Source organism: Pygocentrus nattereri, chromosome 1 (genome assembly GCF_015220715.1).
Source record: "Pygocentrus nattereri isolate fPygNat1 chromosome 1, fPygNat1.pri, whole genome shotgun sequence".
Taxonomy (NCBI): domain Eukaryota; kingdom Metazoa; phylum Chordata; class Actinopteri; order Characiformes; family Serrasalmidae; genus Pygocentrus; species Pygocentrus nattereri.
In genome coordinates, this window is record NC_051211.1 from 8,708,305 (window position 1) to 8,776,614 (window position 68,310).

General features: G+C 40.0%; 3 protein-coding genes across 7 annotated transcripts in view; 1 reads left to right on the plus strand and 2 right to left on the minus strand.

The window, feature by feature from the left end:
- Window positions 1–10,413: 10,413 nt before the first annotated feature.
- Window positions 10,414–15,786, minus strand: tnfsf14 (TNF superfamily member 14). Its single transcript, XM_017700524.2, has 4 exons — window positions 15,265–15,786; window positions 13,435–13,480; window positions 12,402–12,494; window positions 10,414–11,755 (listed from the first exon to the last, which is right to left on the minus strand). The coding sequence occupies exons 1-4, from the start codon at window positions 15,478–15,480 to the stop codon at window positions 11,358–11,360; spliced, it is 753 nt and encodes a 250-aa protein (XP_017556013.1). The 5' UTR covers window positions 15,481–15,786; the 3' UTR covers window positions 10,414–11,357.
- Window positions 15,787–21,806: 6,020 nt separating this feature from the next.
- On the plus strand, window positions 21,807–33,287 carry tmed1a (transmembrane p24 trafficking protein 1a). The gene is made up of 4 exons (XM_017700522.2): window positions 21,807–22,075; window positions 29,610–29,707; window positions 31,527–31,704; window positions 32,521–33,287. Exons 1-4 carry the CDS (start codon window positions 21,887–21,889, stop codon window positions 32,713–32,715), a joined length of 660 nt encoding a protein of 219 aa, XP_017556011.1. The 5' UTR covers window positions 21,807–21,886; the 3' UTR covers window positions 32,716–33,287.
- A 20,027-nt stretch (window positions 33,288–53,314) lies between these two features.
- dnm2a (dynamin 2a) overlaps window positions 53,315–68,310 on the minus strand; it is a 68,657-nt gene continuing 53,661 nt past the window's right edge. For 4 of the 5 annotated variants that reach the window (XM_037542509.1, XM_037542505.1, XM_037542507.1 and 1 more), the window contains 3 exons: window positions 67,393–67,616; window positions 66,701–66,937; window positions 60,167–64,078 (listed from right to left, as the gene is read on the minus strand). In XM_037542509.1, coding sequence (XP_037398406.1) covers window positions 64,009–64,078; window positions 66,701–66,937; window positions 67,393–67,616 — 531 coding nt within the window. In that variant the 3' untranslated portion in view covers window positions 60,167–64,008. Of the gene's footprint in view, window positions 55,184–60,166; window positions 64,079–66,700; window positions 66,938–67,392; window positions 67,617–68,310 lie in introns of those variants that run through there. The other variant, XM_037542510.1, reaches the window with a different exon arrangement.

Here is a 68,310-nt window from a genome sequence, read left to right on the forward strand (position 1 = left end):
TGGAAAAGATCTCCTGATTAACAGATCTCCGCGAAGAATATTTGACTAACAGGCAGCAACAGGCGTGTCCATGATTACAATCTTATGAGTGTTGGAAAACATAATGGGTTGACTTATTATTTCCTGAGAAAAATAATCTTATTACTCATTACCTCACTTCTACATTACTCTCCTCAACCCACTTGTACAAGCTGTACGAGTCCTTTTGAGTACTTAAGAGTGATTTAGCAAGAAATAGCCAATCACAGTAAACCTGTTCTAGAAGACATGCCAGTATCCCTAATTTTGAACAACACCCAACCAGTTAATAGCTGATTAAAATGATGAAGGGCTGACAGGGACGGACCATGGTCTTTGCAAAGTGTTCACGTTCATGCATATATATGCACTCAGTCATCCAAATTTTTATATTTTTGCTCTGAGATTGAACTAAATTACATTAATGACTAGCGTGCAGTATTCTGTTGTATCTGAATTGTAGTTGTTTACACTTTTTGTGTAAGATTTTTGTATTTAAAGATAAACTGAGATTGAATGCAGAAGCAGATGTAGTCCTACACACAATGAGGGGTAAAGCATCCCTGTTGAATGGCAGCAACTACAACCCCAATTCCGATGAAGTTGGGACGTTGTGTAAAACATAAATAAAAACAGAATATGATGATTTATAAATCCTTTTCAACCTATATTCAATTAAATACACTACAAAGACAGGATATTTAATGTTCAAACAGATAAACCTTATTGTTTTTTGCAAATATTCACTCATTTTGAATTTGATGCCTGCAACACATTCCAAAGAAGTTGGGACAGGGGCATGTTTACCACTATGTTACATCACCTTTCCTTTTAACAACACACAATAAGCGTTTGGGAACTGAGGACACTAATTGTTGAAGCTTTGTAGGTGGAATTCTTTCCCATTCTTGCTTGATGTAGAACTTCAGTTGTTCAACAGTCCGGGGTCTCCGTTGTGGTATTTTGCGCTTCATAATGTGCCACACATTTTCAATGGGAGACAGGTCTGGACTGCAGGCAGGCCAGTCTAGTAACCGCACTCTTTTACTACGAAGCCACGCTGTTGTAACACGTGCAGAATGTGGCTTGGCATTGTCTTGCTGAAATAAGCAGGACGTCCCTGAAAAAGACGTTGCTTGGATGGCAGCATATGTTGCTCCAAAACCTGTATGTACCTTTCAGCCTTAATGGTGCCTTCACAGATGTGCAAGTTACCCATGCCATGGGCACTAACACACCCCCACACCATCAGAGATGCTGGCTTTTGAACTTTGCGCTGATACTAATCCGGTCAGTCCTTTTCCTCTTTGGACACGACGTCCATGATTTCCAAAAACAATTTGAAATGTGGACTCGTCAGACCACAGGACATTTTTCCACTTTGCGTCAGTCCATCTCAGATGAGCTTGGGCCCAGAGAAGTCGGCAGTGTTTCTGGGTGTTGTTGATATCTGGCTTTCTCTTTGCATGGCAGAGTTTTAACTTGCACTTGTAGATGGAGCGACGAACTGTGTTCACTGACAGTGGTTTTCTGAAGTGTTCCTGAGCCCATGTGGGAATATCCGTTACAGAATGATGTCGGTTTTTAATGCAGTGCCGCCTGAGGGATCGAAGGTCACGGGCAGTCAGTGTTGGTTTTCTGCCTTGCCGCTTACTTGCAGAGATTTCTCCAGATTCTCTGAATCTTTTGATGATATTATGGACTGTAGATGATGAAATCCCTAAATTCCTTGCAATTGCACACTGAGAAATGTTGTTCTTAAACTGTTGGACTATTTGCTCATGCAGCTGTTCACAAAGTGCTTTTGAATGACTGAGCCTTTCAGGGATGCTCCATTTATACCCAATCATGACACTCACCTGTTTCCAATTAAGCTATTCACCTGTGGAATGTTCCAAACAGGTGTTTTTTGAGCATTCCTCAACTTTCCAAGTCTTTTGTTGCCCCTTTCCCAACTTCTTTGGAATGTGTTGCAGGCATATTTATTTGCAAATAATAATAAAAATTTATCCATGTGAACATTAAATATTTTGTCTTTATAGTGTATTCAATTGAATATTGATTGATTTGCAAATCATCGTATTCTGTTTTTATTTATGTTTTACACAACGTCCCAACTTCATTGGAATTGGGGTTGTAAATCAAAGATAAGATGAATTCTGAGAAGCCTGCAAACAGACATCATTTCTTATTTTATTACCTTTATTCATCCATTTGTACATATTCAATGGCTAACAATCATCTTACGAGTATTTCTGCAGTGGCTTGCTGCAAGTATTTAAGCTCACTTGGGCTCTGAACTTACTGACCAGGTCAGTCAAACAAAAAAAACAGTCAGAAAAAGTCCATGAACAGATATGAATAAAATCTAAATCTTACATGTATTATTATTATTTATTTATTTTTTTTTTTTTGAATGACAACCAATTCTGGTCTGCTTAGGTGAGGTTGGGCTTCTTTCTTCTTCAGCATGAGTTTTTTTATCCGTCAGTTTTATATTAGCACAATTAGCTGCACATCACGTCTCTTACACAGACGGTCTCAAGTGTTTGTTTAGATTTTTTTTTCACAATATGCACGGATAACATTTTAAAGAATTAAAGACACAAATACAAATGATAATTATAGCAACATCCATAGTACTAAAGATCTCTGTGTCCTTAACGGAAGAAAGAAAAGGAAAAAAATCAATAAATAAAATAAAATAATATATAAATAATAACAAAAAAAAGATAGCAGTAATAATGTCATAACAAAATAAGAGTATAAAAATATTAAATCCACCAAGGTTGCCAAAAGTCGAAAGATTGTGTGTTAAAGATTACAGTATGTTTAACAGTTCTTTTATTCCAGTTTATTCATCCTTGTTCGTTTCTGTGATGTCATATACTGTCCATTTGCTCCAGTTACTATCAAAAATGATTCCCCTCAGTCGAAGCTGGTAAGTCATTTTTTCCAATACATACATTTCTCTAACAATTTCTACCCATAGTTCAAAAGTGGGGGTGTCCGATTTGCCCCAATTTCGCGTTATTGCTTTCTTGCTTGCTATCAGCAAAATCTTTGTTAAATACCTATCACTGTCTAAAACATAGTTATTTATATCACCAAGATACATAACTTTGCATTCTTTGGGGATTGGGTAGCCCAAAATGTCCTTGATGCCATCATTTATTTTCTCCCAGAAAGAATGTAGTTTATCAGAAGACATGGGTGTGATTGGCCACCATACTTGTACAGAGTCTCCAACATGGTTGATGTTGCCCAATTTGTTTACTCTTTATTTCAGGTGTTATAAAATATCGAGTCCGATTTTTCCACCCAAGTTCTTTCCATATTCTTGAATTAGTAGTTGTGTGTGGCACCCTGCACATTTTAGCCCACTCTTCCTCTGTAATATTGATGTTAAGTTCCTTTTCCCATTTCACTTTTATATATACAGTGGAGGAGGCATTGCATTCTCTCAGGCTATGATTGAGATGAGATGTTGCCCTTAGTTTTGTTCCACTATATGTTTTTACAACAGCATCGATGACTGCATTAAGAGACTTTGAAATTTGCTCACCTTGTAACTCATTTATAAAATAGTTTGTAAGCCAATTTGTAAGTATCTAAAGAAATCTCTATCCCCCAGGCCATAACTCTTTTTTAATTCCTGGAAGCTAATTAGATGTCCATTTTTAACAATTGTACAGACTGCTGTCACGCCCTTTGTTGCCCACTGTCTGAAGCTATGATCTATTAAGCTTGGTTTGAATCTCTCATCGTAGGCAAACCAACTTAATAGTTTTATGTGTCTACCTAATTTGTATTGTTTGATAAAATCAAACCACATATCTAATGTATGAATACTAATACAGTCTATTGAATCTTGTAGTGTCTTTGTAAGTTTCATATTACCAAGAAGGGACTGGATTGGAAATTGCAATGTCTTTCCACCGTGCATAATAATTTTCATCACACCATTTAAAAAATGGTCCCAGTTGGGCTGCCTGGAAATAGTCTTTAAGATTTGGCAGTGACACCCCACCCCTGTCCCTGGGCAACTGTAATGTGGAGTATTTTGTTCTTGGCTTTTTTCCATTCAAGATGAATCTGGAAAACATTTTATCCCAAATGTTGAAACTTTCTTGGGGTATTTTAATAGGAAGTGAGTGAAATAGGTATAAAAGTCTGGGAACTACATTCATTTTAATTATTTCAATTCTAGAACTAAAATCCAGAGGTAGTAAGGACCAGTTTTCCAAATCTCTCTTGATCTGTACATGGATCTGGTTGTAGTTTGTTTTGAAAAGCTGGGAGAGATTTCTTGTTAAAAAGACACCATGGTACTTTATTGTTTTTGCTTCCCATTTCAGTTGGAACATCTTTTGGATTTCTTGAGAGGGCGTACAGTTGAAGGCCAAGATTTGTGTTTTGTGAACATTTATTTTGTAACCTGAATGTTTTCCATATATACTCAGCAATTCCATCAGATTTGGGAAGTATGTATTAGGGTTCCTTAAGTAAACTATGATATCATCTGCAAATAGGCTGACAATATGCTTTTGTCCTTTTATAGTAATTCCCTGTAGGTCTTTACTCTGACGTATAGCTTGCGCTAAGGGTTCAATATATATGGAAAATAGGAGCGGTGACAAGCCGCATCCCTGCCAAGTACCTCTTGTGAGCGTTATCCTTTCTGTTAGACTACCATTAATTTTTATCCTGGCCGTTGGATTTTGATATAAATATTGATATAATATTCTCCTAATATTGTCTTGTGTTTGGCAACCTATAATAAAACCTGTTTGATCTTCATTAATTAGCTGTGGCAGAAAAGTCATATATCTTTTTGCTATATATAATATATATAATAGAGGTATATATCTTGTAGTCCACATTAAGAACTGAAATAGGGCGGTAATTACTACAATATTCTGGATCCTTGCCTTCCTTGGGAATTAATGATATTATTGCATCCTTCCAAGATGGTGGCAGTTGCCCTTTTTTAAGCGTCCAATTAAAAGAAGAAACTAGTAGAGGGGTTGATTCTTCTTTAAATGTTCTATACCACTCTGCTGGAAAGCCATTGCTACCTGGGGATTTGTTTGCTTTGAGTCTGGATATAGCTTCATATATTTCTTTTTGAGTAATAGTGGCCATAAGTTGTTCATTTTGTATTTCACCAATGGACGGTAGATCTAGAGAGTTGAGGAATTGTCTTATCATAGTTGCGCTAGAAGCAAGAGGTTGTGTATATAAAGTTTTATAATATTCCTTAAACACATTCTCAATTTCCATTGAATTATACAAATGCTGACTGGAATGAGAGTCCTTGATCTTATATATTGTATTTGCAGTCTTTTGTTTGCGTATCCGTCGTGCCAATAGCTTGGTAGCCCTGGCTCCTGCCTCATAATATGTCTGTTTTAGGAATCTTAGTTTTTTCTCTACCACTTCTCTTAGAATATTATCTATTTCTTGTTGTGTGGCCCTCTTTTGTTGTAGAAATTCTGTTTGACGAGTATTCTGGTATTGTATTTCTAAAGTTCTTAATTTCTCAATCAGGCTAAAATATGTTGCTTGTTTAAGCTTTTTAAGACGTAACATAATCGCTATCAGTTTCCCTCGAATAACAGCCTTGAGCGCGTCCCATAAAATTGTTGGATCTGTTTCCCCTGTGTCATTTTCCTCAATATATCTTCAAATTTCTATTCTAATTTGATCATTCATTGTTTTGTCATTTAAAATACCTACATTTAACCTCCAGGTAGTGTTTTTCTGCCTGTTACCTAAGTGTATATCTAGATGTACAGTGTTATGATCTGATATATCAGCTGTTCCAATTTTACATTCTATTACCCTATGTAGTTCCCACCTATTCATAAATATATAGTCGATTCTTGAGTGTGTTTTATGTGGGTTGGAGTAATATGTATAATCTTTTTCCAGTGGGTGAAGTTCCCTCCAAACATCGACCATTCCTTGTTCTTTCAAAATGGTGTTCATGAATTTGGTAATGTGCATTTTGTTTCTGTTAAAGCTTGTGGTATCCATATTACGATTGAATATTATATTTAGATCCCCCCCACAGATCACAAGGCCTTCTGATTCCGAGGCAACTATTCTAAACAGGGATTTGAAAAAGCATTTATCACTGTCTGGTGGAGCATATATATTAATCAGTGTCACTATTTCATGTTCTAATTTTCCCTTAACAATAACATATCTCCCTTTTTTTATCTGTAATTCATTCAATAACATTCAAACGTATTACTACCCCCCTCTTATGGCTCTGTCTGTGTGAACTATAAAATGTGTTTCTATAGCCAATGTTTTTCAGCTTTTCATGTTCCTCTTTTGTTAAATGAGTTTCCTGCATAAATATAACATGAGCCTTAAGCTTTTTCATTTTTAGGATTACTTTGCTTCTTTTGATGGGGTTATTCATGCCATTTACATTCAATGACACCAATTTTATAGTACTCATGTTATTCCTGACAAAGATTTATAACTCTTTCTATGGCCCTGGCAACCGTACAACATATAGTGAACCAAGAAAACATTGGGGAACTTCATAAACCAGAAAATATGAAAAGGAAAACAGAAAAAGAAGACAAGCAGTGACTTCCAAAAACGGGTGCATCTCTTGTGCACCTCCCACGTCGTATCTGTGGGCCGAGGGGAACGTCTCATAAAATATAAGGGCCCCTCCCTAGCAGTAAGAGGTGGGCTTCTCAGCCACCGACTCTCACACACTCTAGTAAAGTCTAACTCAACTCGCATAGGAACGCTCCCAACCAAACATTAACTTGTTTACCGAGCAGACCGTCCAACTTGGAACTATACGGACTTTGAATGTGTAGCGTTATATTAGCGCATACCAGTCAGGCTTTTCATCTAATCTTCTCATCCTTATGTTTTCCTCTTACCTGGCCTTTGTTGGCCATGTTGTGTGTCCCGTCCATGACTTATTTCCTTTGAAATTCTTGTAGTTTCAATTTGACTCGATCGGTGGTTGATGGCACTCTGATTTCCAGCTTGTCACGGCAGCGTCGTTTGAACCTGCTCCTCCATCCCCACCCTGGCCGTGATGCTGCTCGGTAGCACGACCTCTATCTGTCCAACCGTATGTCCCACAGACGGTCTCTATAAAAACACACTGGTAAAACACCTTTAAAAACACCTGTGTAACAACACAATAAATGTTAGTGATGAGTAATGAGTAAAAAGTAACATGTGTTGGCCTTAACTGGATACAATGGGCGTCATTCACCAACCATTCTTGAGAAGAAATGTTATAAAATGCATTTATAAGGCATTATAAACATGCCTATATTTCTAAAAATGAATTACACTTTATAGCCCTGTTTATTATGCACAATGAATTGTTAACATACTGCATTATAAGTAGTGTTAACAATATGATACATTATCAGTGTCAGTGTCAAATAAGTCAGTGCCAGCTTTCAGGGTATTAAGTATCCATCCATCCATCCATCTTCTAAGCCGCTTCTCCGTCAGGGTCGCAGGGGGGTGCTGGAGCCTATCCCAGCAGTCTTCGGGCGGAAGGCAGGATACACCCTGGACAGGTCGCCAGTCCATCGCAGGGGTATTAAGTAAATTGAGACAAATAAGCTTATTCACACTTTGGCATTTCCAATATTTTATTTCCCTATGGGTGTTGTTGGAGCTGGACCTCTGAGAAGCTGTTGGCTCCAAACAAGTTGTCCAACCCAGAGTTATAACACAATATGCTTTCCTTAGCCAGTGCTCCCACATTAGAAAAATCACATTATAAAATCACCTCTGGCCTACCACTTTGCCCTAGCCCTCTCTTCTGCATGTTCAAACCTAGGGGTAGCAGGGCGAAGTGTTACTGCAACATGGCCCTCCAAAGGGAGGTTTTTCAGAGGCCCACTCCAAATTGCTAGCCGTATGTTGATGTCTTAGTAGCTTGCTTCCACCTTAAATGGCGCAATGGTTCTGATGCCTGAGGTGCCAGAATGTATCTGCTAAGCTGGAACGGAAAATTTTGAACAAGAAACTGGTGAATAGCGACTTCGGCTTCATATTACCAAAGAATTACGGGTGGGCAATATTAAAAAATTGTCTTATTCCCCCCTCTTTTAAGACATATGATGCCCTTAATTTAACTAAAGCCCAGCAGTGAGGTTGCTGAACTTGACCCTTCTCTGCTATTATTGGCAGGGTTGCCTACAGAGCACCGCTATTAGCCTGTTAATGAAGTAATGTTTTTTTTTTTTTATTTGAAAGTCCCATTTCATAGAGGAAGATTTCAACACCTACACCAACTCAGTTCCAAAAGGGCAAGGTGACAGATGTAAACAAAGGGTAGGGGTAAAAATAAGATCATCGACATCGCAACAAAACAATTACCTATCAGGTCCTACCCTGAAACCCCCTGTCTCACCATACTCAGTGGTTCTAACATTAACGACTAAACCTTCACTTCGTCACTCTGCACCACACCATTGCTAATTTCCGTTGGCTTTACATTAGATATGCAGTGTTATGTTGGCGCCAGTTGACAGTGGTGAACAGTGACTTTCCCACGTTGATGACGTTTTATGCTTATAATGTGCTTTACGTTGAATGTTGTTGTGTAAATTCTTCAGTCTCACTCTCTTTCATTGAAGGAACCTTTAATGAAGTACGTCTCTCCTCACTAAGTTGACAAATACAACTTATAAGCTCTTATAACGTGATATGAATCTGACGTAGACTTTTCATAGGACCTTTCTCCAGAACACATTTCAGAAAAAAAGTAGAAAGACGTTGGTGAATGAGGCCTATTGTCTGTTTGAAGGTGTAAGACTCCCATTTCCTTTAGAATTAATAACGTTTCTATCTATCTTCCTATCTATCTGTGTGGCGGCTGGAAGTGGAACATTCCAGAGGGGCGTTTGAGGGAGGTTTTCCTAAGCGACTGAGTCAGCGAAAGAGCGGGTCTGAGGTACCTGTTCTGATGTAGACCTCTTCCCCCACCCCCCCACTTCCTCTCCCCTGTTCAGTAGAGACTCAAGGCCAGGCTGAGAGCAGGCCTGCAGCGTGGGCGAGCTCACAGCCACTTCTTAGAACAAGACACAGATGAAAGGAAACCCAAACCAGACCAAAAAAGTTTACCATGTAAACTTGAGATGAAGGCTGATATCAAAGCAATAAACATATGTGTTTTTGCGTGTTTGTAGAATGAGAGGGGGGAAAAAAGGAGAGAATGTTGTCGGACAAATGGTGTTAAATCCCACCACAAGTGTCTTTTCATAGCAAACTACAGGTAAGGAGCACATATATGCACAGATTGAGGCTTGGGGGACAAAAGTGTGCTGCAAGCATACTGAAAAGACCTTTCAGAAAGTTGTGATGGTACATCCGGAGTGTCAGTCAGCGACTGGCTTGCTTTCGCCTGTGGGCCAACAGCAAAAGCCAAACCACAGCCTTGCAGCTTGTGTGCATGAATGCTTTTAGGGGGAGTTGTCCTCCCCTTATGTAACCCAGAGCAGCATTGACAGCAGCAGCAAGTGTTTTTGCTTATTGACAAGTTTATTTATTTTGGGGAAAAAAAAATATACAACAATGCTAAGTGACAATTAAATAACACTGAATGTAACATCTAAAGTCTGCATTGCAGAAACTTCATACAACAATTGTTTATACATCATAATTATTTTAAAATATAAAAAAACAGCTATAAACCTTGGAAATATGCCAGCTATATCTGCAAAATTATACAGACAGTTTGAAGGCCTTTCAGTAAACAATAAATACATTTTCAAGACTCTTATTAACAGGATGCCTAGCATTTTTCAAAGTTGCCTTCAAAGTTGTGCAAAATAACATTACGCAATATGTGGTTTATAGGATGACACAATGAACAAAAAGATCTTTAATGTCTTATCAATGACCAAGCAAGGTATTTTTCAGGATAAAAGTGCTTACTTAAATATGTACAGAGAGCACCCTCATTTATTTCATTTACTGTCAAAACTGCTGTTAAGTAAAAGTCTTTCGGTTTTTAAAACCATTTTAAAAAGAGATGAGTTAGTTAGGAAAGGTAAAGTCAAAGAAAAGGAAATGAAAAAAAAACAGGAGTTTCCAAAATTATATCAATGATAAAGAGAAACCAGAGCTGCTGATTGCTGTGCAGCACGTGGTAGACCACCAAAACTCTCCCCATCAGATAAGCTGCACATACAGCTTTCGTCTTTGAGAGAGAGGGGAAAATCAGCCCCCACTCGTGCTGAAAAAATCCACAGGTGTTCCTGTCCATATTTCAACTGTGAGAAGACATTCAACACTGAGAAAAGGAATTAGATATTTTAAAAAATCAATCGAAGAAGCTGCTGGTGGTCTCAGAACAATGGGCTGGCCACCCGAGAATCCAGACCTCAATATCACTGAATGTGTTTGGGATTAGTTTCATCATGAGAAGCAGAAAATGCTACCAGCTTCTTTGGAGGTGTGAAAAAAACAGATTTCTTTGAAAAACTGAAAGCAAGTCTGCTGAAACAAATGGAAGCTGTGAAAATACTGAAAAAATGTTTAGATTATATTTAGTTGTTAGTAGAGGCGTGTGTGTAATTTTCTGTTAAATATGTTTTCTGCTGTTTTCGGTATCTGCTGATGCCGAATCTGTACAGCCTGACTGGAAATGAAATTGATGATGGGCAGTCTCTGACTTCTGTGCAGTACAGTATGTGTGTCAAATTTGTTAAGAGTTTGGGCTTACATTGCCGTGACACAAAGACACTGTTCTCTCTGAAAAGTCCCCTGTGGTTTGGAGCAATCTTTCTTGGCACTGAAGTGAACCATGTATACTTTACATCAAAGTTTTCAAGTTGCTCACAGTGACTTTATTATTGAGTGGAAACAGGGAAATCATTGATAATGGTTGGCCTACATTCGTCAAAATGAAGGCTCTTTGGGATCATTCCTTAAAAACGCATGGTAAATTTAAATAGGAGGATTTATAAAGAACTATTTTTAGAGCTGTTTTCTTTTTTTAAAGAATCTCCACATAATGCAAAGAATCTATATCAATATGCCAATGTTTTTCCTAGAATCATATGAGCCAAGAATTATTTAAGAGTGATGATTCCCAAATTTGAGTTATTAGATACTTACAACTGAATACTTCAAAGGACAGTTTTTCAGTAAAAGTCTTTACTCAACAGTAAAGGGTATATCATTTTTCTACACTCATCTAAATGACTGCAGCTTAAGCTAACTCATGTTCAGATGATCATGCAATCATGTGGCCTTCTGAGCCAGTTATTTAAAAGTGTTAAGCTGAATATCATCACCACTTATTGCACTTTTAAGATGTTTACACCATGTTACACCATGAACATACCAAAATAGTTATCTGCTGAAGTTTGCAGGAGAACCCTGCCACTTTTCACCACAACATAAACAGCATCACCTTTGAGAAGATGGAACACACCACCAAGGTAGCTGTTTTGAATGGAGCCTACATTTTTGAGGGGTTTGGTGTGGTCTCCATGGTAGCGGTTACGTAGAAGCTCGATAGGAGATGTGCCCATGTAGCGTGGCGTGGTCATCACCATCGTATGGTAATAGGAGATATCATCTGCATCAAAGCAGAGTTTGGAGTAGATGTAGTAATAGCCCTCTTTCTCAACCACCAGCTTATTTTCTTTGTACTCCAGCTTGTGAAGTTCTGGTTCCTCTCTCCATGGCATGACTCCGTCTGCACTGGGCCGTTCACTGCCAGCTTCACCATAAACAACAATGATGACAAAGCAAAATAAGTAGTATTAGAGCTTGAACTCAAACTGTACACAAACTACAGCATCGGCCTTCTCTGAGTGAATGGACAGTCATAACCCACTGTAGGGCAGTGCCCATAAGGCAACAAGACACCTACATTAACTCTTCATGCCAACTGACAGACCTATATTAACATTGATAAACATTTATTCAGACATTATTTCTCACAAGAGTTGACATAACAATCTATGTTGACAAAACCTGCATCTCAAACCACACACTACAGTACACATACTGTAAAAACATGAAATAGCTTGCCAAGTCAGACTGTTTAAACACAAGTGAGCATTTTATGTGTCCTTAAGTGTCATTTTATCATTTATCAGATTAAATCGATGTCATATTATTGGCATGATGTCACTGTGACATACACTCAGCTTTATGTCCAAGTTGACCAAAGCAGCCTTGATTAAAGATGATTCCTTTTTGAATTAGCCTTTATAAATAAATATTTATGTAAGCTTGTATCAGTTGTCAAGACAAGCTTATGCAGATGTCATGTAGCCCAATAAACACAGCCCTACAGTAAAGCGTTACCGTACAGATAATGGTGTTGTGCTGTGAAGGCAATAGATATTAGGCAGCCTTACCTGTCAGATGTGCTAGTGGCTTTAAAGGCTTCTGAAATAGAGGTGGTCTTGTCCTCTTTGGAGGGACTGTAGGGTGGTCCATGACCTGTTCACCTTAAATATTACATCATTTCCCAAATAGAGAAAAATATAAGAATACATGAGGAAGATACTACGATAGTGTAATTTAGACAATAGAGTTCAAAGGTATGGAATCACTTGTCATATTAAGAATTACTTTAGAAATTATTCGATTTTAACCTACGTAATGCAAATGACCATGGGCTAGATACCAAAAGGTAATTCAACATCTTTTATTTAATATCTCCTTGTTTCCAAGCCTTTGGCCATCCGTGTGTTAGTAGTAAATATCCATTTAAAATCACCCAATTTTATATATAAAAAATATTCCAGACTGATCATTTCACTTCTGCTTAATGCTTTAAGGACATAATGTGCTAAATGGGTAAGGTGCAAAATTGGAGGCCTGTATCTTCATTAGTTTCTGAGATATAAAGTCTTTTATATTGTGTGTTTAATGTTGGTCCTTAAATTAGTACTTTGAAAAAAATTGCTAAGTAAATCTTAAACTATGGACGTTAGATGCATGAAATCTTCAGTGATTACTCTTTGCTTTCAGATGTGTTTAAACAGAAGATCTGAAAATTTAGAGATGCATGTTTGCTGTTTTATGGCCTGCTGAAAACCTTTTTATGTCTATCTATATCTCCACACTGTAGCACATCAGATCCTTCAAATCTGTGGTATTTATTACTCATACTACCATTCACCTTTGGCAACTAGGTATCTGTCCTGTTAGTAATGCCTTATTAAAGGTTAGGTTGCAATGAAGATGCATGACTAATATTTTGCAGGCTTTCTACTGGGCTCAAAGATGTTATTTTCTCAAAGAATCGAGCAAATCTGTCAAGGTCAGTATGGTGATTCCACATGGAGAAGTAAATAAAATCTCAAATGACATTTAAACAGTGCGTTCCCCGCAACCCTGAGGGAGAAGTGGCTTTGAGAATGGATGGATAGATGGATTCTCTACCTTTTCTTGCACCGGCGTTTGGAGTTTTCTCATTCTGAGGCAGTTCCTAAAACAAAATATATGTATATTACGACACATTACTCAAAGGATTATGATTGTAACATACTAGAAGAGTGAACATTGTGGATGAATGCTCAAGAAATTGAAAAAGAGCACAAATACAGATAATGTGCCACATTTTGGAATTCTGTCCGAGTGTGTCTGTCTGCTGCAGTTTAACAGGTGTTCACATATGAAGGTGTTTCAGGCACAATTTTAAGATTCACAATAACAGAGAAGCTTCAACATCTAAATATAATGTTAAAATATTCTGTATTTACTTAAATATTACAGCTTCCATTCTTTCCAGGAGACTTGCTTTCAGTTTTTCAAAGAAATCTGCAGGGATATTTTTCTATATCTACAAAATTCAGTCCGAAATGTTGGTTGAATTTAAGTGACGTTTGCGTCGTTGCTTAAGGGAGTGTTAGGTTCTCTATGTAGAGTAACATAATGTTGGTGACACCTTTGGGAACAGGTTTTGTTAGGAGGACACACATGTAACCCATTGGTTTTAAGAATGTGAGCGTTAGGGTTGCAGTAGGTGCACAAAGTAATTAAATACTGAATGATTTATATTATACTCAGTGTTGGACACCCTGTTAAAATACGACTACTGCTTTTTTCTGACACCGAAAAATTAATAACATGTACTAAACGTTTCGTATGGAAACTAAATACACAAAAGGAAGGTCTATGACTTTTGTGCAATACATGCAGTAACGGTATGTACATGCAGTAAATGGGGGCAGGTACGAAACAGGCTTATTCTAACCAGGTCATCAGACCCCTGTACATGAACGAAAAGGCCACATCATGTAAGCTGAGTTTCATCTGCTCTGAAGTTAGTCACTCTGTGGACTTGTACAGGTTGCAGAGAGGAAACTTCAGCTCATGAGGGGTTTCAAAGAAAAGGAAGGGTCTGACCAAACTTAAAGATAACGTGGTCTTTCCGATCCACATCATGGAGAGCTGATAATTATCTCTCCAAAAAAAAGCAGTCACTGCCTGTTTTGTAAATTGCACTCAAAAAATAAATGGTTATATTAACTTAATGCAATTATGCCATATATCACCATTTAATCAGTTAGAATAGCATCAAGTACAGTCTTTGTGACTAACATAAAACCATATTTATCTAATGTTGATATCCGAAATTCTTGGTTTCATTTTTTTATGAAAAGCTTTCTGACATCACAATTTTCAAAATTTCAGAAACACTGCAAACCCTTTAAGTCGGATCACATTTGCATAAAGGTTTCTTACTGCAAGGTTTTATTTCCTTCCTTCTTATTCTTTCTTATTTAGGTTCGTCTCCTGACAAAAATTCAAGCCTAAAAAGTTCATAAGCACATGGACTGCAACTTACATCTCCTAAGCCTTTCATAATACAAAGGAAAAGCTTTCTATTTGAAGCCTAAATCTATTTTCAAGCGCCTGTGTTTGACTCTTGTTTAGTGTGGCCTAACTGAAGTTAACACACTACACAAAGAAAATCCACTTAAGGAAGCATGAGCAACTTTGTTTCTAAACCTGGTCTAATAAAGGAAACGTCTTCATAATTGAAAACAACACCATAGACTATGAAGAGGCTAATTTAGATCTTATGTAGCTAACATGTAGAGAACACAAGCTAGAATGAAGAGTTGGGCTACAAACCAGAAAGGCATATGAGATGAGATTATAATCTGAGATATGTGAACAAATGAGTCAAGTTGCTGAAAGTCAGACAGAGGTGAAAGGTGGTTTCAAAAGAACTTCAAAAAAAGTGATAGCCTATTTTGGACTTACTGAGCTTTGCTTTGTCTTGTAGAGGTGGTAGATGAAGCAAGCCTCCACAACTATGCCAAACAGAGCCATGGAGACCAGTAAGTAGAGCATGGTCTGGGTCATTCTGTTTCTCCGTCTTTGGGCCTGCATTTGGCCCGGCTTGGGGGGTAAAGGAGGGATTCCGGCCCGGCTGTCCACCACGAACACAGAGGGATACTCAGCACATTTACTAGCCATGTCCACAAGGTTGTGTCCTGAAGAAGAGATGACAGCAGGTCTTCCAGCAGAGAAGAGAAGATGCTGAGCAATGGCTGAGGAAACGGCGTAGCAATGCGCATGCACGCACACACACCTACGCTTAGAGAGAAACTCACGGTGCGAAACCGTTAGTACTACCAGTCACCAAAGTGGGAGGAGAGTTTGAGACAAGATGCTTCATCTAAGTGGCAGCATGTAAATACAAATTTTTTTTTTTTTAAATGGCCCTGAGAAAAGAAAGTGGTATCTTTGAAAAAAAAAATAGCTGAAAGTTAAGAGAAAACTTTGCCGTCTGTCTCATTCACATGCTTGGAGCCAATGAGTTGCAGTGAGAACTGAGGAAATGCTCTGAAAGGTGTCAAGGGGGAAAGACACATGCGCTCATACACACTTCCTTTTATTGCTATGTATACAGGTGTCTTGTCATAGCTAAGTCATGTTAAATCATCAGCAATCAGCTAGATAAACCAGCAGTGATCAGCATGACTAGTCGCCCCCAAAACCAGCATGCTGTGTTTTGGTTGCTGGTATGCTGGTCAATGGAAGGTGATATGCTGATGATCATAAAAAAGCATCTTGTTGTTCCCCAAAGAAAAACAAATCTCGAAAATAGTAACTTTGCAGAAGAGGACAAAAATGTTCTTTACTTTCAGTGTTTCACACAATATAAAGGACAGCTGTGATATGCAAATGATGCAGTAACAGACCAGTATAAACCACCATAAACCAGCTTAGATGAGCATGTAATGCTTGTGTGTGTTCGTCAATATATGTGTAGACTGCATTGTGTTGCTCTGTGTTTTGTTCTTATCTGCAAGTAGTATCCTTGTAAACACATGGTGGTTCATACTTCCTAGATCAGAAGATACTACAGCCATGCACCTGCAGTCTCAACTAGCCAAAGCATAGACAAGCGAGGCTAAGACTCAAGAATCTGTATGAATTCCTGATGCTCTGACCAAAAATGGCAACTGTAATCTGATAAATGTTAGATTTATCCACCAATGTTGCATTTGGAATACTTTATTTGGAAGCTACCTACCTAGGGACCATGTAACACATGCATAAATATTATATAAGACATTTAGAAATAATTGCTTGAACATTTTGTGACAGCTTATGTCAGTATTCGCAAGTTGACATGGGAGGTTTCATGGGGTAAATGGCATTGTATTGACATAAAGGCCCTCATACTGTAGTGATAGCTATTATTTCCATTTCTAACACTGCTATGAAATATCATTCTCAAGAACAGCTTATAGCAGCTCTATGAAACATAACTAGCTGAAGTGACACAGGAAAACAGATAAATGTAGATAAATGTAGTAGGAAACCGTTGATGGAACTGATCTATGGCCTTTTAACCTGACCTTTATATTGCCTTAAAAGTTTCATTACTTGGGAGCAATGCTGGATGCTGGATGGATGGATGGATAGATGGAAGTATGCAAAAGCCAGAACAGATTTCAGAATAATTGTAAAAATAAAATAAAATTAAAGCATTTCTGACTAGTTTAGCACCAACCATGAATCTTCGATCTGTAGCAAAAGTGCCTCAGCCCTACTTTCACTATTAATAAACAGTTTAATGTGGTTGCGGTCAGACATCCAACAGTTATGTGCGTTTACATTTAGCAGGGTGACCTTGTTCTGGATTATGTGCTGGATTATGTAGACTCAGTTCACCTTTGATTACTCTTACTAATTGCTGTAGTGTTGTTATGTCTGCATAGGTCTAAGAGTGAGAAGCACCTTTTTTGCAAATAGCATGCAACCTTGATCTGCGTTACTTGATAACACTTCAAGAAGTTGTTACTGAAAAGGAAAATGAAGCAGGAATGCTGCACAAAGTCTCCTAATGTAGCTTCATTTCATTCATTTTTGAAGGCAGCATAAATGTGGCCTTCATTAGCCAAATGGTGAACAAAGGCAGAGGCAGGGATACAGAGTAGTGAGACCAGTTTGTGTCTTAATATGAGTTATGAGTTCTGTCTAAATGTTGTAACTGTAACAAAAAAGGTGTACACACAATGGCAAATCTACTAGAAGTATCTAGCAGTAGTAACTAGTGACACTGAACATCTCATATTTGTAGAACGGCTAATGATACTGGTAGAACACCTCCTTGTATTTGCAGAACACCTAGTGGTACTAGTAGTACATCTTACATTTAGTAGAATGCTTAGCAGTACTAGTAGAACACTTCACATTTGTAGAACACAAAGTAGTACTAGTAGAAAACCTTGTATTTGTAGAACACCTCGGGAAACTGCTAGAGTGTGTTATATTTGTAGAACACTTAGTGGTACTGGTAATACACCTCATATGTCTGGAACACTTAGCAGTATTAGTAGAACACCTTATATTTGTAGAATACCTAGTGGTACTAGTAGAGCACTTTATATTTGTAGAGCACTTCGTGGTACTGGTAGTACACTTCATATTTCTAAAACACTTAGCAGTATTAGTAGAACATCTTATATTTGTAAAACACCTAGTGGAACTAGTAGAACATCTTATATTTGTAGAACACCTTACTGGTGTTGGTAGAACACCTCAAAGCTATTTGCAGAACACTTAGTTATACTGATAGCACACTTCATATTTGTAGAGTACTTAGTGGTACTAGTAGAACATTTTGTATTTGTAGAACACTTAGAGTTATTGGTAGTGCACTTTATATATGTAAAATACTTAGCAGTACTAGTAGAGCACCTCATATAGAACACATAATGGTATTGGTAGAACACCTCACAGTTATTTGCAGAACACCTCAGATATGTAGAACACATAGTGGTACTGGTAGAACACTTTATATTTGTAGAACACCTCAGAAATATCAGGTCTAGTGACTAGATATTGATAATGCAATATGCTTTAATGCAGAAAGAAACAATAATACACAAGGCGTTGACATGACAACCACTAGGTAAGCTTAAATAAAGCTATGCTTCTGGGTCAACCACTGGTACAACTGACAAAGACAAATGTGATTTGTGAAAGTTAACCTGAAATTAGCCTCATTTTTAGCTTTTAGTTTCATACCCTGCACATGTTAACCACAGTTCATCATATTGTGGTGTGAGCTCAGGGAGCATGGCATGCAATACGTGTGGCATCACCTCTGTTAGAAAAGATTATTGCTGTTGGTGTGTTGTTATCTATGCTGTTTGTTTTTTTTGGTCTGAAATGTGTGTATACGTCGATGGCATGTTGCAGTGTTGGACTGTAGTGTTAACTATGCGGGCTAGTATGTCAACCATAAAGTGAAACCATATGGCTGCCTGCTTCCCCAGTTGTTGTTGAAGTGCCTGTTCTGCTGGTGGAAATTAAAGAGCACTTCTCATGGCAGACATAATGGCCTCTTACATGCCTCCTTCTATGCCAATGCCACAGTGGTGTCAGAAGTGGGACAGAGCCACCAAGTGGCAAGAAATGAAATGGTGCTTCAACAAACTTACAGGTGGACGGCAAAGAAGAAGAGAAGCCAGCGAAGAGAAGACAGAAAAAGAGAAGCCAGCCGAAGAGATACTGCAGCTGCCCAGGACTTCAGAGAGGACGGTGAAAGAGACAGGCTCAGGTCAGTCACCAGCAGCTGTGTCCATCTGGGGGGAGAAAGAGGCTCTCAGTCTTTCTGGGGGGTTTGAGCCGAGTACACAAGTTCAGGTATTACCCATATGGGATGCATAAATATTTGGTTGAGTTTTCCTAGTGGATGGCTGGGGTTCTGCTTGAACCCAGGAAGGAAAACGTAGGGCTTAGAGACGGGACAAGTGAAAGGACACCCACAAAGCTACAGTTCAGCTGCTTTCAGTCAGAGAAGGATGGCGTATCCAGAATATGATGTGCTGTGGAGCTGCAGCAGCAAGGATGTGGCCCTGAGCGAGCACCCCTCAGGACTTGTGCTGGCTACAACTCTGCATGTCCCAGGTACTCTGTACCAATTGCGTAGATCACCAGGATCTGGTGACCCCTGGTTTTTTTCTCACTGGCCTTTTCTGCTTTATTCAACAACAGATCATTTCCCTGAGCAGAAATAATGGCATCTTCTGGTGCTTCTTCACTGCAGACGTCATAATTTAATACCAAGGCAGAAATATTATTTTCCCGTGTAATGTAGCGACTTTTGCTTGCTTCTAAAACATTTAGGCAGTCGCACTGGGGTCCGCAGTGACTGGACCTCAAATTTTTTGGGCCTCTTCAGGTTCAGCAATACCAGAGGATTTTCCAGCCTTTAGTCTGACCTGTCAAGTGGAACAAAATATGAATAAGATGTCCTTCACAACCACTTCCATTAATATATGAAAACAACCGCCCCTGCCTCTCTGCCCGCTAAATTGTTATGTGATTGGTCTTTTTAAATCACATACAGCGTTGTGTAACATTAATCAACCACCAACCTAGTGTCTGAAAACCAAAAGTCGCCAAATATAGTTGGCACATTGAGTATTTGCTTACAAAAACAGTCCAATTTCTCCTTCTTAGCATACCCATCTTACCACTGATTGTACACAAACAGAAACTAACAGAAGTTTGGAATTATATGAACATTTTCTTACCTTTGTAGTTTCTGCTTAGGCCGATTAAAGTTTTTTTTTACTTTTAAATTAATATTTTTGGAGACATTAAAGGGTTCTTAGTGAACACAAACATTACATCACACACACAAACAGTTACATCTAAAGGATTAATGTAACAGTATCAGAGAGCTTTCACTGCATGTGTCCAACTATGCAATGGATTATTTCCACTGGAATGTTCAGGTGGCATTGCTGATTATGGTGCTGTCATACATGATATACAAGCCAGAAATCACTTCTTCTTCTTCTTTCGGCTGCTCCCTTTAGGGGTCGCCACAGCGGATCATCTGCCTCCATCTTGCCCTATCCATTGCCTCCTCTACTTTCACACCAACCATCTCCATGTCCACCTTCACTACATCCATACACCTTCTCTGAGGTCTACCTCTTCTCCTTCTACCCGGCAGCTCCATCTCCAACATTCTTTGACCAATATATCCACTATTCCTCCTCAACACATGCCCAAACCATCTCAACCTGGCCTCTCTGGCTTTATCTCCAAACTGCTCCACCTTCACTGTCCCTCTGATCTGCTCATTTCTAATCTTGTCCATCCTCCCAACGAAAATCTCAGCATCTTCATCTCCGCCACCTCCAGCTCAGCCTCCTGTCTTTTAGACAGAGCCACAGTCTCCAAACCATACATCATATTAGAAATCACTTCTTATTAAAATGATTTTAAAATGACATACAAAGTCATACATCTTGGCTGTAAGTGTTTCTTTGTTCCAGAAACACTCACATTTGAGTAGAAATAAACAAATAAAAATCCATTATGATTTGATGTGTGTTAGCTAAAGCATTTTCTAAATCTCTCCTGGACGAGGTCCAGTATTTACAGCCACCATCCAGCACCTAGTTTATCTAATCAATCCTTCAATAAATGAATACAGTTATGCTGCTGATGGAATTGAACAAATCTAAATGACGGAAGTGAGGAAACCTGTCTCTAACCTTTATCATAAATAACTTCACTACCAAAAAACGCCCCTAGGTGTGAATGTGTGAGTGAGTGTCTATGTCTGTCTGTCTGCCCTGCGATGGACTGACGACCTGTCCAGGGTGTATTCTGCCTTTCGCCCAGTGACAGCTAGGCACAGAGCCCGCTACCCAGAAGGAGAAGCAGCTTATAAGAACAACAGAAATGTGACAATACAGAGTAATCCCGCACATTTTATTGTCTTTTGTATATGGTGGCAGGGGGTGGGGGGATAATTGTTTTTGCACTGATAGAATTGCTCATAAATACCCATAAGAGATCCTAGTTACACCTCTGTGCCTCTGTATTCAACTCAAAATGCTGTATTTTGGAAAACACTCCAGTTCTTCTGTGTTTCATTGATGGATATAAGCTGACAGAGATGTGTAGCAATCCTGAATGTCCCCTGTGCGCTGTAAAAACAAACAATTCAATGTTTTAAAAGTGAGCAACCTGGTTGCCTTACAAATTTGAGTTCATTGAACTTCAAGTAATAAATTAACAGAATGTAAAACACAGATTATTGCTCTGTTAACTTACTATTAGAAGTTCAATGGCCTCAAAAATCCAAGGCACCCAGGTTTCTTACTGATTTAAGTTGAAACATTGAATCTTTTTTCACAGTGTGGGTTTTATCTGCTCCGGCAGGTCGTTTTCAGAGTTGTCTGTGTACCGACAGGGGTCGCTGTTCTGCCGTTTCATTCTGCACGGCTCCACACGGCTTCACCACCTCGTCGTCAGGAGTTCCTGCAGCAACAGGCAGGTTCTGTCATTCAGTCAGAGAAAAATGTCTGAGAGAAACAGCTGATTCCGTAGATTCGTCACGATGGAGCTCAGTTTGACGTGGCGCTGCTTCAGCCTCTGCGCGGTTTGGCTTCTGCTGCTCTCTGTGGATTTTAACGTCGCTTTTGAGAAGAACCTGGACACTGAATTCACTTTCCTTCTACCTGCTGGCCGAACTGAGTGTTTCTTCCAGCCAGTTACGAAGAACAGCAGCATGGAGGTGGAATACCAGGTTAATGCTGACACGAGATAAACCTTGTTTTTCCACAGAGTTGATGCTGAAAGCTGTTTTGGAGTATCACATATGGAAATCTGATATATGGCCATATATGCAAATATAACTTAAAGAGTCAGGCGTATAAGATACACGCACATATATGTTTTGTATGTAGATATAAGTATCAAATATTGGACATGTATGATAATGTATGGATCATATGTCTGCCATATGGCTGAGTACATTCCAGTACAGTTAGGTGTTACTGTTTTAACTGTTTGCCTTGAAATATTAAACCATTTAAACATGTCAGGCAACAAAGCTTCCATTGGGTTCATCATGATTAAATGGTTTTTGGATATGTGGAAGAAGCAGAGAAGATGGGAACACCTTACGTAATAAAACATAACGTAGCATATCACTGCTGTCAGAGCAAAACCCGGTGTCTCCAAAATGCTCCAACTTTACAGGAGAAGGAAAAACATACTGTTAATGTAAGTCAGTGACACCAGACTTCTTCCAAGTCACTTTAGGCTTTTTCTTTTGGTCCGTTCATCATGAAATTTATATGTAAGGTAAAGGGCGACATGCCTTTTTAAATTATGTCAAAAGCTAAAATGACGAAAACTGAGATACGAGGTTTTGTTCCAGCAGAAGTGATATATGAGTGATACGCCTTCCATATATGAATAATGTTTTCTGGCATATATTGGGTGCCACTTTATGTTGAGCAGTCCTTCTTAGATGAAGCAAACACTGAACAGACTCTCAGTAACATGTCAAAACACATGAGGGTTAGGGCCAGGGTTAGGATTAGGTTTTGGGTTGAGGTTAAGGTTATGGTTAGGATTAGGGCCAGGGTTGGGGTTAGGATTAGGTTTTGGGTTGAGGTTAAGGTTAGGGTTGGGATAAGGCCCAGGGTTAGGATTAGGTTTTGGATTGAGGTTAAGGTTAGGGTTAGGATTAGGTTTTTGGTTGAGGTTAAGGTTAGGGTTAGGATTAGGTTTTTGGTTGAGGTTAAGGTTAGGGTTAGGATTAGGGCCAGGGTTAGGATTAGGTTTTTGTCTGAGGTTAAGGTGATGGTTAGAATTAGGCCCAGGGTTAGGATTATGTTTTGGGTTGAGGTAAAGGTCAGGGTTAGGATTAGGGCCAGGGTTGGGGTTAGGATTAGGTTTTGGGTTGAGGTAAAGGTTAGGGTTGGGATTAGGCCCAGGGTTAGGATTAGGTTTTGGGTTGAGGTAAAGGTCAGGGTTAGGATTAGGTTTTGGGTTGAGGTAAAGGTCAGGGTTAGGATTAGGGCCAGGGTTGGGGTTAGGATTAGGTTTTGGGTTGAGGTAAAGGTTAGGGTTAGAATTAGGGCCAGGGTTAGGATTAGGTTTTGGGTTGAGGTAAAGGTCAGGGTTAGGATTAGGGCCAGGGTTAGGATTAGGTTTTGGGTAAGGTTAGGTTTTGCATGATGGAAGTAACTTATTAACACTACATCTTCTTAATGTAAGTAATGTATCAACAGAACATCTACAAGATATTTACTTCAATGTATTCAGATGCTTCACTACTGCTACTTCACTGATATGCCATTGATGTGTTGCTGATAATCTGTTAAGAGTTCATTAATCATCTGCAAAGGACCACTTAAAAGAAGTGTTACCATGTACACTCACCGGCCACTTTATTAGTAACACCTTGCTAGTAAAAGGTTGGACCCCCTTTTGCCTTCAGAACTGCCTTAATTCTTCATGTCATACTTTCAACAAGGTCTTGGAAACATTCCTCAGAGATTCTGGTTGGTTATTTGAGTTACTGTTGCCTTTCTATCATCTGGAACCAGTCTGCCCATTCTCCTCTGACCTCTCACATCAACAAGGCATTTTCGTCCACACAACTGACCGCTCACTGGATATTTCCTCTTTTTCGGACCGTTCTCTGTAAACCCTAGAGATGGTTGTGAGTGAAAATCCCAGTAGATCAGCAGTTTCTGAAATACTCAGACCAGCCCGTCTGGCACAAACAACCACGCCACATTCAAAGTCCCTTAAATCCCCTTTCTTCCCCATTCTGATGCTCGGCTTACACTTCTGCAAGTTGTCTTAACCACCTCTACATGCCTAAATGCATTGAGTTGCGGCCGTGTGATTGGCTGATTAGCTATTTGTGTTAACAAGCAACTGAACATAATAAACCTAATAAAGTGGCCAGTGAGTGCATGTCCCATATTTGAAAATGGAATAACTTGGCATATTTGTCACATGTATGTCCATATATGGCTAATAAAAGTTGGATAAAAGAGAATATGCTAATATCATATCAACTCCATTTCCAAAACAGTTGGAAACAAAATGCAATGATATGCAAACCATTTGAACTCTATATTTAATTTGAAATGCTTCAAAAACAGCATATCAAATGTTGAAACTGAGAAATTGTATTGTTTTTTGAAAAATGTATTTGATGCCAGCACCACATTCCAAAAAAGTTGGGCCGGGGGCAACAAAAGGCTGGTAAAGTTGAGTAATGCTAAAAAAAACACCGGGTGGTTAATTGGCAACAGGTCAGTAACATGATTGGGGTGTAAAAAGAGCATTTAGAGAGGCTGAGTCTTTCAGAAGTAAAGATGGGGTGGGTTCACCACTCTGTGAGAAAATAGTGCAACAATTCAAGAAAAACATTACTCAATGTAAAAGAGCAAAGAACTTTTGCTTTTCATCATGAACAGTACATAAAATAATTCAAAGATTCAGAGAATCTGGAGAAATCTCTGCATGCAAGGGACAAGGCCAAAAAAAAAAACCAGTATTTGCTGGCCATGATCCTTGGGCCCTCAGATGGCACTGCGTTGAAAACAGACATGATTCTGAAGAGGAAATAACTGCATGGGCTCATAAAAACGTCTGAAAAACATGCACAAATGCTAATTAAAACTCTGACACTCAAAGAAGAAAGCATATATAAACAGGATCCAGAAACGCTGCCACCTTCTCTGGGCCCAAGGGGAAGTGGAAAAGTGTCCTGTGTTCCGACAAACCAACACTAGAATTTCTTTTTGGAAATCATGGACACTGTGTCCTCTGGGCTAAAAACCACTCTGTTTATGATCAGTGCATAGTTCAAAAGCCTTTGACAAAAGGCATTGATTATCTCAGCAAGACGATGTCAAACCACATTCTGCACGTATTACAACATCATGGCTCCATATTAAAAGAGTTTGGGCGCTAAACTGGCCTGCTTGCAGTCCAGACCTGTCACCACTGAAAAAAATTGGCACATTATAAAATGAAAAATATGACAAAGGAGACCCTGAACTGATGAGCAGTTGTAATCCTGTGCTAAGCAAAAATGGGAAAACATTTCACCAACTGGTCTTACAGAGTGTTGTTAAAAGAAAAGGAGATGAAACACAGTAGTAAACATCCCCCGTCCCAACTTTTTTTGGAACATGTTGTTGGCATCAAATTCAAAATGGGCATATATTTTTCGAAAATAATAAAATTCTCAGTTTCAACATCTAATCTGTTGTGTTTGTACTACTTTCAATGAAGTATAAGGTGTGAATATTTTGCACATCGTTGAATTTTGTTTTTATTTTCATTTTGCACAGCAGCCAATGTTTTTAAAAAATTGGGTTGTATTTGAAATTCATATATTACCACATATCAGGGTTTCATATGGAACAAATCAACCTGCAGTAGAAATGAATGAGAGCGGAGTTGCTAACGAGTCAGCATCGCTGTGAGGAGAAAGTTTCTGGAAATATTCGAATGGCAGCTTCTCTTTGTCTTAATCATTTGCATTGTTTTTCTGCCTTAGTGTATCACTGAATCAGATGACATTAGGAAAGCTGTAGTAGGAGGACGACTGTATGCCACTTTTCTGATCACAGATTACTTGGCTGAGAATTTGCTGTTGCCGTTTGTTTAATCAAGCTCCTCCTGACCTACGCCTTACATTCCCAGTGTGTCAGCAAACACAATTCGCATCACTATCAGCACCTCCAACGATCATTCAAATGGGGAGAGATAGTCGAGCTGCTCGCTTGCGTTCAGAATTGAAGCTGTTAATCATTCCAGGATGTGTAATTCAGTACAGTGGCACCAATCAGTATTTGGGCACTTTAACCATTTGAGCATTGGTAAACATTCTTTACTTTCTTTATGTTGCTTTATTAAATGCTTAACAAAATGAAATTTGTTTCAGAGAGACTTTTAGCGCAACATCAAACTGAGAGTAGACTCTGTCAGTGTGGAGAAACCCTGGAGAAGAACTGCAGATCACACTGTCTACTAAAGCAGAGAAAGTCTGGGGCTGTTTTTCTAACATACACACTTAAAAAGATTCTTCAAGGGTTCTTTAGTAAAGGGAACGGTTCTATTTACAACCATGAGTTCTATATAGGGCCATTTCATGCTTAAATTATTCTTTTACACAGTGAAATGGTTCTTACGATTGATGGAGAATGTGTTGTGTGGGTCCCTTTGGAAACTGGAAAACAATAGAACAATGTTTTTGGTATATAGAACCAGGTCCTATGTGAAACCATACACAACACATTCTCCTTCAGTCTGAAAAACCATTTCACCATGCAAAGATCCATTTAAACATGCACATGTTTGTGTATAGAATGCATGGTCCTAAAAAGAACCATTGCCTTTACCGAAGAACCTTTTTTAAGTGTGTAGAGTTGGTGAAACTCATCAGCCACGCAAGTGAAGACAGTGATTCTATATAGAACCATGAACACTTTGCCTGATTAAAGGGTTCTTTGCAACAGTGAAACGGTTTTTCAGATGAATGAAGAATGTGCTGTATATGGTTCTATATAGAACCTTTTCAAAAAAAGGCTTTATATGGCACAAAAAGTGTTCTACTGTTGTTATGATATGAGTGTGTAAGAATAGAAGAACCTTTTTGGTGCTATATAGAACCCTTTTCAAAACATTCTTTATCAATCTGAAGAACCATTTAATCACATAAAGGTTAATGAGTGTTCGTGGTTCTATATAGGATCCATGTTCCTTAGTAAAGAACCCTTGAAGGACCATCTTTTTAATGGAATTCATGAAAATGCCAGTATTGGAAGGGTCTGTTTAAAATACATGGCAGTTGATTAGACATTTTGCTTCCCAACACAATGAACATAGTACATTTTAAGTATGGCACAAATGTCTGAATACTTCTGGAGCCACTGTATGTCATTTCCTATTAACCGTAACCCAGGAAGAAGGAAGAAGAAGTCTAACCTTGCAATGTAAGTTCATGTAAAGAGATCTTGTCTTTGTGCTTTTGTCATGAACTTTTCACATACTGTAAAGAGCAACTGCTGTTTTCAAAGGCAAGGTTTTGTTTTGACAGCAACGATATTGTTTAGTCATCATTATCTAAAAGACTGCAATATGCAAATGAGTGCTGTAAGTAGTTGCATCTTGTGAGCATCCTGAGTAATCTCAGATGTTAGAGATTAGCATTTGTGTGGGTGTTTTGAGGACGGTAGTGACATAATCCAACAAATTTACGTATTTTTGGTCAAAGTAACGCAGGCCATCTCACACCACTGTGGTTTTAATGGTGTATTCCAGCCAAAATGAAAGAATTAAACCATTTCTACATCTGTCAACAGGCCTACGCTCATCCTACAGCTGTACCAAAAGAGAGTTAGGTTTTCCTGTTCGAAGTCTAGAAAAAACCCTTCTGATGACATATCTTAAAGGTGGGAAGGATTAGAAGTGCTTTGGGGCAAATACATGGTGGGTGGTAGGGTGGGATGCAGAAGGAAGCCACATAGCTGACGTCACTGTTAATAAGCTGAATATCTCATAAGTATTTACTAACGTCTACATCAGTGCATTTTCACTGGGGGATTCCCAGTAGTTGAACGTATTTACAAACTGCATGCTGGGTATTATAGTGAAAGACAATATTGATGGATGAAAACACAAAAAGGATACAAAATACAAAAGTGCTGCTCTCCAGAAAATTATATAACGCATCAAATAACATTAAATGCTAGAATTTAGTTTTTGCTGGAATGGCCCTTTATAATTATTACATATTGCAGTTGCAATGTGGTATTTTTGTCTACATCATGAAGCCCTTACTGCCAATAGTTGTGTCCTACTACATTGCACTGACTGTTTTATTCATTTTGCTTCTGAAATAACGGCCTATGTTTCTGGGCTTTATGTGGAATACAGCTGTGCAGCTGCTGAACACGTTAAGAGCTCCAGTCCAGTCAGTGAGATGATCAAAGCCAGTCAGTGGAGTCAGATGCCTACATTAATTACTCTCTATAATGACAACTAGTCATTGGTTCAAACCACAGGCAGTCCTAGCAGTGAAGTGGTTTTAAAGGAGAATTCTACTGATTTCTTTCTAAATTTCTGCATAATTCAATGGTTCAGATGTAAGCAAAGTTATACAGAGTGGTTTGATGTGAAGTGGCTAATTGTAGAGAAACTTAGAGGCTCTTACTTCTTTGTAGTGGTGATTGGATCCAGGGGTCAGGATATCTGTAATGCAAATAAAGCCTTTTTATTGACTGTCCAAAGCCATCAGTAAACCTACACATGTTTTTGTGTTTATATATGAAACGTTAATCATGCTAAAATAGTGGTAAATCTGGAAAGAATAAGTTTTATTTGGGGACTATTTTGCTATAACGCTGGGGGCAGTCATGGGCTGGAGGTTAAGGGACTGGAAGGTTGCCGGTTCGATCCTCTGAGCCAACAGTACGTGACTGAAGTGCTCTTGAGCAAGACACCTAACCCCCAACTGCTCCCTGGGCGCTGCGGATAGGGCTGCCCACCGCTCCAGGCAAGTGTGCTTACTGCCCCCTAGTGTGTGTCTTCACTAGTGTGTATGTAGTAATTCACTGCACGGATGGGTTAAATGCGGAGGTGAAATTTACCTGTTATGGAACTAATAAGGGTCCCTTAATCAATAAATGTCTCTCTCCCCCTGAAATTATTTTAAACAGTCTGTTTCAGGCCAAAAACTTGTCTCAAAATGATCGTAAAACAATGTATAAGGCATCACGCAGTGCATTTGTAACCATTTCAGGTTATAACTTTCTGTGGTAAAGTTTTAGAGGCATTTACATCTTCAGCCGTCTGGTTCCTGTCAACAATTCTGACTCGGTAACAATGTTTTTCTCATCAAACCACTATGATTCATCTTATTGATGAAGTTAATGCAGAAATGTTCACTTTCACTCTTTCAATGTGGCAACTGATCAACACGCCTCATCTTAAACTGTAGGATCACAAAACTGTGTAGTGCTGTGGACTCTTCAGGAGTAGAAGGCAGTCCCTGGACTAGAAGCAGCACAAGTCTGCAGACACAGTTGTAGAGAGCAGGAAGAATTTGCTTATGCAAATAAGTGGGTCAGAACTGTGTTTGTCTTTGAGTTCTTGTTAGATGGAGCTAATGGCATTAATTCAGTGACTGTACCTTATGAGCCATTAGTACTCCATCTGTATTTTTCCATATGTATTTGACCTATTGGTGCTAATTAACCTAGATGGACTCACCTGTTCCATTTCTGCATTTCTCTTTACAGGTTCTTGCAGGCTCAGGGCTGGACATAGGCTTCACACTAATCTCCCCCTATGGATACAGGCTGGTCTCCGAGTTCATGAAATCAGACGGCTTCCACATGTGAGTATGAATTAGCACAGCATTAATCCACAACTTCACACACTTACACGAACATTTCTGATTGTGTATTTAGCGTATGTTTATTATAAAATGTTACACCATCAGTTAACAGGACACCAGGACAGGAGGATTCATTTGCATATCATTTACATGGCTCCCGCTCCTGTTTGTGTCCTGTTTTGTTGTCTTTGCTGTTGTAACAAACCCTCGTCTGTCTGTAAAGATAACTTTACAGGAACAGGAAAAACTGTCAAAATAAAAAGGACACTCAGAGAAAACAGTACTGAACTGCCGCTGACCACTGAAGGTACATTTACAGTATTTGTATCTTCATGAATAAAAATGTACCTGTACAGATCCATTTTCTCTGATGGCACAGAGATGCACTGATTTCAATTTGGTCGATCTCAATGTCTTTATCGTCAAATTGCCACTTTTTCCTCTTTAATGAGGCAAATTGATAATATAAAAAGTTTTGCCTTAGGCAATATAACAATATTTATTGCTATTATGATACATCATAATTTGTTACAGTCTGCTTCTTTGAGCATATCGTGGATATTGTCAGTACTTAGAAAACACATCCCAACTGCAAGTTTGATTACAAAGAGAGGGTAATTAGCCATGTTTAACTGGATTTAATTGGACCTGAAATCAGTACAAAAACACTATTTTATGTTTTAACTGCTGTTACCTCTTAAAATCTCAGGTTTATTACAATCTAAGTCCCATTATTTAGTAACTAAAGAGACTTCAGTGCAAACTGGTTCAGCTATTCCTAGCTTATAAAAGTGTGTATTAAAATTTTCGCCATTTCAAAGCGAGGGGTCGAAAGTTATGATGACATTTTACACCGTAGAGGGTAAAATAACTAAAATCCTTGCATTTGAACATTTGTCCACAAATGCGCATGAGGAAGGTCAAAACTTGTGTTTTCTCAGGGGTCTTTGATACAACCAGATGTTTGGCTCATTCAAAAAATTTCTTATTAGTGACAGGCTCTAATTAGGGGTTAACAACATGACAGTACTTTATTGTTATCGTGATGTTACAATACCCATTTCATAGCATATTGTGAATGTTGTCAGTACTTAAACACCATTGATCAACTGCATGCATCATTACAAAGAGAGCATAATTATTTTGGATGAGTAGATGAAGTGCAGCACAGTATGTACAACTCTGGAAATCAACAGAAAACTGTAATGTGTATCATAGAAATGTATTGTGATATCTTATTTTTGCCATATCACCCACCCGTAACTCTAATGACCCATCAAAATGAACCTAAGGTAGAGCTTACATTTACCAAATTTGGTAGACGCTCTTATCCAGAGTGACTTGCAATTTGATCATTTTTACACAGGTAAGTGAAGGTAGTGTTAGGAGTCTTGCTCAAGGACTCTTATTGGTATAGTGTAGGGTGCTTGTCCAGGTGGGGATTGAACCTTAGCCTACAGCGTAGAAGGCAGAGATTACCCATTACACTATACCAACCACATACTTACCAATCTTCTCAGCAATAGGCCTGGGCAGTTCCAGGTTTAATACCAACAGAAGCAGACATGATCGTTCACTGAGAGTAATTGAATAGACAAGCAGGATCACGTATTGGTTTTAATACTCCAAAATTGATTTAGCTGATTTGCAACCTGAATTGCTACATAATGGTTAATGCATTTGACACCCCTACTAGTCAAAGCAAAGGTCTCTAGAGTCATTCCTTCTAAACAGTTGGTCTTCACTTATCTTCACTTTCTTTGGGACACTCACTGTAACTGTCCTCTGCACTCTTGCTCCACTAATTACTCTCTCTCAGTGTGGACCCCACAGAGGAAGGAGACTACAAGATCTGCTTTGATAACAGCTTCAGCACGTTGGTGGAGAAGATGGTCTTTATGGAGGTGATTGTGGACTCAAAGGATAGGGCTGATGAGGACTGGGAAAATTTAGCGGAACCTGAAAACCCACTGGGGTACAAGCTGGATGACATCAAGGTACAATGCTGGGCCGTTGTCCTGATCATAAATGCTGTTCCTGGCACACGTTACTGCTTCATATAAACTTGTTCATGTGGTTTCTGACACTGTCATTTATCAAAACAGACAAAATTACACCAAATAGCTAAAACAGCTGTAGCACTATGAAGTCTTTTCTGTTTACTTTTCTTTGTTTTCATAGATAACAGTGTGTCATACGGTGTCATAAGCAAGATTATTCAAGATTACGTAAAGGAACATTTACTGATTTTTCAAAATTACGAAATAAATCAGTGGTTGAGATGTAATGAAAGCTGAGAATGGTTTAATGTGAAATGGCTTATTTTAGAGAAACGACTTACATTCCTTTACAGAGATGGGGGCAGGAGCAAAATACCTCCAACACAAATATAGCCAGTTTTACATGTAATGTTGTCGACAGTAAATCTAAAACATCCGTTTTCTTTGGGGACCTAACACTTAAATTATTCCGATTCAGTAAGTACTGTGAACTAAGTAGCGGTTCTCAGGGTTAAAAGGGTTCAAATATATTTTAAGCCAAAATCTTATCTCAAATCTATCATAACACAAAGTCTCAGGCAGTGAATTCATACAGTAACTTTCTGTGGTGTAGCTTTTATAAGCAATACATGCTTTAGATTTCTGGTTCTTATCACCAACCACTGTGAACAATTCTGACTTTCTAGAATGATGTGTTTCACACTGAATTAACTTGTTTACATCTTATTGCAGAAATTTGCAAAAATGTTCCCCTTGAGTCTACACTTCTGCTCAGTACAGTACTTTCTCTTTCACTCTCTGTCTGTCATGCAGGAGGTCATGGAGGCCGTTCACAAGAACCTAGAGCGCAGTGGTCAGACGCAGGCAGTGCTGCGGGCATTTGAGGCGCGAGATCGTTACCTGCTGGAGGATAACCTGTGGCGTGTGTCCTTCTGGTCCAGCGTTAATCTGCTGCTCATCCTCACTGTCGCCTTTGCACAAGTTTATGCGGTTCGCAGGTTATTTTAGGACTGCTAAGTCCGCTTGTTGGACACACATACACCTCACAGACTCCTGGACAGAACAGTCTGCGTGGTGTGACGCTGCTGCATCTACAGAGTAGTGGGTACTGTGGGTCATTTTCTGAGACACAAATTAAGCTGATCTTAAGGCCTGAGATGATGAATTCCCACATTTTAACCAATCAGTGGTGATTCTGAAAAGCCTTCATATGTGGCAGTACTGTACTTTTTTGGGGTACACATTTCATTGTTTTTTTAGCATTTTCCAGCCCCTCCTAACTTCTTTGTAACTGCTGACATGTTCTTGTTAGTTGACCCTTTCAAAAAGCCATCCAGGCTGAAATGAGCAGAACCAGCTGTTAAGGCCTGAAATGCTCAGAGAATATAAACCTCAGCCAACTCAGGCATTCAGATCTTTTGGAACGCTGCTGCAATAATACACGACACCACAACCATGATAAATTCAAAGTGGGCTTTTTTTGTAGTTTAGTTTTGCTTTATGGACTGAATGAACTGAGGAGTGAACAGCATGATTTATACCAATGTTTACATACTGTATTAAACTCTTTCTACCCCAGGCCTCAATATTCTTTTTGTATGCTTGTTGCTGCTGTTCTGTTTTCTGTGTTTGGCCACATGGAGACTCTCTGTGGTATAAAAGAAGGTGCTGAGACACTACATGGCAGCACACGCCAATAATATCTGTCTGCAGAGCCGCAAAGCCACAGTTTCACTCCAGCAGGTTCAAGCCAGTGGCATTCAGCGCATGCGTCGACGCTTGTTTTGGTTTTTCTTAGCGTGTTTTTGTCTAATCAACATTTCAGTCGTTTTATGTGGGTTTCCAATAAATACGTGACAGATTTTGGTCTAACATTATATTTTAAGTTTTAGGCTAAAGGAACTTTAGTCCGAACGTATATAGAGATTTCCTGGCTCAACTTTCCTATACATGGTACAATCGCTCTGTCCTACTGCGTATGTGACCCACAGGCCTGAAACCGCTGGAGTAAAAGAGGCGAAAAGAAACATATTACACTGACTCTTGTTACTGTACTTGTGTACAATTTCCCCTGTCTTCTGAGTTTTTATATGTTGATGATGGAAGAAGTTTTCTTTGGGCACTGTTTTATCTTAAAGGCCTATCTGTAGCTCTCATGAATGCGCTTTGAAGAAATGTGTTTTAAGCCGAAGCCTGATCTAAACCTACTATTAAACATCATTTTTCCACAGTCATCTACAAGTATGCAGGTTTAGCTAAATCATGATCAGATGATCATGCAAACATGTGGCCTTTGAAGCCAGTTATCATCACCACTTACTGCATTTTAATACGTCCAACAGCAGATAAGCTCATCATGCCCTGCACTATTCAAGTTGAATAAGTTAAAGAGATTCTGGCTACACCATGAACATTCCAAAATAATGATCTGCCAGAGTAAACAAGCAAACCGTGCCATTTTTCACCACAACAAAAACAGCATCAACTTTGTAAAGATGGAACATGCCACCAAGGTAACTGTTCAATGAAGCCTTCTTTTTTGAGTGGGTTAGAGTAGTTTCCATAGTAGGCGTTATGTAGAATATGAACAGACAGAACATCCTAAGTACCGTTGCGAGGTCCTCAACACGAAATGCATCAAAGCAGAGTTTGGAGTAGATGTAGTAAACCAGAATTCAGAAGGTTTCATCTGGGGGAAGAGCTTTTTCTTATAAAGCCCCCAAACTCTGGAATGATCTTCCAGAAACTGTTCGGGACTCAGACACAGTCTCAATCTTTAAGACTAGGCTGAAAACTCACTTGTTCAGTTTAGCTTTTGGTAGCTAATGTTTCCCCTTAGATAAAGGGAACAGATCCAGGGGTCCATGGACACAGGGAATTATAGTAAACTGAGACGCTGGTGCTGTCGTCCCGCTGCTCGCACGCGGTCACTCAGGTTTGTGGACGGTGGAGCGGAGGGATGCCAAACTGTTTCAGAGTGCTGCCGTGTCTGTGTGTCCTTCTGGTTCTCTCCTTTTAGCTAAGCTGTCAGTCAGATCTGTAAATGTTTACATCCCCTGTTTATGTACAAACGGATAGAATAAAACTAATTCCCTGTCCCTGCTTTCTTTCCGAGTATACAATCACCCATATGTCTGGCTGGACACTGAAGGACGACCAACTGCCGAGCACTCCTGCTACCCACTTCAGACCAGCTGCCCATGCCCCAGCTGCCACCACCTGCCTTGGACAAGCTGCCCACCCAACACTGATGTTCTCATAGACTCCTAGTTATTCCTAATACCAGTATTACTGCTAATAATATTAGTAGTATAATCACTTGTAGGTAGTTTGACCAGAGGAGGATGGGTCCCCCCTGGTGAGCCTGGTTCCTCCCAAGGTTTCTTCCTCAGTTCTGAGGGAGTTTTTGCTTGCCACTGTTGCCCCTGGCTTGCCCACCAGGGGGTTTCTGTACATTGTTACAGTCCTGTTGAAACTTTGTCTTTTCTGAAATTCTGTAAAGCTGCTTTGTGACAACATCCGTTGTAAAAAGCGCTATACAAATAAATTTGATTTGATTTGATTTGATTTAAACGCACTCTTTATTTACCACCAGCTTGTCTTTGTACTGCAGCTCATGTAGTTCAGCTTTCTTTGTATGATTCAACGGCACGACTCCGTCTGCACCCGGCTGCTCACTGCCAGCTTCACCATAAACAACAACGATGACAAAGATAAAATGAATAGTATTAGAACTTGAACTCGAACTGTACACAAACTGCAGTTGTGTGAACGGATGGTAACAGAACCCTACAGTAAAGTGATACTGAACAGATAGTCCCAACACTACCTAATGCTAACCTAACCTGATTAAAAATAATCAAATTGTAAGTCGCTCTGGATAAGAGTGTCTGCCAAAAACCGTAAATGTATGCAGATGTTACAGGAACAATGTTAAGATTTACAATTATACAGAAGCCTCAACACCAAAATATATTGTCAAAATATTTAGTATTGTCCTGTTACGGCTTCCATTCTTTTCAGGAGGCTTGCCTTCAGTTTTTTAAAGAAATCCACAGGGATATTTTCAACATTTTTTAAGTTCAGTCTTATATGTTGGATACATTTAAGCAGCTAAGGTGTGTTCAGGTAGTTGCTTATGAGGATGTTAGTGTCTCTATGAACAGTAACATAATGTTGGTGACACCTTGGCGAACCTGGAACTGGTTGGTTTTAAAAATGTAAGCGTTAGAGTTGCATTGTGGGGCACCCTGTTAAATATACATGTCCTGCTTTTTTCTGACACCGAAAAATGAATAACTTGTACTAAATGGCCGTTTTGGCTGGAAATGAAATACATGAGAGGAAGGTCTCTGAATTGTGCACAGTACATACAGTAACAATGTACACTAATGTACACTACTCTGGGTTAGTCACTCTATGCACTTGTACAAGTTGCATAGAGGAAACTGCAGCTCATGGAGGCTGGAAAAGGAAAAGGAAGAGTCTAGGGACAATGCAGTCTTTCTGGGCCACATGAAGAAATTATGATCTTTTTAAAAAAGCAGAGAAACAGCCTGTTCTGAAATGCACTCCAAAAATAAACGGTTATATGAACTTGCAATTAGGCCAGATGTTTCCATTTAATCAGTCAGCCATGTACAGTCTTTGTTACTAATGTAAAATCGTATGTATTTGATGTCGACACTTATCAACAATCCTTTTGATTGACTTTTTTATGCGATGCTTTCTGACAGCAATCTTGCAACCAATCAAAAATGTTTCAGACTTTTTTTTTCAGAATTTTTATTAGGTAGCAAAAATGGAGAGAACTAGAATGATTGCTACAAATCAGAAAGCAATGCAAGATGAGATGCTGCTCTGAAATGGGAATAAATAACACTGCTGAAAAAGAGAGCTGGAAAGGTGGATTCAAAAGAACTTCAAAAAGAGTGATAGCCTATTTGGGACTTATTCAGCTTTGCTTGGTAGATTGGTAGATGAAGCAAGCCTCCACAACTTTACCAAACAGATTTCCCTCAGGGTTGTCATTCTACTCTTTCCTCTGCTGCGTGGGGCCTGGTTCAGGCGTCACTAGGATCCCAGGAAGTTTCCTGCTGATTTCATCCCCAACGAACAAGTCCTAGCCAGACATGCCCAGTACTGGCAGCCCCTTGCCACTGTCAGTGTGATATGGCCAACCTTCAGATCAGTTCTATCATCTCCTCCACCCACACTGGCTTTGGTGATACACTTCAGAGTTCTGACTGAAGAACCGTTAACATCTGTGCACACTAAGCTGCTGACCGCATAATTTTTCTCTTCAGCACCAAATTTAGGGCCTCAGGGAAGTCACATAAGGCAGGTCAGCTCTGTTTGGACCAGCAGTTTAGGTGGAGTGCTGTGATGCCATGATAAACTGGCCTTGAGCTATATCACCAAAGTCATTACAGGTAAGTCTGGTCACTCTGCTGCCGTTATTGTAACGCCACAGATACAGATATTTCTTGCCACACAAGATCAGGCTCCTTTTTCTTCAATGGTGAGACTTTCCCCGCAAACAGAGGCCATGTTGAGCGTTACAAATTTTCCCATTCATATTTTAAACAGTGATTATTTCGCTGAATGTCATTACCTACAATCCTTTCTCTGCCATCATGAAACTTGAAAAGGGAAATAACTCAATAAATTGAAACAGGTACATTACAAAATGCCCCTTATGTGGCACCAGGAGCGAATAGCTTCCACACACGTAATAGACCACACCAGAGTTTGATGGAAGTGAACCCCAGACCACCTGATTTCAGGAGGACCACTCCCAGGCTCAAAAACAGCTTTACCACTTCACCAAACGAACCAAACTCGCAGAGCAAGCGGTCCTGGGTTCTAGTGTGAAAATGCTCTTAGAGACATTAGACCCTAGTCACATTAATAAGCAACACGAGAAATCCAGCGATAAATGTCACAAAAAGTGATTTGATGAAGTAGCAGTTCCTTTTTTTATTTGCGAGAAAAAGGACTGAAATATAGATGAACAGAATGTTCATGATCGTGATGTTACTTCAGGAAAGTTAAACGGCCTGCTTTTTCACCATTTTGGTGACGTGAGGGTGCATGAAAACTTTAAAGGGGGCATGACAGAAGAAGTTTGAGAAGCACTGCTTTAGGGTCTGGTAATAGCAGGCAAGCTAATGTATCATCGGTCATACACAGTGTCAGCTGCAGAGCTTCCTGTTCATCAGACCTCGCTCTCATCTTGGTTTAAATCTCAGCTCCTAGGTGCTGCAATCTATGTTTACACTTCCACCAGGAACAGCACGCAATGTGGCCAGGTGCTGAGCTAGTTGGCACTTTAAAGCCTGGCTTTTCTTTCACCACGATTGCCGTCACACTGCACTTGCAGGTGGTTCCTCTCAATCTCCTCTCTTAGCTTAGCTGCTGGTGGCTGAATCATCAAAATGATGACTTCTGAACACCCGTTGTAGCGTTCGTTGCTATTGAGAGAGACACAGCTTTTGCACAAGTGTGGTGCTTTATTTTACTCATTCTGCTTCTCTGGTATCCAAGCAAGACTGCATCACCTGTTTAAGATGTTTTCTGAAAATTGCACGATGTTTCTAACCTTAAATTGCCCTGTCACAACTTTTTTTGTTGCAGGCATCAGTTTCAGACTGAGCATATGTCCACAAAAAACAATTACGTTGATAAGACTTTGCATATACTGCCTTTGTTCTAATACAGGTCAAAGCATATTTAGAAATTACTGGTGTTTGTATTTGCACTTTACCTGCTGTCACAACTTTTTTGGAACTGGTTTGTACAATTTAAAAGTCAAACATCCTATTTATCATGAGCACAACATGTTAAGGACAGTTGAAAATTTGTCCAGAAATGCTTATGAGGAGGGTTGAGTAATGTTCATGCTGTAAATCATGTATTTACCTGTGTTTTCTCAGCGGCCTTTGGTACAGCTAAATGTTTAAAGCATTCAAAACGTTTCTTCTTACTGAAAGGCTCTAATTAGGGGTGAGTAACGTGACAATACCTTGTGGTTATCCTGGCCAATTATGTCACAAGACTTTTTTCAGAGCTTATGGATGTTGTCAGTACCTAAAGAACGCTGACCAACTGAATGCATTACAAAGAGAGCCTAATTAATCTGTATAATTAGATGAAGTGTAGTGCAGGCCTAGAAGTCATGATGCATATCGTGAAAATGTGTCGTGATATAAGGTTTTTGACATATCGCCCACCCATAGTGTAATATCCCAGCTTTGTGCTAGGCCACCACCAGCTGCTAGGAGCCGATAAGGCACGAGGCAAGGGGTAACTGGAGCTGAGTGGTAACAGCTGTGGGCACCCGACTTAAGGGGTGTTGGTATACTGCTTTCTGCTCAGTCTTAAGTTTATGCTGATATAAGCATGTCTCTCTGCTGAGTCAGTAATGTTATTCTCTCAGGGCTCGAGTTCTTTGTTAAAATCTGGACTCTCTCCTGGTGTCCTTCGTTGGGCAAGAGTTTAAAAAACTTTGAGTGTCCTTTTCAGGTGATTACCCTTATTTTTGATGATCTGGTGTTTCTTTTGTTTGGTCTTAACTCCCCCTTTTGTTTATCAGCTCTTGCGTGAGGATATTCACAGCATTGCTGTTGTGGCTCAGTGGTAGTGCACTCACCCCTCATTGTGAGTTTGAATTTCTCTCGGTGCACCTGTGCTTTTCTTATTCCCCTCCTTTCTATAGTCTCTACTGAACCTGGAAAAGCTTACAGCTCAGTGCTGAATCAGACACCCCTATGATTAGCATCATATGGCTTTGCATAGAGGAAAAGGCTGAATCACTGTGTACATGTTTCAGATACAGAACGTTGCTCCAAACCATCGGGGACCCTATTAGAAAGAACAGCATCTTTGTGTCACGGCAATGTAAGCCCTTCTAATTTAATCAAAATCCTTATCAATTTATACACGGAGTATTGCACAAAAGTCATTACCATCATTTATTTATTTCAAAGTCAAGTCGGCCTTTAAGTATAAACTGTAAATTTCAATATTAGGAAAACAGCAGAACCACTTAAGTTTGGCCATTTCACTAAATGTGAGATCAGTGACCGCACTGGGATGTGTTTGCCAGAGAAAATCAATATTTATGTCACCTATAATCTCTCACTCTGATTCATTAAACAGTGCTGTGGCATTTGTTCAGTTAAATTCTTGTTGAAAAGTTTGAAGTTATCTTATGGAAATTATTTTAAGTAATCAGATTACACTATATTACTTTAACATACTAATCTTTTGGATTAGGTTACAGTTACGTTTTTTAAATGGTAATTAGTAATCTCTAATGGAATACATTTTTAAAATAGTCCTCTTAATGCGTCTTATATCCTTAAAATCACTGAATTTTATATATAAACACAGGACATAATGTGCCAAACAGGTACTATGCACAACTGTAGACCTTAATTAGTTTCTGAGACATAGAGCCTTTAAAATTGAGCATTTAATGTTAATATTTATTATATTTAATGTCTTAAAATAAGTGCTTTGAAAAAATGATAACATTTACTCTGTTGATGGTAGATGAATGACATTTTCAGGGATTACTCTTTGCCTAAAGGTGTGTTTAAACAGAAGATTTAGAGGTGAGTGCTGTTTTATGGCTTTATGGCTGAAAAACAGATTTTTTTGCAATCTATATCTCCACAATGCTAATCAAATCAAATCAAATCAAATTTATTTGTATAGAGCTTTTTACAATGGATGTTGTCACAAAGCAGCTTCACAGAATTCCAGAATAGACAGAGTTTTAACAGGAAGTGTAAAAAATTTTAAAAACCCCCGGCGGGCAAGCCAGGGGCAACAGTGGCAAGGAAAAACTCCCTCAGAACTGAGGAAGAAACCTTGGGAGGAACCAGGCTCACTAGGGGGGGACCCATCCTCCTCTGGTCAAGCTACCTACAAGTGATTATACTACTAATATTATTAGCAGTAGTATTAGTAGTAGTAACAGCTAGGAGTCTATGAAAACATCAGTGTAGGGTGGGCAGTTGGTACAAGGTAGGTGGTGGTAGCTGGGGCGTGGGCAGCTGGTCTGAAGAGGCTACCAGGAGGGCTTGACAGTCAGTCGTCCTTCAGTGTCCGGCCAGACATGAAGGCGATTTTATACTCGGAAAAAAAGCAGGGAGAGGGAATTAGTTTTATTCTGTCTGTTTGTACGTAAAACAGGGGATGTGAACATTTACAGAGTGTGACTAACGACTCCGACAGATCTGACTATGACAGCTAGTCAATGCTAGACATCAGATCCTTCAAATCTTTGGTGTTTGTTAGTCATACTACAGTTCACTTATGACAACTAGGTATTTGTCTTACAGTAATGACTAATTAAAGGTGAAGTTTCACTGATGTTTAGCTGAAAAAGACCACCCTCTTAAAGCATCTGTATCTCAGGAAGTAATTAAGATATAAGATATCATTTTTTGACTTTATTTGCATGAAGCATAACTGAGATGATCAGTATGATGATCGATGCATCTGTTGTAATAATTAAAAAAGCCTTTTAAAAAGGGGGCAGTCGTGGGCTGGAGGTTAGGGATCTGGCCCTGTGACCGGAAGGTTGCAGGTTCAATCCCCAGGGCTGACAGTCCATGACTGAGGTGTCCTTGAGCAAGACACCTAACCCCCAACTGCTCCCTGGGCGCCGTGGATAGGGCTGCCCACCGCTCCGGGCAAGTGTGCTCACTGCCCCCTAGTGTGTGTGTTCACTAGTGTGTAGGTGGTGTTTCACTTCACGGATGGGTTAAATGCGGAGGTGGAATTTCCCCGGTTGTGGGATCAAAACAGTATCACTTACTTACTTACTTACTTTTAGACAGCAGAAATGAAAATACAGCAAAATAAAATTTTCTGGAGAGAGCATTTCCTACCTTTTCTTGCATCAGTTTGTGGAAAATCCTTATCCTGAAGAACTTTCTGAGACAAAATATATATGTATTACAACAAGTTGTACAAAGAACCATTATAGCACTGCGGAAAGAGTGAAAAGATCTGGAAAAATCCATCCATCCATCCATCCATCCATTTTCTAAGCCGCTTCTCCGTCAGGGTCGCGGGGGGATGCTGGAGCCTATCCTAGCAGTCTTCGGGCGGAAGGCAGGATACACCCTGGACAGGTCGCCAGTCCATCGCAGGGCAGACAGACAGACACAGACAGTCACTCACACCTAGGGGCAATTTAGCAGGTCCAATTGGCCTGACTGCATGTCTTTTGGACTGTGGGAGGAAACCCACGCAGACACGGGGAGAACATGCAAACTCCACACAGAGAGGACCCTGGCCCCCGGCCTGGGAATCAAACCCAGGCCCTCCTCGCTGTGAGGCGACAGCGCTACCCACCACGCCACCGTGCCGCCCGATCTGGAAAAATGTTCAAGAAATTTAAAATAAGCACAAATACAAATGCAACACACTTTGTGAGCTCTGTCTATTTATTGTAGAATTCTTGTATGAAGGTACTATTTTAAGATTTAACATCTAAATATATTGTTAAAATATTTCCTATTTAGTGTATCCATCCTTACCGCGACCCTATCTGGATTAAGCGGTCAACGGCGATGATGATGATGATGTATACATCCTTTACACACACACACACACACACACACACACACACACACACACACATTATCTAAACTGCTTATCCTTCTGGGTCACAGGGGTGCTGGAGCCTATCCTAGTGGTCACTGAAAAAAAGAGTAACTTGTACTAAATGGCCGTTATGGCTGGAAATTAAATACGCAAAAGGAAGGTCTATGACTTTTGTGCAGTACGTGCAGTAACGGTATGTTTATGCAATAAATGTGGGGCAGATGCAAAACAACCTTGTTCTAACAAGGTCATCTGACCCCTGTACATGACCGAAAAGCCCACAGCGTGTGAGACGAGTTTCATCTGCTCTGGGTTAGTCACTCAGTGCACCTGTACAGAGAGGAAACTGCAGCTCATGTAGGGGGTTTGACCCAACCCGAAGATAACCTCGTCCTTCTGAACCACATCATGGAACGCTGATGATTATCTCTCCAGAAAAGCACGGCCTGTTTTATAATGCACATATAAATAAACTGTTAGATGAACTTCAAGCCATACATTTCCATTTAATCAGTTGGAATAGGGTCATGTACAGTTGTTGTTACTAGCCTAAAATCTTAATGATTTAATGTCAACACTTCTCAACAATCCTGTTGGTTTGGTTTCTATGTGAAGCTTCCTGCAATTTTACCAAAAAATTAGAAAAATAAGAAAATGTTCTTTAAAAAATGGCCCTGAGAAAAACCCAGTGCAGGACAAACAGTTATATATTTTATTTATATTTTATATAAATTTTAGTTACATATTTTATTTATATAATTTTAAATTTACAGAGAGACAAGAAGTGATTTTGCCCTTTTTCTCATTCATATGCTTGAAGTCATTGAGTTGAAGTTGAGTAAGAACTGAGGAAATGCTCTAAAAGGTGTGAAGGAGGAAAGTCACATGCTCGAACACACTTCCTTCTATTACTGTCTTTACAGCTTTCACCACAGAATTCATAATATAGCTAAATGTAGTTCTGCTAAACCATCAGTGCTAGTGTGCCGGTCTCATGAGCCTCTTCAATGGCATTTTGCAAGCAAAGCTTTAACACTCATGGTAAGCAGCGCAACCCATGACAGCCACCATAATATGCTGATCACCAGGAAAAAACACCATATTGTCATATTAACCAAAGAAAAACATCCGTGCCCATTACTCTACACCATTTAAAATCCAACAAAAGAGCCAATAAGAAATGCTTAATAATCACTTTTGATTAAACCTTTTTACATGAACTTACATTCAAATCGAAAAACATTTTTGTCCTTTCCCTTGAAGTTACTATTTTACAGATACTGAATTTCTTTGGACAGCAATAATATGCTGGGTTTTGAATGCAGCTAAACCAGCACCAGACCAGCATAAACAACGGAAACCCATGTCATGAAGCTCCTGGCGTAGTTTTTGTGCTGATGTTAATGCTAGGGTAGGTTTGGATCTCAGCATGCTCATAAACACTCGACAGCCTTTACAGGGTCTGACGCTTCATGGCCGAGTTGTTGTGATTCTTTAATGCTTCTACTTTTCGATAATATCAGTCACAGTTTATATTTAGAAGGGAAGAAATTTCATAAACTGATTTGTTGCAATAATGGCATCTTATTACAGCAGCACATTCTAATCTCAGTGACATTGTCAGTGAGGTTTCATGATACTCAGACTGAAGTGATAGCCAATGTTTCCATTTAGTGTGTGTGTTCACTAGTGTGTATGTGGTGTTTCACTCCACGGATGAGTTAAATGCGGAGGCGGAATTTCCCCGTTTGTGGGATTAAAAAAGTATCACTTAACATATGGCACTTCTGTGAAAGATACCTTCAAAGTGATACAGGACACCAGAAATGTCACTGTCAAAATTGTCAGAAATAGTCACTGTAGTTGTGGATGAAAGATGTAATCTTCTTTCATGGAACTGACATATGGCCTTCTTAACTCAGCCTTGGCCTTAGAGATTGCATTACTTGGGGAAAAAAATCACTTCCATAACTTTAGTATTAGGACCTTTATGTGGGTACAATTTCATTTTCATCACAAAAAAGGTACGTTATCATCCTGCGAATGGCGACATAATCTGTTCATGAATACTCAAAGACTTCTTTTTAAATATGCTATTTAATGCTTATGCATGTGTTGTGAAATGTGATGTGAAAATAATGTTAAAGTTTTACTGTTAATCTGTACATTATAGTTTGGGAAAATGAAAACAATTTTGTAACAGAACAGATTTCATGATGATTGTTAAATATATATATATATATATATATATATATATATATATATATATATATATATATATATATAAAATATAAAAGCATTTCTGACTGGCTGAGTATCAGTCATGATACGTGTATCTGTAGTGAAAGTGCCTCAGCCCTACTGTCATTATTAATAAATAGCCTAGTGTGGCTGTGAACTGCTACTTCTAGAAACGTAACCTTATTGCGTGAACTTAGTTAATCTTTTATTAGCCCTATTAATTATTAATTATACTAATATAATTAGTGTTGATGTGTCTGCATAGGTCTGTGAATGAGAAGCACCTTATTGTAAATAGCTCGCAAATTATACTAGTAGTTGCATCTAATTTGGAAACCAGGAACACGCAAAAACAGCATCAAATATCAAACAATGCTGGCTGAGGAACAAATTAATCACGGGGTATAACTCCTAACACAGAAAACAAGGAACACCTGAGACAAACGAGAGGGTGTGGATAGGAAACAAGGAACACATGCAAGGAATGCATGCAAAGAAAAGCACATGGCAGATGTAAACAAACATACAAGGTGCTGGAAAACAATAAAACAAAGGAAGAAACATAAAAAGACTAGCCTAGCTGGCACACAGCTAAATAAAACACTTAGCTGATAGAACAGCTTTTATTTGTAGAACTTGTAATGACACTGATAGAACATCTGGTGATACTCATCAAACACCTCGTATTTGAAGAACACCTCCGTATTCTTAGAAAACCTAGTGCTACTGGCAGAACACCTTGTATTTGTAGAAGACCTGCTTGTACTACTAGAACATCTTGTAGCTATTTGTAGACCACAGTGATATTTGCAGAACACCTTGGGGGTCGCAGTTCTGCTGTTTCATTCTGCATATCTTCTTACCTTCATGATCTCATCTCCAAGAGTTTCTGCAGCAACAGGCAGGTTCTGTTATCCCATCAGAGAAAAATGAGCTCAGTTTGCACTCTTTCAGCCTTTGCATGGCTTTTCTTTTGATGCTCCATAGACCACCACTGCCAGAACACTAAATTCACTTTCCTTCTACCTGCTGGCCGAACTGAGTGCTTTTTCCAGGCAGTTACGAAGAACAGCAGCATGGAAGTGGAATAACAAGCCAACGTTGTAAAGTGATTAATCTTGTTTACCCATAGAGTTGATGTTCAAAGTTATTTGGAGAATAAAAGTACCGGCAACAGAAATGAAAGAGTGTGGAGTTGCTAGCAAGCCATGTTCTGAGAAGGACATTTTGTTTTTGGGCAGAAGACTCCCCTATTGTTAGAAGTTCTATCCACAAGCATGCAGGTCGTAGTTCCTTTTTTGACGTATTGCAGAACTCAGCAGCTGCTTCCTAGCGTATGTGTGTGCTGAGTCTGTGTGGTCCTGGAGCCACTGGGCATATTCTGATCCTGCAAGTTCTGACGATGTGTCACCATGAAAGAAATGGAGGGTTCCCAGACCTACTAAAAACCCCTCAATGAGGGCATCACTGATGGTCTCTGCCTTCTAATCTGGCAACATATAGGCCTCTGGCCATTTTGTGAAGTAGTCTATGACAGTCAGCACAAAACGGTTTCCAATAGACCCACTATGTTGACTCTTATCTGGGACTGACCTTGAGGTTCTTTGCATACCGTACACAGGTCACATCTGCTACAGAAGTCCTTTACAACCCGCCTTAGCCATCTTTAGTAGAATCTCTTTCAGAATCTGTGACCTTAAAAAGACCCTGCAGAGCAATGCATGGCCTTTAAAACTGCCTCCTGCAGACCCCTGGGAATGATAACCTGTCATCTCCTTTCTCTTGTCACTGGCATCACACTGCAGTGTCAACTTCTGCCCACAGAAATGGGGACAGAGCTGCCACCTTTTCTCAGTGGGGCCACTGTTGCACATTACACCATCACAACACTAGCTATAGATCAGGATCCTGCATCTGCTCTTCAGCCTGCTCATCACTGTCCACCTCTTGCAGTGCTGCACAACTTCTTGGTCCTTACAGTACTCGCATGCACCAGGACAGTGTATCAGCGTTACCATGCTGCTTGCCTGCAAGGTGAGTTTAGGTGAACTCATAGGTCTGCAGCTCCTCCAGCACAGCAGGTCACCTGTCTTTCTGGCTCTCAAAAGGCCATCAGCCACTGCAGAGAGGCATAATGAGAATGTAGAGTAAAGGCCTGGCATCCTGGTAGTACTTTAAGGTGTCACAGGTAGTACGTAAAGCTGAGACAACAGGCAACAGCTCCCACCGGGTGATACAATACATCTGTTCATGCACAACTTCCTGTAATAGGAGGCCAACTCTAAAAAGCTGTTCAGTTATTTCTACTCAGTGGGAGTGGGTCACACAAGAATGACATGCACCGTGTTCCCTGTAGTACCACTTTTTTGCCTATGTGAGACCTAAGAAATTTCCAACCTGGTCTCATGGGATATACGTACCTCTGACCACTTTTTTGCAGAGCCATTAATTTGCATTTGAAAATGACTGTATTTGAGGTTTTTATTATTTTTTTAAAGCTGTCAGTCATCAGTGCTGTTTTAATGATAAAATGTAGAATCATTTCGGAGCACCTGTGATGTCTGCTGGTTCACGAGTGGGTAAAGCAGCTAGCTAATATCACCTTTAACACAGCATCAGGCACGTAGCTACAGCTGGGGCTATTCACCTATAATGTTAGTTTAATGGATAAAGCAGATTGTGTACTTGCTGACTACCAAGCAGAGGTTCCCATAACCTTTTGCCTGAAGACATAGGGGCACAGGGTTACTGTATACTGATTTAGGGGGGATTTATCTAGCTAGCCTCCTTCAATTACATGTCAGATGGTCAGAGGTACGTATATCCCATGAGACCAGGTCTGTAATTTCAGTTCTTTGTTCAGGAATTTGCACTTACCAAGGTTTAATTTCAGCCCTGCTGCCCTGATTCTCTCCAGTACTTTACGCAAAGCAGTCACAGCAGAGTCAAATGAAATTCCATGCACAAGTATGGCAACAAGGCACTACTGTTGCAGAACACCTTCCAGCAGTACATCATTGGAGCATTACTAAGTATGAAAGCAATGGCCTCAAAATGCCGTAGCCCCCTACCTGTGCAGAACTCTGTCTTGGGTCTAGAGCAGTGCATGGAACTCCTTCATTATTGTTGAAAATGTGGCAGAAGTCTAATATGGACATTTAACAGAACCTCACCACAGCTGCTGTTTGTTCGCTGCCTGTGCTGTTCTTTTTGGCCAGGGCTGCATTCATCTGTAACATATGGGATGTGGATGTAGGGGCCTGCAGTCCCACTCACTGGAACCCAGAAAAGACTTCAGTTCCAGTGGACAAGCCCTAGTCTGATGTCCGAGCTAGCCATATGTCCAGTACCGGCAGTGGCGGTAGATATGGCCAAACTTCAGATCAGTCCCATGATAAAGGTGAAAGGAATGTTCACGATCTTGATGTTGCTTCAGCAAACTTAGTTGTCCCCTTTTGTCACCATTTTGTTGAGGTGGAGTTTCTACATTTCTACCTCCAAAGGTGGGCATGACAGAAGAAGTTTGAGAACCACTGTTTTACAGTCTAGTAACAGTAGGCAACCTAATGCATCATCGGTCAAACAAAGTGTCAGCTGCAGAGCTTTCTATTTATCAGATCTCAACTTGGTTACCAGTTCAAATTGTGCATAGAAAGCCTCTCAGTTCCCTTTACCAGAATGTTTTGGAGTCTTAAAGCTTACAGCTAGACGCTGCTCCTGGGTGCTGCCATCTATGTTTACATCTCCACCACGATTTCCAGCTGATGTCAGAGAAACTGGGAGCAGTGAGCAATGGTGGCTAGCTGCTGAGCTTACTGGCGCTTCTAAGCCCTGCTCTTCTTTCACCAACTCTACCCTCACACTGCAGTCACAGGTAGCACTACTTGGCTCCAGCAGTTGCGATGCTCTTGAAGATACATAATTGCCTTCATCTTTTTGGAACCCATTGCAGGCATCAGTTTCAGAATGAGCACATGTTTACAAAAACAATGAAGTGTTTTTATTTACATTTTGCCCACTGTTCCAACTTTTTTGGAATTGGTCTGTACAATTTAAAAGTCCATGATCTTATTTATCATGAGCATAACGTAACATGAAGATTTGTCCACAAATGCTAATGAAGAGGGTTGAGTAATATTCCTTCTGTAAACCACGAATACAAAAGAAGTCAAAGACGCATTTACATTTGTTTTCTCAGGGGACTTTGGTGCCACTAGATGTTTACCATTTTCAAAAAGTTTCTTCTCACTAAAAGACTCTAATTAGGGGCAAGTAACATGACAATACTTTGATAACTTCGTTATCATGACAAATTATGGCTACGTTCACTCAGCAGGTAAAAGTGGCCCAATTTTCTCACCAAATCTGATTTTTTTTGTTTGGCTGTTCACATTATCTTTTAAATGTGACCTGTATGCGACGTCAGTCCAGAGGTAAACAATCATGACTGCTAACGAACTCCAGTCACTCCCAGAGGGTTCAGCTTCATCCTCGCCAAAGGAGCGATCATGAAGCTTAATTAACCGACAGCTGGGCCCATCACTCAGACGTGGTCTTTCGCTTCCTCTGACTTCTTAAACTTTGCCTTCAGACTTTTCTTGATGCTGCAGTCTCGGTCTCCTCGGTCTTTAGTCATTTCTTTCAAAATCGCTTTGAACACAGAGCGGTTGCGATAAGTACCTTCTAATTTTTTGGTGCAGAAACATCAGACTAAATGTTTGAGGTTTCAGCAGTGCGAAATTATTATGAATGTCAAGTTGGATTGAAATAAAAGCGGCATGAATTCCAATCTGGCTGCTCAGACTGAGTTGCACTGCCGCAGATCGGATACATGTCGGATTTCAATACCACATATGGGAATCGGAATTAAAAAAGTCAGATTGAATGTGTTTTTTTTCTGCTTACACTGAAACAAAGATAACACATCTGTGTCACATACGAAGAAAATGATCGGATTTGGGACACTTTTACATGCTGTGTAAACATAGCCTATGTCATATTTTCAGAGCATATCATGGATATTATCAGTACTTGAAGACCACTGACCACCTGAATGCTTTGCAGAGAGCATAATTATTCTGAGTATGGACAACTCTGGAGAATGTACATTTTGTGATTGTGAAAATATATCATATGATATTTTTGTCATATCGCCCATCTGTAGCTCTACTGATCTGACAGTATCTCCCTAAGGCAGCGCTCTCCAATCCTCTCTGCTGATGAGGGCTGGGCAAATTTAGCGAGGCCTGAAAACACACTGGAGTACAAACTGGAACACATCAAGGTACGTTGTGTATGGTGACAATGCTTTTTCGTAATTTAATAAAATGCCGTGGTTCTGCTGTCCCAATCATAAACGTTGCTATCGTGCATAAATGCTTCATGTAAAATTGCTTATGTAGTTTCATGCTCATGTATTACACTGTTATCTATAAAAAGAGACAAAATCAAATAGCTAAAGCAGTAGTAGCACTATGAAGTCTGTATTTTGTCTTTACTTTTCTCTGTTTTGTAGATAACAGTGTTGTAGATAACAGACACCACATAAGCAAGTCTATTTGAGATTACTTAGAAGAAAAAGTACTGGTTTTTCTAAATTTCGAAATAAGTCAGCAGTTGAGATGTAATCAAAACTGAGAGTGGTTTGATGTGAAATGGCTCATTTAGAAACAAATATAGGCATTTGATTCACTGCACACATCTGTTCAGAGTTCTATATGTAATGTTGATGGTAAATCTGGAAAAAACTGTTTTCTTTGGCGACCTAGCAAGCTTAGAATTGTTATTCATCTGAAAATATATGGTAATAAGGTTGAATATGACTACAAAGAATAATAGACGTTCAGTAATTCCTACAATTGATTCAGTGGGTCCTGTGAACTAACATATGGACTCATATAGGGGTTGTCAGGGTTAAAGGGGGTTAAAATATATTTTAAGTCAAAATCTTTTCTCAGATGTATCATAAAATAAAGTCTCAGCCAGTGAATTCATAACCATCTCATATAGTAACTTTCTGTGGTGTAGCTTTTACAAGCAGTAAATGTTTTAGATTTCTGGTTCTTATCACCACCACTGTGAACAATTCTGACTTTCTAGAATTATGTGTTTCTCACGAAACCACACTGAATGAAATTTACATCTTAATGCGTTTTTTTTATTCCCCTTTAACCCTTTTGCTCAGTACAGTACTTTCTCATTCACTCACTGTTTGTCCTGCAGGACAGGGAGGCCATTCACTGCAATCTACAGCTCAGTGGTCAGGTGCAGGTGGTGCTGCGGGCGTTTGAGGTGTGAGATTCTGACTTGAAAACCTTTCTCACAGAATTAGAGAGACTCTTTATGGTACTGTGCCTGATACGTCGTGATTGGTTGCCCCATTCAAAAAGCCACCCAGGCTGAAATTTACAGAACCGACCGTTGAGGACTGAAATGCTCAGGGGTGTCAGAAAATATGTCTCAGCCACCCTTTTTGGATGTTTGGATCTTTTGGAAGGCTGGAATGATACATGATATCAGAACCATGCTGAAAAGAATTAGCTAATTTTGCAGCTTAATATAAGTTTGGTACGGACGGAGGACCCAACAGCATGACTCTTTCTACCCCCAGACGCAATATTGTAATATTCCTTTTGTGTGCTTGTTGCTGCTGTTCTGTTTTCTGTGTATATGTTGTCAGATGTGCAGGTCTGTGTTTGACCACATACAGGCTCTCTATGGTATAAAAGAGGGCCCTGAGATACTGAGTAGAGATGTTCAGGGCTTGCTCTCCGCTGATGTGATCTGAAAGAACTTGTAAATCTGCTTTTTTTTTTTTTACTTCTAATAAGTAATAATAATAATAATAGATACTTTTTTGATCTCACAACCGGGGATATTCCACCTCTGCATTTAACCCATCCCACACCACATACACACTAGTGAACACACACACACACTAGGGGGCAGTGAGCACACTTGCCTGGAGCAGTGGGCAGCCCTATCCACAGCGCCCGGGGAGCAGTTGGGGGTTAGGTGTCTTGCCTGAGGACACCTCAGTCATGGACTGTTGGCCCTGGGGATCGAACCTGCAACCTTCCGGTCACAGGGCCAGGTCCCTAACCTCCAGCCCACAACTGCCCCATAAACCATAAATAGACCTGTGCTGGTTCATACAGTTAATTCTGTTTGGCCAGGCAGGGATCTGGAGAGAGAGAGAGCTCACAGTCTTTTGCTGTTAAGGCGAGTGATTTGAAAAGGATGCATGCTGCTTTGAAATCAAGCTAAAAAAACAGAAAGCAAGTTTTATTAGCAAGTCTAATTAGCTGCCCTGTATTGTGCCTCTTCTATAAAATGGTCTAGGACAGGGGGGGGCTCAGTCCTGGTCCTGGAGATATACCATCCTGGACAGTTCAGATAAGACACACATTGGCTCTGATTATCAGATCCACTTGAAAGCCTTCATTACCTGGTCTAGGTCAAAACACTTCATGTAACTTTATTGTTGATGCGCATACACTATATAGCCAAAAGTATTCGCTCGTCTGCCTGCACGCACATATGAACTTGAGTAACGTCCCATTCTTAATGCATAGGGTTTAATGTGATGTCGGCCCACCCTTTGCAGCTATAACAGCTTCAACTCTTTTGTCAAGGCTTTCCACAAGGTTTAGGAGTGTGTTCATGGGAATTTTTGACCATTCTTCCAGAAGTGCATTTGTGAGGTCAGACACTGATGTTGGATGAGAAGGCCTGGCTCCCAGTCTCGGCTCTGATTCATCCCAAAGGTGTTCTATCAGGTTGGACCTCTGTGTAGGCCAGTCAAGTTCTTCCACACTAAACTCACTCATCCATGTCTTTATGGACCTGCTTTGTGCCCTGGTACGCAGTCATGTTGGAACAGGAAGGGGCTGTCCACAAACTGTTCCCACAAACTGCGAGCATGAAACTGTCCAAAATCTCTTGGTCTGCTGAAGCATTAAGGGTTCCATTCACTGGAACTAAAGGGCCGAGCCCAACTCCTGAAAAACAACCCCACACCATAATCCCCCCTCCACCCAACTTTACACTTGGCACAATGCAGTCAGACAAGTACCGTTCTCCTGGCAACCGCCGAACCCAGACTCGTCCATCGGATTGCCAGAAGCGTGATTGGTCACTCCAGAGAACACATCTCTACTGCTCTAGAGTCCAGTGGTGGCGCTTCACACCACTGCATTGTGCTTGGTGATGTAAGGCTTGGATGCAGCTGCTTGGCCATGGAAACCCATTCCATGAAGCTCTGTATGCTGTTCTCAAGCTAATCTGAAGGCCACATGAAGTGTGGAGGTCTGTAGCGACTGACTGCAGAAAGTTGGTGACCTCTGCGCACTATGTGCCTCAGCATCCACTGACCCCGCTGTGTTATTTTATGGCCATGGAAGTAATGGGAACACCTGAATTCAATTATCTGGATGGGTGAGTGAGTACTTTTGGCAATATAGTACATGTGCAAATGTTATGTTTAGTTTTATGTGTAGACACTTGTTTATATGTTTATATACTACATCAAAATCTTCTATTTGGGGGGAAAAAACAAGGTTTTGGTTTTCCAAAGTATAGACCTTATAAGTTATAGCAGTGAGGAAAACTTGCTGGCAGCTCATGACCATGTAAGGGTTAAAAACTACACCAGTATCATCTTACCATGTTACATCTGTATTGTTCTTCTGTATGTAATTTCATTTTGAAAATTTTATTGTACAAGATGAAAAGTCTTATTGAAAACGCTTCTGCATTCTCATTTATTAAGGAACTTCATGTAGTAATACATTTTAACTGTATAATGGATAAGAAACAGCTATTTTAAGGGAAAATTCTTCACTCATTTATTCATACACAACTTGTCATAGTGCCAAAGTCAGTTCAATCATACAAAACATGAAAGGCTATTTATGGCTTAATAATTGATATTAAAACAAAAAGGGATGGAAAACAAACAAACAAACAAATTAGAATAAAGCATATAAACAGCAGGGCTCCCATGATCTCCTGTCAGTGTTTCCTTAGTTCTTTTACCTCGGCTGTTCATCTGCCAGTGCCGTGTTAAAGCACCTGTAAAAGCTCACAGCTCAGTGTTGAATCAGACACCCCTATGATTAGTGTCATATGGCTTTGGCTAGAGGAAAAGGCTGAATCACTGTGGTTGCTATTTGCACCGTATCCCTGGTTCAACAGCAGCCTCAGTGACCCTCTTGCATTTTACATTTACATTTACGGCATTTGGCTGACGCTCTTATCCAGAGCGACTTACAATTTGGTTATTTTACACAGGTAGGCTAAGGTGGTGTTAGGAGTCTTGCCCAAGGACTCTTATTGGTATAGTGCAAGGTATTTACCCAGGCAGGGGATTGAACCCCAGTCTACAATGTTAGTGTTAGTAGTGTTACCCACTACCCCATCCAACCACCACCTGTTGGCTGTGACATTGTCAGGTTGAAGTGGAGCTTAATCTATAAATTTTGGTCCAATAACCATGTCACCTCAAAAAACCCACTACTAGCTGATAAAACCCAGATGAGCATGTTCTCATTGTAAAGTAGCCACATTCCATTAAATACTTCTCTAAACCTCCAAACCTGAGAAAATGATTGTCCCATACACACTGTGGATCATTAGTGTTTAACTTTAAATCAAATGAAAGACATTTTCATATAATATATAGTCCGGTACTAAAGTCAGAGACCCGAGATTTATTTCATGTCCAGTTAAAACAGCCATTTAGTACAAGTTATTCATTTCATCTGAAGAGCATATCTCCATGTTTTTCAGTTGTTGACATGATATGAAAAGACCTGTTGTCCTTTCCATTGTGTGTAAATTTCACGTTGAATGGCCTAAAAGAAATGACCCAGAATTACTTGGAAAAACGTCTGGTTCCATTGACTCATGTGAAAAGTAAAGCATGTTTTTTCTTCTTCTGTAAAGTTACCATTTTGGATATATGAGGTTTTCTTCCGACAACAGTGAGATATATAATAGGATAGGTATCAAACAAAGAAGCTGCTGGTGTTCTCAGAACAACAGACTGACCACCCCAGAGTCCAGACCTCGTTTGGGATTGCTTGGACCTTGAAGAACAAGTCTCCTTAAGAAATGGCCATCATGAATTTAAATATGAATTTAAAAAAATTGACTTGGTTGTTACTTCAGTGTAAAAGCAGGGAACATAAATGTTCTCTGATTTTATATGATGCTGAAAAATGAATAACCTGTACTTAGTGGCCAGGAGAACTTTTTGTCACTATAACTTACCGTCTTTCTTTCTAGTGATGTTATGTTGCCAGGTCACTACTGCGATCAGTATCAGTAACTCATGAAACAAAACTGGAAAAAGTTCTGGCTTAAACTCCCACAACAAATCTAGCACACAGGTTCTCAGCAGGGACCTTAGGCTTCTTTTGGTAACTGTACCTGTAAAACTTTATGCTCAGGTCACTACATTGTGAGACTGACGTATATAGATTTGAATGCAAACAGGCTTCGAGTGTTTATGGATTTTGACTTTCACATCCCATAATCCACTGCAGGACTGAAGTTCAGGCTGTTCTCTGTGCAGCAGGGTCACCACTGGTTCCGCCGAGGAGCCGGACGTCTGTTCAAGAACAACCGAAATCAAAAACGTCAGAAAAAGATGAGAACGTCACCCTCAGACTCACACACATGATACGTCAGATGGCCTGAAAACAGCTTTGTGGTTCTGAAATTTAAAGGGGAATTCCACAGATTTTTCAAAATATCTGCACAGTTTAATTTTTGAGATGTTCGTCGTGAAAAAACCAAACCCACTGACTTAGATTTGTGGTTCAGTGATCACATTGAATGCAAAGCCATTTCAATCACTATTGACACCAACCAGCGAACCTTCAAGCGTTATCTGCGTTTTCTTTGGGGACAATTTTGCCTTCGAGCACTGTTTGTACCTCTTCTGTCATGAATAGGGTTTACAATGATGTTTTAGGCCAAAATCTGATCTAAAATTACTGTAAAACAGTGTCTCTGACTTCAGTCAGCATGTTCAGAATTATTTCGTGTAGTAACTGTGATGTCCGGTTCCCATCACCACCACGGTGAACGATGCTGACGCCATAATATCTGTATGACTTCGTTTACATCTTAATGTAGAAATTTTCAAAAATTGATGGAATTCCTCGTGAAGAACACAGACAGCTTATCATAACTTTGGGAACACTTTGCTATTAAGTATGTATTTGCTTGGTCAGCTTATTAAAGTTTTAAGGAAAACAGCTGCACACGTAAACAGTGGCTATAATTATATAATGACTATAATTCAGATTTTCAGGAATGTCTGGATGAACTACCAGCACAGTTAGCTGCAAAAGCCTGAATACTTATGATGCTTTATTAACAAATCATCTAACATAAATCTGGCAAATACTGGGTCCAATTTTCTATTTGTTTGCTGCATTTAACACATTGTAGGAAAAAAAACAAAAAAAAAAACAAACGTGACATGAAAATGCATGTGGTTTTCGTACTTGCCACACGTTAAAAATGTTACCACATGGGGGAAAAAAAACGTGTGAGAACTTGTAAACGTGATTTTTCTGTAAGGCAAAATAAAACATTAAATGTGCAAAACCTTTTGGTTTTTTACCCCCCAATACATTAACCCATCAAAATCCCAGGCTTATTACATAACAGGGCTTATTATTCAGTAACTGCAAGGACTTCAATGTTAACTGCTGAGCTATTCTTAGGTTACAGAAGTGTATAATACAACTTTGTACCTGCTGTCGGGTCCTGACCATTTAAGGAGTTAAATTCAGCTAATAAACAGTATGAATGAAATGAAAACGTGCTCTCTGTAGGGGATGTGTGAGCTTATTTTCACTTGGAAAACCAACAAAGCCTGCCCTCTTATGCTCCAGGGTATATTTTGGTTGGTCCAGCTGAATTTACATGACCAAATCGTGAGGCAAATTATCCAGTAACTGCATGAAATAAATGTATTTAAAATTAATTTTTTTTTTTTGGTAAAAGCTCCCCTCAAATGAACAGAAAATGTTTTTTGATTGATATATGCTTATAATTTACTGCTGAAATCTTAGATGCTCTTTGCATTATTTTATCATTTTTTTTAGATATAAAAACGCCATCTGTTTATAGTTTACAGCCCAGATTTGTGGAAAAATGGGTCAAATTTCAGTACAAAAAACTTGAGTTCAGCTTCTTTTCTTATAAGGGTTTAAAATGACATCCATTTGACTGGAAAGAAGACAATTACAGCCTCATATGACACCCACCTTTTGAATGCAGCTTATGAAATATGAAAGTTATGAAGAACATGAAGTGCATTTTGGAACAATCAGTTTAAGAGGTTAACAAGGGCTGCCTATACAACTCTGCATAAAACTATGTGCAGCTGCTAAGGCAGTTTTGATCTCCTAAGTATTCATTTGAGAAGTTGTCCTCAAAAATAAACTTGTTTATTCTTTAATATTGCAAACTGACACACATGCAATGCATCGGCCATGTTTTTAAAGAGCCATGCATTTATCTATGCATGTTATTGTAGTATCATGTACTGGATGGTGAGTTTGAAAGTCAGCATTATGCAGCTTGACCTGCCCTGGTCATCAAGTATGCAGACGCCCACCTCGACTATGTCTCAAAACAATATTTTGTTGGACTGTGTGAAAACCAGAGTGAAGTAGATCTTCTGGTGAAGTCCTGAGTACAATGGTTCTGCAATATTATACAAAAGGACTTTTTAATTGACCTATAACAGAAGTTGCTCACCCCAATCTTAAAGGAATCTTAGCTATTCCAAATTGTTCCTCCTTCACATCACCCAGCACACTCAAATCAAGGTTCTAAGGTCATTGAGTGTCTCTTTAGTGTGTTTGAGGTTGGATTCAAGTCATTTCAAATCCAGCATAGCTTCAACTACTCCATGCAAAAATTCATATTTGATTGGTTTGACAGAAACGCATCAAATCTATAGACCTGTGCAAAAGTCAGAGACCACTCTTCATTTACTGGACATTGTTATAGGGAGATTTGTAAGATAATACTGCATAAGGAAGGGAAAGGAAAATAAGTGGAGACCTCAGACCTCCGTGACTGGATGTGTTTGGGATTACTTAGATTGAGAGAAGCAGAAAATGCAACAAACTTCTAAAACTGAACTTTGGAGGTGTGGAAAAATATCCCTGCAGATTTCTTCGAAAAACTGATAGCAAGTCTCCCAAAATGAAGGGAAGCTGTAATAAAGAGTGAACAATAGTTATTATTTAGTTGTTGTTCTGTCTACTTTGCTGTTAAATATCCTGCTGTTTCCAGCACTGAAAAATGAATAATTTATTTACTTGCCGTTTGACTGGATATTGATTAAATGAAAGGTGGTCTCTGACTTTTGCACAGCACTATGCAAAAATCCATAATTCTGGAAAACTGACTAACTTTTACACTATGTCATATAAAAAGCACAGCCTCCAGCTGTTGTGGGAATTGAACCTGAAACCAGCTGATTTAAAATGAAATATTCTTAGTGTATTTCAAACATTAAATTCAGTATCAGAGGAGTTCAGTCATTCTGTAAGCAAACTTAGTCAAGCTTTAGAACATCTCCAAAATATTTGGAGAAAATTTGGGTGGCTGCATAAATTAAATTCAAGCTTTTGTTTAATCATTTTCATGGAAATTCTTGACCTGACAGATAACGGGTGAGCCCTCAGTCCCCAACCTATGAACGTTCCACAAATAATCTAAAACATTGAAACAGATGAAAAAACTTGGATGAACTGACACCAGTAAAAGCTTCCCAACTACATCAGTGGGGAAATCCAGTCCGAGAAGGCGTGAGCACTTATTTAGGGTTTTTCCTTATTTAATAGACCTGACTCACCTACACTAATTTTCCAAGCCCTTCAGTTAATCTAATTCACATTGAAGCGGAAGTTGCGCGAAAGCAGTCCACAGATTAGCGCTGTGTAGACTGCATATGTGAATCACACTTGCCTTAAACCACTTTGGGTTAAGAAATCTCAAATGCACTCATGTGCTTTCTGACATTGTATCACATACGGCTGTATAGCTAATAACAAGAGTAGCAGTCATGTTGAAACCTGAAACCTGTCCATTTACATAAATAACAGCAAGTTGTCAGGCAAAGCCAAATCACGAGGTATGTCAGGAAACCTGCTCTGGCCCAAACCTTCACCTTTCATTTAAGATCTTTCATTATACCATTGTATCATGTTCTCCAATTTGGTCATGCCCAATTGCACCCACTAGTCAGGACTCCCCAAAACATATGATACCAACAGCGGTAGGAGGACGAAGGCAAATACAGGCTTCCTCTGAGTCATGAGAAGCGCCACCAAATCTTTTCAAACTGCTGCTAGCGCAACATCATTGGACAGCTGTGTGTGCTCGGAGGAGAACACTAAACGCGCTGAGTGATGGGGTGGGGGTGGGGCATCTTGCCCACCCAGAGAACAAGGTCAATTGTGCTCTCTTGGACTCCTGGCCACACCAGGGATCGAGCTCCATTAAATAGTGGTCCTTTGAAAAACTGCGACTCCCCATCATTTGAGTTCACAGCCAGTCCACAGAAAGCTATTAAAAACATTGTCAAATTTCAGGAGAAATCCAAGCTTTGGCTCGACTTGGTGGCAGATGATTATAATTTACACACATTAATCTTTGCGTCCTCTGTTTGAAAACTAGTGAAGAAATCTGAAAATGCAAATGTGAAACCAACTTTCAACTGCATGAACTGGCTACCCTGCTAGAAAAAAAAACAACAACAACAACAACAAAAAAAAAAAAACAGTGAAGACCAGCAAGACTGCTCACCAGCAAAACCAGCATATGTTGTGTTTTAAACGCTGGAATGTTGGTCAACCAGCATGATCATGCTGGGTGACCAGCTAAACCAGTGCCAGACCAGCATAGATCAGCTTAGAGCAGCATGGAATTCATGCTGGTCTGCGCTGTGCTTTTCTGCAGGGTAGGTAACGTTAACCGTGGCTCACTTCACCATTAACTTGATTTTGCTATATAATTTGGCATTTAAACTGAACTTCATGAAGCAACAAACAAGAAGAGAAGAGCTCCCTTGCAAATGAACTTGCTCTAGTCAAGCAGTTGGCATGATGCTGATTCACTGGATATAAATCTATATTACCTGTTAGCTACATGAGCCTCATTAATTCCTGTGTAAAAGACACAAACTTGAACTAAACATATCTTGGCTGATTGACAATGAGAGGAAATTTTTTAATGCCCCTTCTATTTTTTCCCCTGAATTATCACTTAAAAATAGGGACAGCGCTTAACCATACAATGCCGTGTTCAGGTCCTCTCAGAATGGAGCGGCCCACTCCAGCATTACATTCAGAGAACAAGAAGTTCTATGTGGTGAATTATTCTTCTGGAAAGGTCATGTCAAATGTGTAATATCTGCCCCCTTTTTGTGGTTTGGTGGTCACTGTGACGTTACTGAAAGAGGAAGAACAGCAGCATGCAGGAGAGAAAAAACAGCAGGAGATGAAGAGGAGAGAAGAAGGAAATAGCACACAAGGAAACACCAATCACCACAGACAGTCCCTTTTATGGTACACAAAACCTCTTTATTAGCTCATTTTCCAATTCTCACCATTTCTCTTCAGCTCAGAGTGCATTAATACCTACAGAGGCACTTGACAAGGATTTATGATTTCAAAAACAAAACCAAACAAGCAATACAAACAGGTGAACGACTATACAGGTGGTCAACTGGTTCCCCCACCCCAAACCCGAGAGATGAGAGGTACGAAGAGAAGGGGTAGTGGGGCGGGGTGGGCATGTGGGGTTGGGTCAAAAAAAAAAAAAAAAAAAAAAAAAAAAATCACAGAAGCATGGCTACAATGACGATGAGAGCCTGGTTCTCATTCAAGTTTCCATTGGGACAGATATGCATGATATTTCCCCAATAAAATTATTTCTATATAAAATTCTGTGGAAAACAAAACCTTAAAACATACCGGTCTCCTTCATTGTAGCCACACCATGTATTAAGTTAAAAAGGGGAGTCGGGGGAGAACTCTCGATTCTGCCCGGAGAATCTACAGCATTCAGAGCTACTGGTTAGATAGTATGAACTCATGTACTTGACTTTGAGGTCAATAACATCAATAGGATTCTCTGGACAGAACATGTTCTTTCCCTTGCATCCCGTCCATCTCCACACAAGTCATAATCAACCCAAAGTGAAAACAAAGGATCATCATCATCATCATCATCACCCTTTTCATTTCTCAGATAAAACCTAACACCGAACCCCTCATTCTGCAATTAGATCAGAAACAATAGGAAACCCAGAGAAAGCTGATCATTATTCACCCCACCGTTCATCTGTGTGTGAGTTTCACTATTGCTGGGCACAGTGGGAAATAACAGAAGGGTCTACAAGCTGCCCCATAGTTTGAAGAGATCTCTGCCTATAGCACTACTCAGACGGTATGTGGTTTACATGGGAAGGTGGGTTAATGCAATTTTACCACAGGACGTCTATGTTTATGACTGGTGCGCACAGGATGAAAAATCTGAGCAAAGATAACCGGTTTAGTATTGACAACATGATTTATGCACCGCCTTCATTAAAAAAAACAAATAAACAAACAAACAAAAAACTAACAAAAAATGGTCATTATCATTTGGAAAGTTACAGCCAACAGTCAACATTGGTGCAAAAAAATCATGTTGCATCATTTAATGTTTGGAGTGGTGCACTTCAGGTAGGGCAGTACATATTAGCTTGATTTCAGCTACAGAGAACACTTCTTTGAGTGCCCCCAACCATAGCTGGTTAAAAATGACATTACCACTCAAAAACTAATCCCGTCCAAATAATGCTTACACTGAATGCACACGGGAGAAAGAAACATTGCTTGTGAAACTGGAAATCAAAACATCAATGACAAATGCCCAGGTTATAAATAATACACTCAAAAAGATCCAAGCTCTGCATGTCTATTCCCTAAGCTGTCCCTTCCAGCAGCCCTGTTAGTGCGTCTATTAGTACAAACCACCGCTACGTTAAAACCTCACCTGTTTGGTTATTACTCCTCCTGCCCTTCTCTACGTCAGTGTCTTTGTATTTGCAAACCAGCTCAGTGCTTTTCACCTTTCTGTTTCAAAACACATCACGATCCCTACACACCTGCAAGTGCCCCATTTTTATGACCCTGCTCATATATTTTCATATTGTCTTAAAATCGTCTGGAGACAAATGTGTCTTCAGGGGTGCTAAAGTGGCTCAAAATGCATGAAAGCAAATAGGCCCACCTGGTCTTGTGCTAACTACTGCTAGATAGATACTTTAGCACTGTATGATCAAACACCCCCTACAGACAATATGTGGCTTTCAGTGGATGAATGCTGACACCTATCTTAACTGATATCACTGGCTTTCAGTTACTCAGCCATGTCAGCATCATCAGTAGGGCTGGGTATCAAAATTTAACATCTTTTTAGTACCGACCAAATCCAGAGTATAAAAAACGTTAATAAATAGTCAATTTCAGCACCGTAATTAGTCTTGGCATCTGTGAACCAACAGGCATGCTTGTTCACAAATCTAGACAGAGAATCCAGACTGGCTGTTTAAATTACTTTCTGAAAGCATGTCAGCACAAGTGCTTCTTGTTTGGTCTGCAGTCTGCTGGGGTCTTTACATTCACATCTTGGTTTAAGCCATGCCCACTTCTGGTTAGTAAACAAAAAGCACAGTTTAGGAATCAAACAGGTTAAGAATGCACAATGATATCAGAAGCGTACTGGTATTTTTGCTGTAAAACAATTATGGGCAGACGACAGATGATTAAATTTGACTGATATTTCAAACTGATATTTGATGTATTTACTGTACTCCAAAACACCAGAACATTTAGGTGATGTTGGGCTATTTTGCTCAAATATCTGCATTTTATTCATTTTACTGTTTATACAGTGTAAAATCCCTATATATTGGTGCAAACGTTAAAAGTGAAATGAAGTAAAATTATAGTCTTTTTAACGATACCCAGCCCTCAATAGTCACTGCTAGCCACATTAGCATTACATGGTCAAACTGCCCCACTCCAGTGCTCTTCAGGTTGATCGTGCTCAATAGCTCCCTCCACCCCGATGACACTCTGTCCTTCCCTGAACATGAAACGAAGGCAATCATAAGGCCTCGAGAGATTAACTTAAATTACACAAACCTTACAAGAACCGAACTAACTAAAACTGTGTTAACGGACGGGGACGCTAAAACATGGCTGTCACCTGAGACGCTATCAAGGCAGAGTAGCTTCCCAACCCCCCCCCCAAAAATCGCGAGTGGTTATCATGCTTCCAGGATTATTTTCATATACACAGATTATTACGTATAAACAAAAATGCATACACATACCAGCTCCACCAAACCTTCCCCTACACCTAAAATCTAAGTGCTCTTCAACGGCTGAGACTTACAGACACAGCACTCTAATCAGTCTGCATGTGATGAACTATCTAATGTGCATCCCTGCTAACTGTTAACAACATGTATTTACAGTTTGCGGTCATGGAAGAGGGTGGCGGTCAATCTGGAAGGAATTTTAAGCCAGTGCCTGGTCACTCACTCGTGACTGAGCACCTAGTTTGCGTCTGATCTTGCATCTGATGTAAGTGCAGGGTTGAAGTGGGTGCCCGATAAGTTATATACACATTTATTAAAAAGAAACCCTCAAGTGAACAAAGGAACATCAAAACAAAAATTCCGTAACGAGAACAACAATAACGATGGTATCTTGTTTTCAGCATGATATCAGTTAGTCAAGGAAACAGCCCCCCAAAATATGTTAGAGAGTATATTACACATCAAGAGATCACTATAGATGGAGAGTAGAAAGGATCGGCTAGTTCGACCATAAATAGCCGGAAACAGCCTTTTATAAAAATTTCTTCCACCATTTGGAGAAGTTCAAAAGTACCCCACTCAGAGCAAAACCAGAGCAAACGGGGGTTTTATCTACACAGGTATATCATGGTGCCCCCTAGTGGACAACTGTGTAAACAGCTGAAATAACAGTCAGGAAGCCAAGCACACCACCTCAGCTCAACCCAAAAAATTAAATAAAACAAACAAAAAAAAAATTATTCAACAAACCAGAACATCTAAATAGGTCTGCATCTGGAGCCTGCATTTAGTCCCCAGGACTTTAAAAAGATCTAAAGGAGGAAATTAGCAGCGTTCATCAGACGACAGTGAGTGAAATAGACAGGTCTGTTGGTCAGGCTGGATGTATATTCGTATTATACACAGTGCCCTGTAGCCCCATATCTCTCTCTCTCTCTCTCTCTAGTTCTCTTATGCTCTCTATCTCTCTCGCTCGTTTTGATGTTGGCCCCGATTCGCAGCTGTGTGTGGAGCACTGGCCTAGTCTCCTAGTCTAGAAGGGAAGGCTCGGCGGGGCGGATTATGGTGGGCCGGTGGGGGGCGCCGGGGGGTCTTCGACTGCAGGGAGAGAAGAGCAAGAGACGAGTGAGACAGAGACAGCGAGAGACAGAGAGAGAACCTGAGAAAGTGAGAGAAAACGTGAGAAAACGAGAGAGAAAAATGATGCCAGGGTGAAAGAGAGAGTGAGAGTAGCGTGAGAGCACGAGAGAGAAAGTGCGAGTGGGCGAGCGCTAGACGAAAAAAAAAAAAAAAAAAAAGAGAGTGAGAGAGAGACAGAGAGAGAGAGAGAGAGAGAGAGAGAGAGAGAGAGAGAGAGACCTGCTCTAGGAACGCTGGCCTGAGATTACGGATATATTTGAGAGAGAAAGAGAGACACGATGCAGAGAAATGAGAAAGGATGAATGAAAGGATGAGGCAGGTGAGGTTGGCTCAGAGATGCTCTGTGAAAAATTCACAATTTTAACAATTTGTAACAACTAAACTGAAAAATTAGGAATTGGTGTTGGCGAGGGACACCCGGGGCCCACAGCCTCCCCCCAACTGCTGAATAGATAAACTAAATGTCACTGCATGAGAGACAGTAACACCTTCCACATTCCAACCATTTGGACCTTACAAATTACAAATAAATCAGTCACAATATATCAGTTTTATGATTACTATAATAATAATGGTCATTAATACTGTTATTATTTTCTATAGTTCGTACTGCTATTGCTACATTATTTCAACTGTTCTAATGCTTTGTCAATACTGTACCTGACAGTCATGCAGATGAAGCTAATAAAGCTATTCTGAACTGGAGGGAGGGAGGGAGAGGGAGAGAGAGAGAGGGGGAGAGAGAGAGAGAGAGAGAGAGAGAGAGAGAGAGAGAGAGAGAGAGAGAGAGAGAGAGAGAGAGAGAGAGAGAGAGAGAGAGAGAGAGAGAGAGAGAGAGAGAGAGAGAGAGGGAGAGAGGGAGGGGGAGAGAGAGGGGGAGAGAGAGAGGGGGAGAGAGAGAGGGGGAGAGAGGGAGGGGGGAGAGAGAGGGGGGAGAGAGAAAGAGCGGGGGAGAGAGAGAGAGAGAGAGAGAGAGAGAGAGAGAGAGAGAGAGAGAGAGAGAGAGAGAGAGAGAGAGAGGGGGGGGGGGGGGGGGGGAGAGAGAGAGAGAGAGAGCGCGAGAACAGGGCAGAAATGACAGAGAGGAAACAGAGATGTAAAGACAGACAGCGGAGAGAAATGGAGGCAGACAGAGGTAAAAGTGATGGAGAGGAAACATAGACAAAGGCAGACGTAGAACAGAGTTAGCAGTAGAGAGGAAACAGAAGACAGGGAGAAAGAGGTACAGAGGTCAAGATAGAGGTGTGACAGAGGTAGAAAGAGAGAGGGATGACGTTGCTGTGACGTTAGTGAATATATGCTGAGAGAAAACTGAAACTGAAGACAGCGTGCAGAGTTTAGTGTGAACATCACCACACGCACAGATACAAACGCACACCTTCAAGCACACGCCGGACTCCTCGCTGCACAGGAAGAGTGAAGCAGTGAGATTACTGACAGGAACATCAGTAAATCCTGCAGCGAGGTCACAGAGCGCAGAGACGGGCCTGACAGAACGTTCACAAAGCACCTCAGTCAGGACGTCTGTGTCTGCATCAGTATCTCTCATCAAGCATGAACACCAGCAGCATTTAATGAACTCCTACATGCCTCTAGTCAAAGTAGTAAATGCATAATGAACTTGATTTACATCTTCACTTAATTTATGCAGAAATTGTGAAAAATCTGTTGTTTTGCTCACACTCTGCTTTAATAAAGTCAAAAGGAAACTTATTTCAGATTTACCACTATTTTAGCATTATCAACATTACATGTAGGCAGGTTTAGAGGCTTTGGATGGTACATAAAAAGGTGATCTGTGTTGTAGACATGGTGACTTCTGGTTCCTATTACTACGACTGTAGAAGTAAGTTTCTCTGCAATCTCACACTAAACCACTGACCACATGACTGTTTACATTTCAATGACTAAAATAAGCAGAATTTTAAAATTTGGTGGAACTCTGCTTTAAAGACCCTAATTTCTGTTTTCTCCGACTAAACATGTTTGATCATCTCACTGTACACAATCTATATATTGCTGCTGTCACAGCATAACCATCTCTCCAAAATGGTAACTTTATATAAAAAGGGGGAAAATAAAAGTATGTTTAAGTAAAAATATTTTATACCATGTAAATTTGTCGCAGAATATATTTGCCCTTAAACACTGGCATTTATAAATAAACAATGTTTATTTTATGTAACAAAGTTCATAGTTAGGAGGTTTTGACAAGAGTAACGATACTAGTTTCATAGTAGTTATTCAATAAGTTACAGTAGTGTTGCAGTTAATTCTTCAGTAAAATCTTACTGTGTGCACATTTATCTTACAATAAGGGAAATGCAGAGCTTATAAAGCTGATTCAGAATCTTTTAAGGGAGAAAGCCCCAACAGGCAGCAGAGAGGGGTGTTTCAAATGCATGAAATGGAGACACCTTTTTTAGATTGTCTCATTTCTAGGAACAAAGCCATGTATTGCATCTTTTTCAGCGTATCATCCAACTGAGGGCTGATGTAAACACACAGACAGAAGGACTACAAGTCCTGCTCTGAAGTGCTTTGTGAATATGGAGGCTTCACAGACATGGGTCTTCTTACCTGGGCACCCCTGGGGGCACACGGGCTGGACGAGAGGGGATCTGAGGGGGAGCACTGAAAGGGTCTTGGCTGCTGTTACTGAAGGCGTTGACGGGCTGCCCTGGGCGTGAGGGGATAGGTGGGGCCCCGAAAGCAGGGGATGGGTTGAGAGGTGGAGGTCCTGGGGTGGGGCCTCTAACTGCTGGGGGCCTGCTGGGGGGCGGGGCTGTAGCAGGTGGCCGGCGTTGAGGGGTGGGGCTGTAAAAGACGAGAGAAATCTTGCATCTTTTTGAAAGTGTTCGTTTTTCACCCTGGTTTTCAAGTAAATCCTTATCCATACAAACAACATTTTTGAATATGGTTAGCATGGAAAAAATGGACATCAGTATGTTGCATAGCTAAAAACAGTAGTAGCAGCCATCCTGAACTTTGTCTGTGCATGTTTATACACAACTGTATGTATACAGTGTCAGAGATCATGCAAGCAAGTCTACTTGTGAATTCATTGCTTGATTTAGTGATTCATGATTCAGAATTGGTGGGCTGTCAGTTTCCATTACTTGTTAGCTACATTAACATCATAGCTACAGCACAAAACTAGAGAAGCAAACCTTGCAGCCCAAACATGCATTGGCTGATCACATATCTGAAGTGATGAGATAACAAATCACTTCTTTAAAGTGGTCAGAAAAAAAAATGCCCCCCTGGCTGACCTGGCCTCTGGGATCCAGCTGTCATTGACAGGTGGTGGGACAGGCACGGAGACGGTGGAGGTGCTGATGTCACCGATGATGCCGAGTGCCTCCTTGAGGGCATGGTACATGCGCAGCATCTCATCCCTCCTCTGAGCCTGGTCAACAGACTCCTCCATTAGGCTGTTCTGGTCACCTGACGAGTACAGATAGGCCAGCAGCTCAGAGTGGATGAAGTCCTTAGTCTGGATGGAAAACAAAAGAGTAGGAGGGGCAATGAGGGGAAGAAGTGAGGAGTGAGATGAAATGGCTTCTGTAACCATTTACTGAACTCAGCATAAACATTTTTCTGTTTTAATCACAGGACAGTTGTATACAAGCCCAGAGGTTCCATTTACATTTTTATCCATCTTAAATGACTGTGCTCACTCACAATATATTCCATTTCACAAGATAAAGTCTCACAAAATGAAATTATTGTACCGATACTTGTATCACCAATACCAACAAGTGCAGTTAAGAATCAGGTTGATACTTATACTGGAACTGGTTTCGGTTTCTCTGTACTAAGATCACTTTGAGACAGTGCAGAGCTTTTGGGAAACCAAGCCCCTGACCTCTCTCAGAAACACCACAATAAAAACCAGAAGACCCAGATGAATATTTACATTTGTTTGGTGTGCCCAGAGAGGGTAGAGATTTGGAAAGTTAAGATTGCATTTTTCCATGCTAGTGTCATTCTGAAAGCCCACTCAGTCAAACCAAAACCAAGCCACTTACAGCAAGCTGACATCAACATCACGCCTGATTCATGTAATCTGATTACACACACACTTCTCAAATATGCCTGCAGAGACAAAGGGAAATTTACTCAGCAATGTTCTAATGGCTTATGAATGCTCTGTAAGGCATCTACTGCTTTAACAACAGCGGTCAATA

Excerpts from the sequence above, each read along its gene's own strand:
- tnfsf14 (XM_017700524.2), bottom strand. The coding sequence starts at position 15,480 with ATGGCTAGTAAATGTGCTGAGTATCCCTCTGTGTTCGTGGTGGACAGC. Across the intron at positions 12,495-13,434 it reads AAACGCCGGTGCAAGAAAAG|GTGAACAGGTCATGGACCAC; the intron begins GTAGAGAATCCA and ends GTAATATTTAAG. Across the intron at positions 11,756-12,401 it reads GCCACTAGCACATCTGACAG|CTGGCAGTGAACGGCCCAGT; the intron begins GTAAGGCTGCCT and ends TTTATGGTGAAG.
- tmed1a (XM_017700522.2), top strand. The coding sequence starts at position 21,887 with ATGGAGCTCAGTTTGACGTGGCGCTGCTTCAGCCTCTGCGCGGTTTGG. Across the intron at positions 29,708-31,526 it reads AAATCAGACGGCTTCCACAT|TGTGGACCCCACAGAGGAAG; the intron begins GTGAGTATGAAT and ends ACTCTCTCTCAG. Across the intron at positions 31,705-32,520 it reads ACAAGCTGGATGACATCAAG|GAGGTCATGGAGGCCGTTCA; the intron begins GTACAATGCTGG and ends TCTGTCATGCAG.